The 72,089-nt window shown below is 48.0% G+C and overlaps 1 protein-coding gene across 4 annotated transcripts; it reads right to left on the reverse strand.

Annotated features, from left to right (window-relative positions):
- Positions 1-19,160: 19,160 nt before the first annotated feature.
- Positions 19,161-53,114, reverse strand: RAB40C (RAB40C, member RAS oncogene family). Of its 4 annotated transcripts, none has more exons than XM_063934696.1 (7): positions 52,681-53,114; positions 48,548-48,838; positions 32,367-32,427; positions 32,224-32,284; positions 23,855-23,932; positions 23,227-23,449; positions 19,161-23,045 (listed from the first exon to the last, which is right to left on the reverse strand). In XM_063934696.1, the coding sequence occupies exons 2-7, from the start codon at positions 48,687-48,689 to the stop codon at positions 22,750-22,752; spliced, it is 861 nt and encodes a 286-aa protein (XP_063790766.1). In that variant the 5' UTR covers positions 48,690-48,838; positions 52,681-53,114; the 3' UTR covers positions 19,161-22,749. The 4 variants fall into 4 exon arrangements, with proteins under 4 accessions (XP_063790766.1, XP_063790769.1, XP_063790768.1 ...); XM_063934699.1 differs by lacking the exon at positions 52,681-53,114 and adding an exon at positions 52,409-52,616; XM_063934698.1 differs by lacking the exon at positions 52,681-53,114 and adding an exon at positions 49,025-49,317.
- Between the last annotated feature and the right edge of the window lie 18,975 nt (positions 53,115-72,089).

Consider the following 72,089-nt stretch of genomic DNA (forward strand, 5'->3'; position numbering starts at 1 on the left):
CTCCCCCTTCCACATGCATGAGGTTTACACAAAATGGTGGACAGGCCATGTGGTTAGTCCAAAATGGAGGACAGACCATGCGGCTTCCTTTGTCACATCAAGAAATCACACATTATACAAGCACCAGAAGTTATTTTAGGCCTGAGTTAAAAAAAAACTATATCAAGGCTATGCAGCAACTTTTAAATGTACTTTTACCTACTTAACAGATAAACAATCCAATCTGAATCAAACACAATATGACTTATTTGAACTTTGTTTTGCAACAATAAAAATACATTTTAGCATCTTAAATATTATGAGAAACGCATTGTCCCTTGAAATTTAATATCATTGGCTTACTGATATTACAACAATACACGTGGATGTTATTTTAATCAGCGTCGCGATGCGTCCATCGGAGCCGGTCGATTACAGACGCGTTTGTAATGTACAGTGCATCATTAAGACCCTGATATCCCGTAAGAGCCCTCATCTGTGAATGCCAAATTGCTTTCTCACAAATATTTAAAATGCCCACTCTAATATATAATGCAGACGCCAGGCGTATCTTATTACCATATACGATAAAAGTGCGCTGTACATCGCAAAACACTGCATCCCATAAGAGAAAACAATACATCCACACATTATCTGAGTTCCAAAGCTCATTGATGTATATATTTGTTATTAAAAGGATATGGATTCAGTATATTACAAAGTACAGTATACCTATAGTTACATGGTTACACTCACACAGTAAGCAGTTAAAACATACAGTTACAGGACAGCGATACAATTACCATATCTTTCTCATATAACTTTGTCCCTCCATATGACTCTCTCTCTCTCTCTCTGTAAAATCATGCAAGAACTCCATCATCGTCTGGGACCGATCAGCAACTGACCTCCTGTGTGATCAGCAATGTGTTATCTAGTTTCTGGGGGAGGGGACTCACTCATTCATGATGAGTCACTAGTCTCTTTGTATATGCTGAACAGGTTCAGCCTTGGGGATGTCCAAAGGGGCTGGAAGGAGCTTCCTGTCCACTACCTGTTTGGAATATCTATTGTTCTAATAAAAGTGATTTTAGCTTTTATACATTTAATCATAATTATTTGTTGCAATGTCCTACAACTTAATAACAAGTATCAAATGAATCTACACATTAATCTGCTTGCTTTAATACCAAATATGACAGGTGTATCTGGTTTCGTTCAAATAATACACATGCATGACATTACTTCATTATATAATTTTAAATAATCATGCTGTCTGGCGCTTGATATTATTATAATTATGTACTGTATGAAATAAGTGTCAAATCCATCTCTGTGGCATGTCCGTGTAAATGCGTGTGTTACCATATATTGCTGTGCTCGCTGCACGTATTTGCAAGTATAGCGACTCATAATGTGTGTAGTTTGTATGTTCTTTTTATGTAATATTTTTGACTTCGACAATGCGCAGGCTCAATCTAGCAGGTCGCTCATTTCACCCGCTGGGTGAAATGAGCAGCCCCCCTGTCTCCCCCCGCACGCTCAGCACACATCGCGCTGTGCTAAGCAGGGGGAGAGATGTGTGCTGAGCGGCTCAGCACACATCTCTCCCCAAATCGGGCCGTGTATAAGGCCCTTAAGGTTCAATTATGTGGTGAGGAACAAGATCTGCTTGTTTGTCCACATATTTTATGATTGGCAGCCACAAGTTTTACCTATTACATTGACAATAAATGGTTTGAATTGGTCCTGGACCACCAACCTGAGGCACCCCTGCAAGTGTCCCGCGGCACACAGTTTGAGAACCACTAGGTTAGATCAAAGATTTAACATAATTTCTGCTGCGGGGTACACTGGGCTCCACAAGGATTAACATCGGGGTGAAGTAGGATCTTGATCCAAGGCACCAACAGGCTCAAAGCTTTCACTGTTCCCATGATGCACAGCGCCGCCTCCTCTATAACCCCGCCTCCGTGCACAGGAACTCAGTTTGTAAGTTGGTGCCATGCAGTAAGCAGGTAATCAACAGGGGGATGCCTTTTGCAGCTCATTTGACAGCTTTATTTGAAGAAAAGAAGAATACTTTTAAAGACTTCAAGGGCTGCAGCATGTAAAGTCACATAGACTTTATGTGCTGCAGCTTCATCACCCCCAGCGGCGCTGTATACTCCCGCGCCCTGGTTGCCGGGTCACTGCAGCGGAGGCTCCGGTGTCTTTCTAACGCCAGTCACACACACGCCGCTGTCCTCCAGGATCGCGTGGCCGCAGGTACGGGGGAGGTATGGGGTCTTTTTGGCCGCTCTGTACCGTGATCCGGCGCGCCCGTGGCCGCGCTAGCGTGGACACTGTTATTGGGCAGCCGCTCCGCTAGCCACCAGGGACATTGGGCACAGGTATGGGGGTTTTTACTCTCTAAAAGCCCCGTTTTCAGAGCCCAGATCGCCCGGTGGGGATGCCAGCAGGGGGAGAAGGCCTAACCTCTAGCCCCTCCCCCAGCCCCAGGGCGCCATTTCTGTGAATGCTCCCGCCCTGGAGCTGCATATCTCTCCCTCACTCCCTGTCAGCAGCCATCACAAACGTAGTTGCGCTGTTCCTGGGACTGTTGGGGCAAATCCTCCTCTATAAAGCCGCCTGATCACCAGCGCTGTGCATTTTACAGGACACTTAAGTATTCTACCTGTCACTGGGACAGTGAGGGTCATTCCGACCCATTCGCTCCCTGCGTTTTAACGCAGCAGAGCGAACGGGTCCATGCTGCGCATGCGCAGGTGCCATAGTGCGTCTGCGCAGGTGCCATAGGGAGTAGCAGGATAGCGATCGCCTCTGCCTGATTGACAGGCAGAGGCGATTGATGGGCGGGAGGGGGTGAAACGGCGGCGTTTGGCCGCCGTTTCGTAGGCGCGGTCCGGCCAAAGCAGGCGTGGCCAGACCGAACGGGGGGAGGGCTGCAGCGGTTGCGTGATGTCATACGCAGCCGCTGCGGGCCAGGGAGTGAGGAGTAGCTCCCGGCCAGCTCGCTAAAGCTGCGCTGGCCGGGAGTTACTCCTGCAGTGCGAAGGCATCGCCGTTGTGCGATGCCTTTGCACTTCTGCAAGGGGGGCCGGACTGACATGCGGGGCGGACTAGCCCCGTGGTAGACGTCCCCCCGCATGTCAGGAAAGATGATCGTAGCTGTGCAAAATTTTGCACAGCTACGATCAACTTGAAATGACCCCCAGTGTTAGTTAAGAAAGAGTGCATACATTCAGGGTTGTGTGGTACAAACGCCCTGTGATATACATCCAGTATCTACTGTGCTTTGTTATATCTATTGTTGACACATATAGCTTTACTGAGTATTACTTTGTATTGCTAGTCAAGTGCAGTTTTATGGTGCATCATTTCTGCATGGTACGCTTGTGACTATATATTAGAGATGAGCGCCTGAAATTTTTCGGGTTTTGTGTTTTGGTTTTGGGTTCGGTTCCGCGGCCGTGTTTTGGGTTCGAACGCGTTTTGGCAAAACCTCACCGAATTTTTTTTGTCGGATTCGGGTGTGTTTTGGATTCGGGTGTTTTTTTCAAAAAACACTAAAAAACAGCTTAAATCATAGAATTTGGGGGTCATTTTGATCCCAAAGTATTATTAACCTCAAAAACCATAATTTACACTCATTTTCAGTCTATTCTGAATACCTCACACCTCACAATATTATTTTTAGTCCTAAAATTTGCACCGAGGTCGCTGTGTGAGTAAGATAAGCGACCCTAGTGGCCGACACAAACACCGGGCCCATCTAGGAGTGGCACTGCAGTGTCAGACAGGATGTCCCTTCCAAAAAACCCTCCCCAAACAGCACATGACGCAAAGAAAAAAAGAGGCGCAATGAGGTAGCTGTGTGAGTAAGATTAGCGACCCTAGTGGCCGACACAAACACCGGGCCCATCTAGGAGTGGCACTGCAGTGTCACGCAGGATGGCCCTTCCAAAAAACCCTCCCCAAACACAGGGCCGTCTTTTCGTATGGGCTCAATGGGCTCTTGCCCAAGGGCCCCAGGAGTAAAAGGGCCCTAGGCTGATAGCTGAGGGTCCCCTCTTTCCAGGGGTACCAGATTTTTGAAAATCGGCCTTAGGGAACCAGAGATATCCGACTTCAAAGCAGTGGTCCCCATCCAAGCCTGTTAATTGTTCTTCCCAGCCAGATATCTCGGGTTCTGTCTGACTTAGAGTTTTTCTGAGGGTATACTCCAAAAGCTGGGACTCTCCCCTTTCAGTGGACACTGGCAGCTTGCCTCTACTATGCCCAGAACCAGAGATATCAGCCTTCAAGCAACTGGTCCCTGCTCTAGCTCCACACGCCTAATGTGCAGTTTTAAATTTTTGTTGGTGGATTGCTCTGGCTCCTGAACTATGATGAATATTAAGCCCACTCCACTATCCACCCCTCCCCTGTGTATTAAACACCCCCTAACACCCTGGAAGTCATGTACCAGATCCCCTTCATTCAGCACAATATCCCCTTCTACAGTTTAGTGTTCTCTCTCCCGCCCCATCTGTGCAGTAAAGGAGCAATTATCAGAAATTATTGCTCCAGGTCCTAAATGCTGAGCGAAAGATAGAACACCCCTACCCCTCACGGGACATCAAAGCTGCCACTGATAGCACCCCCCACCCCTACTGCTGATGGTTGGGTAGGGGCCCCAGTGCATTGCTGTGCCCAGGGGCCTACACTGCTGTTAAGACGGCTCTGCCCAAACAGCACATGACGCAAAGAAAAAAAGAGGCGCAATGAGGTAGCTGTGTGAGTAAGATTAGCGACCCTAGTGGCCGACACAAACACCGGGCCCATCTAGGAGTGGCACTGCAATGTCACGCAGGATGTCCCTTCCAAAAACCCCTCCCCAAACAGCACATGACGCAAAGAAAAAAAGAGGCGCAATGAGGTAGCTGTGTGAGTAAGATTAGCGACCCTAGTGGCCGACACAAACACCGGGCCCATCTAGGAGTGGCACTGCAGTGTCACGCAGGATGTCCCTTCCAAAAAACCCTCCCCAAACAGCACATGACGCAAAGAAAAAAAGAGGCGCAATGAGGTAGCTGACTGTGTGAGTAAGATTAGCGACCCTAGTGGCCGACACAAACACCGGGCCCATTTAGGAGTGGCACTGCAGTGTCACGCAGGATGTCCCTTCCAAAAAACCCTCCCCAATCAGCACATGATGCAAAGAAAAAGAAAAGAAAAAAGAGGTGCAAGATGGAATTGTCCTTGGGCCCTCCCACCCACCCTTATGTTGTATAAACAAAACAGGACATGCACACTTTAACCAACCCATCATTTCAGTGACAGGGTCTGCCACACGACTGTGACTGATATGACGGGTTGGTTTGGACCCCCCCAAAAAAAGAAGCAATTAATCTCTCCTTGCACAAACTGGCTCTACAGAGGCAAGATGTCCACCTCATCATCACCCTCCGATATATCACCGTGTACATCCCCCTCCTCACAGATTATCAATTCGTCCCCACTGGAATCCACCATCTCAGCTCCCTGTGTACTTTGTGGAGGCAATTGCTGCTGGTCAATGTCTCCGCGGAGGAATTGATTATAATTCATTTTAATGAACATCATCTTCTCCACATTTTCTGGATGTAACCTCGTACGCCGATTGCTGACAAGGTGAGCGGCGGCACTAAACACTCTTTCGGAGTACACACTTGTGGGAGGGCAACTTAGGTAGAATAAAGCCAGTTTGTGCAAGGGCCTCCAAATTGCCTCTTTTTCCTGCCAGTATAAGTACGGACTGTGTGACGTGCCTACTTGGATGCGGTCACTCATATAATCCTCCACCATTCTATCAATGTTGAGAGAATCATATGCAGTGACAGTAGACGACATGTCCGTAATCGTTGTCAGGTCCTTCAGTCCGGACCAGATGTCAGCATCAGCAGTCGCTCCAGACTGCCCTGCATCACCGCCAGCGGGTGGGCTCGGAATTCTGAGCCTTTTCCTCGCACCCCCAGTTGCGGGAGAATGTGAAGGAGGAGATGTTGACAGGTCGCGTTCCGCTTGACTTGACAATTTTGTCACCAGCAGGTCTTTCAACCCCAGCAGACTTGTGTCTGCCGGAAAGAGAGATCCAAGGTAGGCTTTAAATCTAGGATCGAGCACGGTGGCCAAAATGTAGTGCTCTGATTTCAACAGATTGACCACCCGTGAATCCTTGTTAAGCGAATTAAGGGCTCCATCCACAAGTCCCACATGCCTAGCGGAATCGCTCCGTGTTAGCTCCTCCTTCAATGTCTCCAGCTTCTTCTGCAAAAGCCTGATGAGGGGAATGACCTGACTCAGGCTGGCAGTGTCTGAACTGACTTCACGTGTGGCAAGTTCAAAGGGCATCAGAACCTTGCACAACGTTGAAATCATTCTCCACTGCGCCTGAGACAGATGCATTCCACCTACTATATCGTGCTCAATTGTATAGGCTTGAATGGCCTTTTGCTGCTCCTCCAACCTCTGAAGCATATAGAGGGTTGAATTCCACCTCGTTACCACTTCTTGCTTCAGATGATGGCAGGGCAGGTTCAGTAGTTTTTGGTGGTGCTCCAGTCTTCTGTACGTGGTGCCTGTACGCCGAAAGTGTCCCGCAATTCTTCTGGCCACCGACCGCATCTCTTGCACGCCCCTGTCGTTTTTTAAAAAATTCTGCACCACCAAATTCAAGGTATGTGCAAAACATGGGACGTGCTGGAATTTGCCCATATTTAATGCACACACAATATTGCTGGCGTTGTCCGATGCCACAAATCCACAGGAGAGTCCAATTGGGGTAAGCCATTCCGCGATGATCTTCCTCAGTTGCCGTAAGAGGTTTTCAGCTGTGTGCGTATTCTGGAAAGCGGTGATACAAAGCGTAGCCTGCCTAGGAAAGAGTTGGCGTTTGCGAGATGCTGCTACTGGTGCCGCCGCTGCTGTTCTTGCGGCGGGAGTCCATACATCTACCCAGTGGGCTGTCACAGTCATATAGTCCTGACCCTGCCCTGCTCCACTTGTCCACATGTCCGTGGTTAAGTGGACATTGGGTACAACTGCATTTTTTAGGACACTGGTGAGTCTTTTTCTGACGTCCGTGTACATTCTCGGTATCGCCTGCCTAGAGAAGTGGAACCTAGATGGTATTTGGTAACGGGGGCACACTGCCTCAATAAATTGTCTAGTTCCCTGTGAACTAACGGCGGATACCGGACGCACGTCTAACACCAACATAGTTGTCAAGGCCTCAGTTATCCGCTTTGCAGCAGGATGACTGCTGTGATATTTCATCTTCCTCGCAAAGGACTGTTGAACAGTCAATTGCTTACTGGAAGTAGTACAAGTGGGCTTACGACTTCCCCTCTGGGATGACCATCGACTCCCAGCAGCAACAACAGCAGCGCCAGCAGCAGTAGGCGTTACACGCAAGGATGCATCGGAGGAATCCCAGGCAGGAGAGGAATCGTCAGAATTGCCAGTGACATGGCCTGCAGGACTATTGGCATTCCTGGGGAAGGAGGAAATTGACACTGAGGGAGTTGGTGGGGTGGTTTGCGTGAGCTTGGTTACAAGAGGAAGGGATTTACTGGTCAGTGGACTGCTTCCGCTGTCACCCAAAGTTTTTGAACTTGTCACTGACTTATTATGAATGCGCTGCAGGTGACGTATAAGGGAGGATGTTCCGAGGTGGTTAACGTCCTTACCCCTACTTATTACAGCTTGACAAAGGGAACACACGGCTTGACACCTGTTGTCCGCATTTCTGGTGAAATACCTCCACACCGAAGAGCTGATTTTTTGGGTATTTTCACCTGGCATGTCAACGGCCATATTCCTCCCACGGACAACAGGTGTCTCCCCGGGTGCCTGACTTAAACAAACCACCTCACCATCAGAATCCTCCTGGTCAATTTCCTCCCCAGCGCCAGCAACACCCATATCCTCCTCATCCTGGTGTACTTCAACACTGACATCTTCAATCTGACTATCAGGAACTGGACTGCGGGTGCTCCTTCCAGCACTTGCAGGGGGCGTGCAAATGGTGGAAGGCGCATGCTCTTCACGTCCAGTGTTGGGAAGGTCAGGCATCGCAACCGACACAATTGGACTCTCCTTGTGGATTTGGGATTTCGAAGAATGCACAGTTCTTTGCTGTGCTGCTTTTGCCAGCTTGAGTCTTTTCATTTTTCTAGCGAGAGGCTGAGTGCTTCCATCCTCATGTGAAGCTGAACCACTAGCCATGAACATAGGCCAGGGCCTCAGCCGTTCCTTGCCACTCCGTGTCGTAAATGGCATATTGGCAAGTTTACGCTTCTCCTCCGACAATTTTATTTTAGGTTTTGGAGTCCTTTTTTTTCTGATATTTGGTGTTTTGGATTTGACATGCTCTGTACTATGACATTGGGCATCGGCCTTGGCAGACGACGTTGCTGGCATTTCATCGTCTCGGCCATGACTAGTGGCAGCAGCTTCAGCACGAGGTGGAAGTGGATCTTGATCTTTCCCTAATTTTGGAACCTCAACATTTTTGTTCTCCATATTTTAATAGGCACAACTAAAAGGCACCTCAGGTAAACAATGGAGATGGATACTAGTATACAATTATGGACTGCCTGCCGAGTGCAGACACAGAGGTAGCCACAGCCGTGAACTACCGTACTGTACTGTGTCTGCTGCTAATATAGACTGGTTGATAAAGAGATGTCTATGTAACTATGTATGTATAAAGAAGAAAGAAAAAAAAACCACGGTTAGGTGGTATACAATTATGGACGGACTGCCTGCCGAGTGCAGACACAGAGGTAGCCACAGCCGTGAACTACCGTACTGTACTGTGTCTGCTGCTAATATAGACTGGTTGATAAAGAGATGTCTATGTAACTATGTATGTATAAAGAAGAAAGAAAAAAAAACCACGGTTAGGTGGTATACAATTATGGACGGACTGCCTGCCGAGTGCAGACACAGAGGTAGCCACAGCCGTGAACTACCGTACTGTACTGTGTCTGCTGCTAATATAGACTGGTTGATAAAGAGATGTCGTAGTAGTATGTATGTATAAAGAAGAAAAAAAAACCACGGTTAGGTGGTATATACAATTATGGACGGGCTGCCGAGTGCCGACACAGAGGTAGCCACAGCCGTGAACTACCGCACTGTACTGTGTCTGCTGCTAATATATAGACTGGTTGATAAAGAGATAGTATACTCGTAACTAGTATGTATGTATAAAGAAAGAAAAAAAAACCACGGTTAGGTGGTATATACAATTATGGACGGGCTGCCGAGTGCCGACACAGAGGTAGCCACAGCCGTGAACTACCGCACTGTACTGTGTCTGCTGCTAATATAGACTGGTTGATAAAGAGATAGTATACTCGTAACTAGTATGTATGTATAAAGAAAGAAAAAAAAACCACGGTTAGGTGGTATATACAATTATGGACGGGCTGCCGAGTGCCGACACAGAGGTAGCCACAGCCGTGAACTACCGCACTGTACTGTGTCTGCTGCTAATATAGACTGGTTGATAAAGAGATAGTATACTCGTAACTAGTATGACTATAAAGAAAGAAAAAAAAACCACGGTTAGGTGGTATATACAATTATGGACGGGCTGCCGAGTGCCGACACAGAGGTAGCCACAGCCGTGAACTACCGCACTGTACTGTGTCTGCTGCTAATATATAGACTGGTTGATAAAGAGATAGTATACTCGTAACTAGTATGTATGTATAAAGAAAGAAAAAAAAACCACGGTTAGGTGGTATATACAATTATGGACGGGCTGCCGAGTGCCGACACAGAGGTAGCCACAGCCGTGAACTACCGCACTGTACTGTGTCTGCTGCTAATATATAGACTGGTTGATAAAGAGATAGTATACTCGTAACTAGTATGTATAAAGAAAGAAAAAAAAACCACGGTTAGGTGGTATATACAATTATGGACGGGCTGCCGAGTGCCGACACAGAGGTAGCCACAGCCGTGAACTACCGCACTGTACTGTGTCTGCTGCTAATATATAGACTGGTTGATAAAGAGATAGTATACTCGTAACTAGTATGTATGTATAAAGAAAGAAAAAAAAACCACGGTTAGGTGGTATATACAATTATGGACGGGCTGCCGAGTGCCGACACAGAGGTAGCCACAGCCGTGAACTACCGCACTGTACTGTGTCTGCTGCTAATATAGACTGGTTGATAAAGAGATAGTATACTCGTAACTAGTATGTATGTATAAAGAAAGAAAAAAAAACCACGGTTAGGTGGTATATACAATTATGGACGGGCTGCCGAGTGCCGACACAGAGGTAGCCACAGCCGTGAACTACCGCACTGTACTGTGTCTGCTGCTAATATAGACTGGTTGATAAAGAGATAGTATACTCGTAACTAGTATGACTATAAAGAAAGAAAAAAAAACCACGGTTAGGTGGTATATACAATTATGGACGGGCTGCCGAGTGCCGACACAGAGGTAGCCACAGCCGTGAACTACCGCACTGTACTGTGTCTGCTGCTAATATAGACTGGTTGATAAAGAGATAGTATACTACTAATATTATATATACTGGTGGTCAGGTCACTGGTCACTAGTCACACTGGCAGTGGCACTCCTGCAGCAAAAGTGTGCACTGTTTAATTTTAATATAATATTATGTACTCCTGGCTCCTGCTATAACCTATAACTGGCACTGCAGTGCTCCCCAGTCTCCCCCACAATTATAAGCTGTGTGAGCTGAGCACAGTCAGATATATATATACATTGATGCAGCACACTGGGCTGAGCAGTGCACACAGATATGGTATGTGACTGAGTCACTGTGTGTATCGTTTTTTTTCAGGCAGAGAACGGATATATTAAATAAAACAAACAACTGCACTGTCTGGTGGTCACTGTGGTCGTCAGTCACTAAACTCTGCACTCTCTTCTACAGTATCACAGCCTCAGGTCAATCTCTCTCTCTCTCTCTCAACCCTAATCTAAATGGAGAGGACGCCAGCCACGTCCTCTCCCTATCAATCTCAATGCACGTGTGAAAATGGCGGCGACGCGCGGCTCCTTATATAGAATCCGAGTCTCGCGATAGAATCCGAGCCTCGCGAGAATCCGACAGCGTCATGATGACGTTCGGGCGCGCTCGGGTTAACCGAGCAAGGCGGGAAGATCCGAGTCGCTCGGACCCGTGAAAAAAAACATGAAGTTCGGGCGGGTTCGGATTCAGAGAAACCGAACCCGCTCATCTCTACTATATATGTGTGTGTGCATGTAGCTGCTGCGTGGCTGCCTTATTGGGTATTTCACTCAGCGTGCTATTCCTATATTCCATAACCTGTGGGGGCTAAGTGTATCAGGTTTTCTGTATAATATAGGATTTTTTTCACAAGATATACTTCCTGCGTATTTTTACTTGTGATTTATAGTCACCCTATATATCTCTTGGATTCCCGGTAATTATGCTGCCACAGTCACACTTCATGGGGGGTTCTTGCTAGGTATATCGCTGCTACGAATTGTACCAGGTTGCCCAATATTGTTCTTTCTATTATGTCAGCTACAAGAGGTAACGGAGCTGGGGCTTCTTCCACACTGCGTGGTGATGATGCTGCAGACGTCTTGGAGAAAAATTTGGCAGCAGAGAGTTCAGGTTTTTGGGGTTCCTTACCCCCCAGTGGGTCCGTAGCACCGGTGGCAACAAATGACCCACCTTGGGCTACCTTTTCCACGCTATTAAACATGCTTGTAACTAAACTGGCGCCCCCTGTGGGACCACCTGTGCCATTGCAGCAGTTTATGGTCCCTGCTATTAATCCGCCATGGGCAGATCAAATCTCCACTCAATTGCAGCATTTGAACCGGTCACTGAATAAAATCTAAGTGTCAGTCTCGCCCGCCTAAGACTAAGTCGTCTTCTAAAGGGCCATTTCCTCCTCCGAATCCACTGTTACCCCAGACACGTCCTCTGAGGAGGATGGTGCGTATACTGATCCCACAGACACGGACTCAGATGTTTCTGATGGGGAAGGGAAGTCATTGGTGGATGTCCCTGATCTGATTGAGGCAATTAGGCTCATTCTTCAGGTGTCTGATGATCCTGAGCCTGTCTCTAAAAAGCTGAATAGGTTTAAACGTAAGAAGGTGGTTAAACAAGTTTCTCTTACGTCCTAGAGGATGCTGGGGTCCGCATTAGTACCATGGTGTACACCAGGAGCCACCAGGAGCCATTGGCACTTTAAGAGTTTGAGAGTGTGGGCTGGCTCCTCCCTCTATGCCCCTCCTACCAGACTCAGTTTAGAAAATGTGCCTGGAGGAGCCGGTCACAGCTAGGGGAGCTCTCCAGAGCTTCTCTAGTAAAACTTTGTTTTAGGGGTTTTTATTTTACAGGGAGGCTGCTGGCAACAGCCTCCCTGCAACGTGGGACTGAGGGGGGGAGTAGTGTCTGTCCTGCAGGGTCTGAGACACTTACTCCGCTGACAGGACACTGAGCTCCTGAGGGGATAGATCGCTCCCAGCCACAGGGGATCGCTCGCCCTGGCAGCATGCCGCCACCCCCTTACAGAGCTGAAGATTGTGGCGAGTAAGTCACCGACCCCCCTAGCAAGCGGGGGGCCGGTGTGAAGATAGCGGCAGCGGGTATGGGAGCGCAGTATTAACTGCACACCTGGGAAGGCTCAGCGGCACTGTGAGTGGCGCCCTGGGCCAGAGCTTACCCCCTACACTGGTTCAGAAGTCTGTCGGGGTCCGCGGAACTCAGCCAGTAGTTAATCCTCAGGCAGTATAATCCATGGTGAGCGGGAAGACAGCGTCATTTCAGTTGCGGAGCTTCTCCTCAGAGCGGACCCAGCAGCGTTCAGCGCCATTTTCCTGCCTGCACAGCGCTGATCAGGGGAAGCAGATCTCTCCACAGCAACTCCAGCTATCTCTCACGGTACCAGGGGGTTGTAGAAGGGGGGGGGGGGGGGGAGAGGCTGCAAAACGACTGTATCCTATTAAGGTGCACAGTCAGCGCTGATAAAGGGTCTCCCTTTAAATAAAAGCGCTGTGTGTGGGTGGCTCCAATCTCTGTGTTTCTCTTGCCATTCTTGGGGGTGAAACTCTGTCTGTAATCGTGTGTGTGTGTATAGTGTTTGTGGTCACCTTTAGCTATGTCCAGGGACACTGTGTCATATGCTGCGGAGGATTTATCCTCTCATCCTGATTACATGGAATGGGATCACCCTAGCACTGGTTTAGCACAGTTAACAGCAAGGGAACCTGAGTATTTTTCCTCTATCGAAACTGTGATTTCTAAGAAATATAATAGAGCTCCACAGGCTGGATTTGCACCTCAGGCTTTACAGGACTCTATGACAGTCTGGCCCAGTTCTGTCGCCTCAGGGCCCCCCACTACATGTTCCCAAACACGTATTCTTGCACCGATTCTGACACTGCATACAGTGATGGGGATATGTTTGGGTGGGCGGCTTCTCTTGCACAAGTGCTGTTAATGGTAGAGGCTATTAGAAATGTGTTGAATATTTCTGATACAACACCTAGAAGGTTGAGGAGGCTCCCTTCACTGATAAGGGAGCCTCGCTAACCTTCCCTGCGTCAAAGGAATGAAATGCTTGCAATGCAAGTACTAGGTCTCATGGTGTCGGTTTTCAATTCCATTCTCACCCTCTACAGAAGTTAGTTCTGACCAAGTGGGACGGCCTGCCTCACCGGATCAGTTCTCACATGATCTCCTTGTCTCCGGAGGTCCGCCTGTCACTGAGCTGGTGGCTTCAGGACCAACGATTGAGCCTGGGCCGTCCCTTCTGGATATCCAACTGGGTCCTTCTGACGACAGATGCCAGTCTGAGAGGTTGGGGAGCGGTGTTGGAACAACACTCTCTTCAGGGTCGGTGGACCAAGGAGCAGTCTCTACTCCCGATAAATATTCTGGAACTGCGGGCAGTGTTCAATGCATTGACAATGGCCCAGCATCTAATACAGAACAGGCCTGTTCAAGTACAATCGGACGTCACCACGGTGGCGTACATAAATCATCAAGGCGGCACTCGAAGCCGCATGGCAATGAGGGAAGTATCACAGATTCTTCAGTGGGCAGAACGCCATCTGCCGGCCATATTCGCAGTGTTCATTCCGGGGGTCCTTAACTGGGAAGCGGACTTTCTCAGTCGTCAGGACGTACATGCCAGAGAATGGAGCCTCCATCCAGTTTCAACTTCTCGTGGACAAGTGGGGCCTTCCAGATGTGGACCTGATGGTGTCTCGACACAATCACGAGGTTGCGGTCTTCAGAGCAAGGACAAGGGATCCCGAAGCAGCGTTCGTGGATGCTCTGTCAATTCCATGGAACTTTCGGCTGCCGTATGTGTGCCCTCCGGTGTCACATCCCTTCCCAGAGTAATACAGAAGTTCAAGCAAGAAGGAGGAAACCTACTTCTGATCACTCCAGCGTGTCCAGACGGCACTGGTTCTCCAGTCTTCAGGGCCTCTCGCTAGATCGTCCCCTTCTACTTCCACAACGACCAGACCTCCTTGTTCAGGGCCCTTGTGTTTACCGGGATTTAGCCCATCTGGCTTTGACGGCATGGCTCTTGAGGCTTCCGTCCTGAGGGCCAAGGGATTTTTTGAGGTGGTCATTCAAACTATGTTGAAGGCCCGTAAGCCGGCTTCTGCTCAGATTTACCATAGGGTCTGGAATGCTTACTTTAATCGGTGTGCGTCTCACAATCATGACGTTTTCAAGTTTAGCACGGCCAAACTGTTGGCCTTCCTACAAAAGGGCCTGGACTTAGGCCTGCGTCTGGCCTACCTCAAGGTTCACATTTCTGCCTTGTCAGTTTGGTTTCAGAGAAAGATTGCTACCCTTCCGGATGTTCATACATTCACTCAGGGCGTGTTGCGGATTCAGCCTCCTTATGTACCTCCTGTGGCCCCTTGGGATCTTTCGGTGGTAATGGAGGCCTTGCAAGAGTATCCATTTGAACCTCTTGCCTCTGCTGACCTTAAGTGGCTCTCACTTAAGGTGCTGTTTTTGCTGGCTATTGCTTCAGCTAGGAGGGTCTCGGACTTGGGTGCCTTATCCTGTAAGTCCCCCCATTTGATTTTTCACCGTGACCAGGCGGTACTTGGAACGCGCCCGGGTTATTTACTCAAGGTGGTGTCTTCCACCTTAACCAGGAGATTGTGGTTCCGGCCTTTAATTCTCCTGAATTGTCTCCCAAAGAACGGTCTTTGGATGTGGTACAGGCTCTCCATATCTCTGTGAAGAGAACTTCCTCCGTTAGGAAATATGATTCTCTGTTTGTACGGTTTGGTTTTCACAAACGTGGCTGGCCTGCTTCCAAGCAGACCCTGTCCAGATGGATTAGAATGGTGATTGCACATGCTTATGTACAGGCTGGTCGTCCAGCTCCTGCTACAATCAAAGCCCATTCTACTCGGTCTGTTGGACCTTCTTGGGCGGCCCACCGTGGTGCAATCCTTGAACAATTGTGCAAGGCAGCTACGTGGTCCTCAGGGAACACGTTTATAAGGTTCTATGCCTTTGATACTTCCACCTCACAGGATGCTTCCCCTTTGGATGTCGGGTTCTTGTCCCCGCTACAGTGCGTCCCCTCCCATAAGGAACTGCTTTAGGACATCCCCGATGTTAATCCTGGTGGAGCCCAGTGGACCCCGCAGCAGAAAACGAGATTTATGGTAAGAACTTACCGTTGTTAAATCTCTTTCTGTGAGGTACACTGGGCTCCACAAGGCGCCCAACCCGACGCACTTAGCTTCTTTGGGTTGGTATGGCATAGCCGCTGACACCCTCTCCCGTGGTGAGTGTGTGGTGTAATTGACTACGAGCAATTGTCGTCTCTGGTACCTGCTACTGCATTGGGCTGGTTAACAAAACTGAGCTCCTGTGCACGGAGGCGGGGTTATAGAGGAGGCGATGCTGTGCATCTTGGGAACAGTCAAAGCTTTGAGCCTGTTGGTGCCTGGGATTAAGATCCTACTCTACACCCCGATGTTAATCCTTGTGGAGCTCAGTGTACCTCGCAAAAAGATTTAACTACGGTAAGTTCTTACCATAAATCTCGTTATTTCTGTTCAGGCCAATAATGTATATATTGTATTAGTTCTCTTCCTAATTCCATATAAAAAAAAAAAAACTGCTCACCAGTGTAGATATCAGAGACAATAGGTTTAGTGATCAATGTATGGGCAACTATCAGAATTAAGTGAGTGCCAACATTTAGTGTATTTACTGAGCTAACAGAACACGGCCCGCACAGATTTGCTCTGGCTTGGCATTGGTTTTGCCGGAGCACTGAATAGAGATGTGCCCCTAACAATGGTTTGCATATTTATCAATAATAGTGTTTGCAATGCAATCTGGGTGAGATATTACCGCCCAGAATTGCATTGCAGAACACGATCACATCGGGTGAATGCATCAACTGGCACGGAAAGGGACAGGGGTTCCAAAAAGTGCCTATCCCTGCAGTGCACTGACACACCGACATTGCCTTCCTGTCCCTCACACCAAATACTCACTTCCACACTGGCACTGCCTTCCTGTCACTCACACACTGGCACTGCCTTTCCTGCCACTCACACCAAATACTCGCACTTCCACACCAGCACTGCTACCTGACACTCACACCAAATACTCACTTCCACACCGGCACTGCCTTCCTGTCACTCACACACCAACACTGCCTTCCTGTCACTCACACACTGGCCCTGCCTTCCTGACGCTCACACACACAGATACTGCCTTCCTGACGCTCACACACAGATACTCACTTCCACACCGGCACTGCCTTACGGTCACTCACACACCGGCAGTGCCTTCCTGCAACTCACACCAAATACTCAATTCCACCACGGCACTGCTTCCTGTCACTCACACCAAATACTTTCACTTCCACCCCGGCACTGTCTTCCTGTCACTCATACCGACACTGCCTTCCTGACGCTCACACCAAATACTCTCACTTCCACCACGGCACTGCTTCCTGTCACTCACACCAAATACTCACTTCCACACCGGCACTGCCTTCCTGTCACTCACACACCGGTAACTGCCTTCCTGATGCTCACACCAAATACTCTTGCTTCCACACAGGCACTGCCTTCCTGTCACACACACTGGCACTGCCTTCCTGGCGCTCACACCAAATACTCTCACTTCCACACCGGCACTGCCTTCCTGTCGCTCACACACAGACACTGCCTTCCTGACGCTCACACACCGACACTGCCTTCCTGACGCTCTCACACCAACACTGCCTTCCTGACGCTCTCACACCAACACTGCCTTCCTGTCACTCACACCAAATGCTCTCACTTCCACACTGGCACTGCCTTCCTGTCACTCACACACTGGCACTGCCTTTCCTGCCACTTACACCAAATACTCGCACTTCCACACCAGCACTGCTTCCTGTCACTCACACCAAATACTCACTTCCACACCAGCACTGCCTTCCTGTCACTCACACACCGGTAACTGCCTTCCTGATGCTCACACCAAATACTCTTGCTTCCACACAGGCACTGCCTTCCTGTCACTCACACACTGGCACTGCCTTCCTGGCACTCACACCAAATACTCTCACCTCCACACCGACACTGCCTTCCTGACGCTCAGACACAGACACAGCCTTCCTGACGCTCAGACACCGACACTGCCTTCCTGACGCTCTCACACCAACACTGCCTTCCTGACGCTCTCACACCAACACTGCCTTCCTGACGCTCTCACACCAACACTGCCTTCCTGTCACTCACAACAAATACTCTCACCTCCACACCGACACTGCCTTCCTGACGCTCAGACACAGACACTGCCTTCCTGACGCTCAGACACCGACACTGCCTTCCTGACGCTCTCACACCAACACTGCCTTCCTGACGCTCTCACACCAACACTGCCTTCCTGTCACTCACACCAAATGCTCTTACTTCCACACAGACCCTGCCTTCCTGACGCTCACACCAAATACTCTCACTTCCACACCGGCACTGCCTTCCTGTCGCTCACACACTGACACTGCCTTCCTGACGCTCACACCAAATACTCTCACTTCCACACCGGCACTGCCTTCCTGTCACTCACACACCGACACTGCCTTCCTGTCACTCACACACTGGCACTGCCTTCCTGACGCTCACACACAGATACTGCCTTCCTGTCAATCACAACAAATACTCTCACTTCCACACCGGCACTGCCTTACGGTCACTCACACCAAATACTCAATTCCACCACGGCACTGCTTCCTGTCACTCACACCAAATACTCTCACTTCCACCCTGGCACTGCCTTCCTGTCACTCATACCGACACTGCCTTTCCTGACGCTCACACCAAATACTCTCACTTCCACCACGGCACTGCTTCCTGTCACTCACACCAAATACTCACTTCCACACCGGCACTGCCTTCCTGTCACTCACACACCGGTAACTGCCTTCCTGATGCTCACACCAAATACTCTTGCTTCCACACAGGCACTGCCTTCCTGTCACTCACACACTGGCACTGCCTTCCTGGCGCTCACACCAAATACTCTCACTTCCACACCGGCACTGCCTTCCTGTCGCTCACACACAGACACTGCCTTCCTGTCGCGCACACCAAATACTCTCACTTCCCCACCAGCACTGCCTTCTTGTCGCTCCCACACAGACACTGCCTTCCTGTCGCTCACACCCCCGGCACTGCCTTCCTATCGCTCACACCCCCGGCACTGCCTTCCTATCACTCACACCCCCGGCACTGCCTTCCTATCACTCACACCCCCGGCACTGCCTTCCTGTCGCTCACACACCAAATACTCTTGCTGACACACCGACACTGCCTTCCTGCCGCTCACACCAAATATTCCCCCAATCTCCATTCTCAAAGTGGTGTACTCCTGTTCTTCTGTCATGGTAGGCAATTGAACATAACCAGAATTTTATACATAGCACTAAGGATGGCGGAAGGTAGCTCCCTAACACATTCAGGAATCAGCTCTATGTAATTCTAATTTCAGTATACTTTGCAATTCTCATGTACTCACAGTTGTCTATTATTTCAGTAGTTTCTCGACCTTGTACACTGACCACATACTAAAGCAACAGCATGTGTATGTGCGTGTGTCCAAATGAAATGTACAAAATACACAAAAACTTACATTTTACTAAAGGAATTTTAATTTATTTAGAAAAAAAATAATTATTTCAGGATTTCACAGTTGGCGAGTTCAGCCGAAAGCAAACCATTCAGACAGGAATGCTTGAAGCATGGATTTCTAAAAGAACAGAGAAAACCATCCTGACACAACCTCATTTCCTGCCTGTTTGCTCAATGAAACTTATATACACCAAATCTCCAATACATATAGATCAGATGTAGCCCTCAGGGAGTCTCCAGTCTCTGGTTGGCCAGGCATGTTAGGACTTGTACTTCCACAACCACTAGAGAGGCACAGGCTGCCTAAACCTGTTAACAGTGGACACACTCATTAAAATAAAAATTGTATACTTTCCAACATGGTGGTTAAAAAAAAAAAAAAAAGGTGTCAATTCAATTTGCTGACAGTTGAATAGCGCCGGGAATTAGCTCCCGGCGCTACTCAATACAGCGCCATATGACACTTAATGGTCGGGAATTCCACTCGCACCCCTGGGGGGGGTGAGAGCAGATATCCGACAACAGTGGTAGCGCGCGGCCGGCGCGAAGCTGATTCTGTCGGGAATCTGCATCGCACCGGGCAGTTAAGTCGGAGAATGCCCGTTCTCCCGACAAATCAACCTGTTAAGTCTGGGAGAATGGGCATTCGCCGACTTAACATGAGCAGAATTGAATAGAGACGTGAGCTAATTCCCGGCGCTATTCAACTGTCAGCAAATTGAATTGAACCCCAAAACACAAAAAAAAAACAAAAAAAAAAACAGGTATGTCATGAGGTCAGAATCAGGCAGTAACCGCATCCTTCAGGTACCAATAACCCACTTGATGTGTTCCCCCCTATCCCTTTGAGTGGGTATAGGACTCGGGGTCAACAGTGTCTAGGTCAACACACATTAGGTCGACACGGAAAAAGGTCAACATGAGTGTTTTTTTGGTGTTTTCTTCATAAAGTGATGGGGAACCCCAATTACTGCACCGTGTCCCCCCACATGGCTCGCCATGCTTCGGGCAAGGTGCCTTGCTTCGCTACCGCTGCGCTCGGCACGGGTTGCCGTTCCCAACTGTAGTCCACGTGGATCGTAAAATATGAAAAAGTTCAAAAAATGAAGAAAAAAAAAAAGTGAAAAACTCATGTCAACCTAGAGTCTGGATACCCCTTTAAGTATAGAGGTGGTGCAGGAAGTAAAGACAAAAAGAAAGGGACAAGAGGGGTAACCTGCTCATTTTACTGAAGGATCATGCATGTATCTTTTAGTGTTTTCAAATACTGTTGTAAGTATACATGACCAGACACTTAAAAATGTAAAGAAACAAAAATGACCAATAAATTCCTACCACCCCTCCCCCAACAGAACACCTTTAATAAACTCCTAAACAGTCCAAAAAAATTCCACAAAATTGGGAGGCAGTTAAAAAAATAAAATAAAGCAAAATGCAACAGTAAGAGGACAGTCACATAGGTAGTTTTATAATATTGAACGATAAAGTGTCAACAATGATTGGAGCACTTGAATAATTCTAAAACATAAACATCAGTCATTGAAAACGCTTAACATGTAGATTTGCGATTCTATATAGCAGCTTTTTCATAAGAGAGACACAAATATCCCGAGAATGTTAGAGATGAGGAAAAAGTCTATAAATATAGATGAAAGTTTATGTCACATGGGTAAACCAGTGGAGACGGCCATTTTGTAAGATTGATGCAATATCTGCTAGATTCCCAATGATCACTTATCTAGACATTCAGAACCCAGGCTGTACTATCACTTGGCTAGTAATCTGCAACATCCCTGCATACAAGTGGATGGATCCCTCTTACAAAATGGCAGCTTCCGCCATGTGTAACAGGCACACTTTAATGGTGTATGCTTCATCTATTCACAAATGAACAGTCTGCACTTTCATTCAGGTCCTGAGTCACAGAACAGGGCATGGATACCCATTCATTAGAGACTATAACATTAATCACTGGATTTTGGCATATACAAATTATACATATGTTTTGGCGGTTACTCCAAGCAACATAGCAATTTTTATCAAGAAACAACTAATAACCAAATTCATAGTTTCAGTTTGATAATTATGGCTGACAGGTGGGTAAGGTGACGGTGGAAGGGTAACACCAAGTAAAAGCCTGATTTCTCAACTGTTGCTATACTGGTCCTTTTGTCAGCAACATGCGTCATAGACAGGCCGCAGTATTGATGTACTAATTACTAAATAAATGTGAGGCGTAGCTAGGTAGAGAAACAGATAAGCACCTCCATGTTATCACCCTGTAACCTGATTTATAACTCCATTTTTCGACGTGCACACCAATATTCCTATCAAAGGAAGAACTATCCGTGTTCCCATGTTCAGTGCTAGAGGATCAGATTACAAACGGTATCAAAGTTATTGCTGAGTTGCCAAGATTCACACCGTCTGGTGTCTAACAATGTGCTTTACAGTGGGGAGAGGTAGTCACAAAATCAACAGGGTGTGTGAAATATTAAATGAAAATGGCAGTCGCACTTCAGAAATTTATATTTTTATTTTTTGTAAAAGACAAAATAAAAATAAAAAAATGATCCAAAAATACTGAGGTAGATTTTTTTTTTTTTTTTTTGACATGGTCCCAAAATCATGCTTTCTCCAGCAATGTGGTCAGGATGCCATTTTGAGCTCTGCTGGGAGGCCATTTTGTGCCCAAAGAGGAAGAGTAGGTTCAACATAGAGCCTCGGATCACTGGTGTGAGTTATTACTATATAACACAAAAGTGATGCTATAAACACCTGTAAATACAGTGTATAAACAGTGAGTTCTAATATCACTTCATTGTTCCTCATAATACACAAGATTTCCTATTGAACACTGCACTCCCTACTGTAAAGTATATGGGTAATAGAAGCCATCTTGGATTTCATTTACCTATGCAACACTCTGCCCACAACACAAGGTTTACATGAACTCCTCAGTGATTTCGAACATCCATATCCTTTACTATAGGGAGTGCGTTATTAATATACATATATATTTTACACACACCTGTTAACATTGAGTCTACGATTAAACCTAAATATGACTGAGGCAATGCAGTATATTCCAGAACATTAGTAAAATGCTGTTTGGACCCTGCTATAAGGGTATGCAAGAACAATAATTATTTACAGCCAAATACATAAGTGTTGCATTGTCGGATATTTTATCGACTTAAAAAACAAAACAAAAAAAACAAAAAGTGAAGCGTCCATTAATATATACTTCTTTATAAATAAAGGAGGAGGTAAGGGAGTTCCTTTAGCACACGTCTGCCCTTGGGGGAAGTAGTAGTGAGTAAAGTCCGTTATGCAATGTTGAATCCTTGGAAAAATTAGGATTGGTTAGGCGTAGACAAAGTCAGACATTGAGTGAGGCGCTGATGGATGCCCTCATCCATGGTCATCTACTCCAGTCAAGAAGTAAAAAAAAAAAAAAAAGGCAACTAGGTCCATGCAGATGCCATTTTGTATGACTCTCACAGCAGCTTATCCAACAGGACACCTCACTTGGCTGTCAATTGACTGTTGTTAATGCCACTAGCAGCTCCACGGCTTCCTCACCCCGTGCTAGGAGATCTTACAGTTGCTTTTTGAGCAGTTCTGAGGGGGACTCTGAGGTGGGCGAATGGATTTTGAACGTTTTAGGCTGTTTCCTTTGCTTCCCCCACCCCCTCCCGTTGCTCCGCCACTCCCACCAGCCACAGAGTAGGAACGTCCATGCATCATCACAGCGTTCATCCCATTGGCCATGGAGAAGGATTTGAGGTGGCTTTTGATGGCCACTGGCAGGGGTAGCTTGTCGATGAGATGCACAGGCGTGCAGGACACAATAGCTCGGCAGCATAGATCTTGCAAGCTGAATACTGAGGGGGAAAAAGAAAGGATTACAAACATTCCAGTAAGACTTAGGCGGCCATCACGCCTCACAGAAACCCTTCCCAATCTTTCCAGTTAACCACAATAGGTTATAAAAAAAACCCAACAAAAACACTGCCTAAATCCGTTCCCACCATATCGCCACCACTTGTCACTGCAGACACTCACCCCTATTTGGCCTCCAGATCTTTTCCATCCCGTGCCTCATGAGGACGATGCGAGACAGTTCTGTGAAGGACTCCGTAACATTAAAGTTACAGAGTGGGCTGACCTCGAAAAAAGTCATTCCGTTCTTCTCTGCGTACGCTCGGGCCTGCTCTGTGGGCACTTGCCTCTTGAAAGCCAGATGTAGTCTATTCCCCACCAGTATACGCGGTACCCCTGGGGCATGCTGAGAAGATGAGAAATGGCTGTAACTTCCACTAATGCGGAACTGAAGACACTACAACTAAAATGACAGTTCACTGGGCTGCGAATAGATGAGACAAGTGGTTCTTATCTGCCGTCAAATTCTGTTTCTATGTAACTTGTAGGAATTTAAGATTTTATTTGACCATATAAATTCCGAAAAATATTTTATTTGACCATATAAATTTCATTAATATTTAACTACACAGAATCATAATATCTGTATTACAGTTGAGGAAAACCACCTCTATAATCTTTTACTATTGTTATACTTGTATGCTATACAAAGACTACCAGAGAAAGATCTCTAAAGACTTGAACAAGTTATTCTCCTCTCTGTTGATCTGTAGCGTCACATCATAACCCAGACCCAGCTGTAAGAGTATACCTCATCTATCTCTTTGATCCAGCGGTCAATTCCATCAAAGGACCAACGGTTGGTGATGTCGTAAACTAAGAGGATTCCCTGCAATAGAAGACAGCATTTATCACATTAGTCCAGGGGAATACATATAATGTACAGTGTAGTCTCAGCGGCCATTCATGGATATAGCTTGCTACGCTTGCCACAGGAGAATAGTGCCATCTGTGCCGCAGTGTAGGAGGAAACTGAGAACACACTGCGGTTGTATAACTTCAGGACAGCCGGCATCTTGCTGGTATAGCCACCTTGCCAGACCTCCTGCTACCATTGCGCCAGCCTGCCACACACAGACGTATTTATTCAAAATTTTGTGAGAGACAAAACTGGCGAATGGAGACTGATATAGACGCCTTGCTGGCTACGTTGGACAAAGAACTAACAAACTAAACAGCTTATACTACCTGCCCATGCAATTACTAAGGGAACCAAAAGAGCACCTGGACAGCAAATAGTGAGCTCTGTTCAAGCTGGATGGCCTAATTACTGCTAACTTGTACTACAGTGTAATTCTGTAACATAAATAATAAGAATTTACTTACCGATAATTCTATTTCTCGTAGTCCGTAGTGGATGCTGGGGACTCCGTAAGGACCATGGGGAATAGCGGCTCCGCAGGAGACTGGGCACAAAAGTAAAAGTTTTAGGACTACCTGGTGTGCACTGGCTCCTCCCCCTATGACCCTCCTCCAAGCCTCAGTTAGGATACTGTGCCCGGACGAGCGTACACAATAAGGAAGGATTTTGAATCCCGGGTAAAACTCATACCAGCCACACCAATCACACCGTACAACCAGTGATCTGAACCCAGTTAACAGCATGATAACAGAAGGAGCCTCTGAAAAGATGGCTCACAACAATAATAACCCGATTTTTTGGTAACAATAACTATGTACCAGTATTGCAGACAATCCGCACTTGGGATGGGCGCCCAGCATCCACTACGGACTACGAGAAATAGAATTATCGGTAAGTAAATTCTTATTTTCTCTAACGTCCTAAGTGGATGCTGGGGACTCCGTAAGGACCATGGGGATTATACCAAAGCTCTCAAACGGGCGGGAGAGTGCGGATGACTCTGCAGCACCAAATGAGAGAACTCCAGGTCCTCCTCAGCCAGGGTATCAAATTTGTAGAATTTTACAAACGTATTTGCTCCTGACCAAGTAGCTGCTCGGCAAAGTTGTAAAGCCGAGACCCCTCGGGCAGCCGCCCAAGATGAGCCCACCTTCCTTGTGGAATGGGCTTTTACAGATTTTGGCTGTGGCAGGCCTGCCACAGAATGTGCAAGCTGAATTGTACTACAAATCCAACGAGCAATAGTCTGCTTAGAAGCAGGAGCACCCAGCTTGTTGGGTGCATACAGAATAAACAACGAGTCAGATTTTCTGACTCCAGCCGTCCTGGAAACCTATATTTCCAGGGCTCTGACAACGTCCAGCAACTTGGAGTCCTCCAAGTCCCTAGTAGCCGCAGGCACCACAATAGGTTGATTCAGGTGAAACGCTGAAAACCACCTTAGGGAGAAACTGAGGACAAGTCCTCAATTCCGCCCTGTCCGAATGGAAAATCAGATGAGGGCTTTTTCAGGATAAAGCGGCCAATTCTGACACGCACCTGGCCCAGGCCAGGGCCAACAGCATGACCACTTTCCATGTGAGATATTTTAACTCCACATACTTAAGTGGTTCAAACCAATGTGACTTTTGGAACCCAAAAACTACATTTAGATCCCAAGGTGCCACTGGAGGCACAAAAGGAGGCTGTATATACAGTACCCCTTTCACAAACGTCTGAATTTCAGGGACTGAAGCTAGTTCTTTTTGGAAGAAAATTGACAGGGCCGAAATTTGAACCTTAATGGACCTCCATTTCAGGCCCATAGACACTCCTGTTTGCAGGAAATGTAGGAATCGAACTAGTTGAAAATTCCTCCGTCGGGGCCTTACTGGCCTCGCACCACGCAACATATTTTCGCCAAATGCGGTGATAATGTTTTGCGGTTATATCTTTCCTGGCTTTGATCAGGATAGGGATGACTTCATCCGGAATGCCTTTTTCCTTCAGGATCCGGCGTTCAACCGCCCTGCCGTTAAACGCAGCCGCGGTAAGTCTTGGAACAGACAGGGTCCTTGCTGGAGCAGGTCCCTTCTTAGAGGTAGAGGCCACGGATCCTCCGTGAGCTTCTCTTGAAGTTCCGGTTACCAAGTCCTTCTTGGCCAATCCGGAGCCACAAATATAGTGCTTACTCCTTCCATCTTATAATTCTCAGTACCTTGGTTATGAGAGGCAGAGGATGGAACACATACACTGACTGGTACACCCACTGTGTTACCAGAGCGTCTACAGCTATTGCCTGAGGGTCCCTTGACCTGGCACAATACTTGTCGAGTTTTATAAACATGTGGAAGACTTCTGGGTGAAGTCCCCACTCTCCCGGGTGGAGGTCGTCCACTCCCGGAATGAATACTGCTGACAGTGCTATTACATGATTTTCCGCCCAGCGAAGAATCCTTGCAGCTTCTGCCATTGCCCTTCTGCTTCTTGTGTCACCCTGTCTGTTTACGTGGGTGACTGCCGTGATGTTGTCCGAATGGATCAACTCCGGGTGACCTTGAAGCAGAGGTCTTGCTGAGCTTAGAGCATTGTAAATGGCCCTTAGCTTCAGGATATTTATGTGAAGTGATGTCTCCAGGCTTGACCATAAGCTCTGGAAATTCCTTCCCTGTGTGACTGCTCCCCAGCCTCGCAGGCTGACATCCGTGGTCACCAGGACCCAGTCCTGAATGTGCGGCCCTCTAGAAGATGAGCACTCTGCAACCACCACAGGAGAGACACCCTTGTGCTTGGTGACAGGGTTATCCGCTGATGCATCTGAAGATGCGACCCGGACCATTTGTCCAGCAGGTCCCACTGGAAAGTTCTTGCGTGGAATCTGCCGCACGGGATTGCTTCATAGGAAGCCACCATTTTTCCCAGAACCATCTCATTGATGTACTGAGACTTGGCTCGGTTATAGGAGGTTCCCGACTAGCTCGGATAACTCCCCGACTTTCTCCTCCGGGAGAAACACCTTTTTCTGAACTGTGTCCAGGATCATCCCTAAGAACAGAAGACGAGTCGTCGGAATCAGCTGCGATTTTGGAATATTGAGAATTCAATCGTGCTGCCGCAACACTACCTGAGATAGTGCTACACCGACCTCCAACTGTTCCCTGGATCTTACCCTTATCAGGGAATCATCCAAGTAAGGGATAACTAAAATTCCCTTCCTTCGAAGGAGTATCATCATTTCGGCCATTACCTTGGTAAAGACCCGGGGTGCCGTGGACCATCCATACGGCAGCGTCTGAAACTGATAGTGACAGTTCTGTACCATAAACCTGAGGTACCCTTGGTGAGAAGGGTAAATTTGGACATGAAGGTAAGCATCCTTGATGTCCCGAGACATCATGTAGTCCTCTTCTTCCAGGTTCGCAATCACTGCTCTGAGTGACTCCATCTTGAATTTGAACCTCTGTATGTAAGTGTTCAAAGATTTTAGATTTAGAATCGGTCTCACCGAGCCGTCCGGCTTCGGTACCACAACAGTGTGGAATAATACCCCGTTCCCTGTTGCAGGAGGGGTACCTATGATTATCACCTGCTGGGAATACAGCTTGTGAATGGCTTCCAAAACTGTCTCCCTGTCAGAAGGAGACATCGGTAAAGCCGACTTTAGGAAACGGCGAGGGGGAGACGTCTCGAATTCCAATTTGTACCCCTGAGATAACACCTGAAGGATCCAGGGGTCTACTTGCGAGTGAGCCCACTGCGCGCTGAAATTCATTGAGACGGGCCCCCACCGTGCCTGATTCTGCTTGTAAAGCCCCAGCGTCATACTGAGGGCTTGGCAGAGGCGGGAGAGAGTTTCTGTTCCTAGGAACTGGCTGATTTCTGCAGCCTTTTTCCTCTCCCTCTGTCACGGGGCAGAAATGAGGAACTTTTTGCCCGCTTCCCCACGAAAAGACTGCGCCTGATAATACGGCGTCTTCTCATGTTGAGAGGCGACCTGGGGTACAAACGTGGATTTCCCAGCTGTTGCCATGGCCACCAGGTCTGAAAGACCGACCCCAAATAACTCCTCCCCTTAATAAGGCAATACTTCCAAATGCCGTTTGGAATCCGCATCACCTGACCACTGTCGTGTCCATAACCCTCTACTGTTAGAAATGGACAACGCACTTAGACTTGATGCCAGTCGGCAAATATTCCGCTGTGCATCACGCATATATAGAAATGCATCTTTTAAATGCTCTATAGGCAATAATATACTGTCCCTATCTAGGGTATCAATATTTTCAGTCAGGGAATCCGACCACGCCAACCCAGCACTGCACATCCAGGCTGAGGCGATTGCTGGTCGCAGTATAACACCAGTATGTGTGTAAATACCTTTTAGGTTGCCCTCCTGCTTTCTATCAGCAGGATCCTTAAGGGCGGCCATCTCAGGAGAGGGTAGAGTCCTTGTTCTTACAAGCGTGTGAGCGCTTTATCCACCCTAGGGGGTGTTTCCCAACGCACCCTAACCTATGGCGGGAAAGGATATAATGCCAATAACATTTTAGAAATTATCAGTTATCGGGGGAAAACCACGCATCATCACACACCTCATTTAATTTCTCAGATTCAGGAAAACTACAGGTAGTTTTTCCTCACCGAACATAATACCCCTTTTTGGTGGTACTCGTATTATCAGAAATGTGTAAAACATTTTTCATTGCCTCAATCATGTAACGTGTGGCCCTACTGGAAGTCACATTTGTCTCTTCACCGTCGACACTGGAGTCAGTATCCGTGTCGGCGTCTATAACTGCCATCTGAGGTAACGGGCGCTTTAGAGCCCCTGACGGCCTATGAGATGTCTGGACAGGCACAAGCTGAGTAGCCGGCTGTCTCATGTCAACCACTGTCTTTTATACAGAGCCGACACTGTTACGTAATTCCTTCCAACAGCTCATCCACTCAGGTGTCGACCCCCTAGGGGGTGACATCACTATTACAGGCAATCTGCTCCGTCTCCACATCATTTTTCTCCTCATACATGTCGACACAAACGTACCGACATACAGCACACACACAGGGAATGCTCTGATAGAGGACAGGACCCCACTAGCCCTTTGGGGAGACAGAGGGAGAGTTTGCCAGCACACACCAGAGCGCTATATATATACAGGGATAACCTTATATAAGTGTTTTTCCCTTTATAGCTGCTGTATCTTTAATACTGCGCATAATTAGTGCCCCCCCTCTCTTTTTTAACCCTTTCTGTAGTGTAGTGACTGCAGGGGAGAGCCAGGGAGCTTCCCTCCAACGGAGCTGTGAGGGAAAATGGCGCCAGTGTGCTGAGGAGATAAGGCCGCCGATAAGGGGGCGGAGCCTATCTCCCGTTTTTCTATGTATTTTGGCAGGGGTTAAATTCATCCATATAGCCCAGGAGCTATATGTGATGCATTTTTTGCCATCCAAGGTGTTTTATTGCGTGTCAGGGCGCCCCCCCCCAGCGCCCTGCACCCTCAGTGACCGGAGTGTGAAGTGTGCTGAGAGCAATGGCGCACAGCTGCAGTGCTGTGCGCTACCTTGTTGAAGACAGGACGTCTTCTGCCGCCGATTTTCCGGACCTCTTCTGTCTTCTGGCTCTGTAAGGGGGCCGGCGGCGCGGCTCTGGGACCCATCCATGGCTGGGCCTGTGATCGTCCCTCTGGAGCTAATGTCCAGTAGCCTAAGAAGCCCAATCCACTCTGCACGCAGGTGAGTTCGCTTCTTCTCCCCTTAGTCCCTCGATGCAGTGAGCCTGTTGCCAGCAGGCCTCACTGAACATAAAAAAACCTAAAACTAAACTTTTCACTAAGCAGCTCAGGAGAGCCACCTAGTGTGCACCCTTCTCGTTCGGGCACAAAAATCTAACTGAGGCTTGGAGGAGGGTCATGGGGGGAGGAGCCAGTGCACACCAGGTAGTCCTAAAGCTTTTACTTTTGTGCCCAGTCTCCTGCGGAGCCGCTATTCCCCATGGTCCTTACGGAGTCCCCAGCATCCACTTAGGACGTTAGAGAAAAGCATTAATTGCAATGTGTAGAACAGGGCTGGCCAAACCGGTCCTCGAGATCTACCAACAGTTCATGTTTTCCAAGCCTCCTGGAGATCTGTAGAAATTGTCAGTTAGGAATGAATGCAGCACATCTTAATTAGTAATGACTACACCTGTGCACCAGCTAGGTGGTCTGGAAAATGTGTCCTGTTGGTAGATCTCGAGGACTGGTTTGGCCAGCCCTGGTGTAGAAGATGGGCGTACCACAAACAACTATAATGCAGGTCCTTACAGTACTTCTGGGGGGGAAGTTCGGTCCCTTAATGCAACCCTGCTTCTGCCTATTTGTAGCATAACGTATACTGCAGTGTGATATACAGTAGAAGAATAGTATAATGTAATGCCTGCCTAGGTGTCAGTCTTGACTCTAAATTGTCCTTTGCTCCCCACATTCAATCTGTCTCCAAATTATGTTACATACATCTAATGGGCCCTACACACTTGCCGATACCACCGAAAGATATGAACGATCTTTCATTAATGTACGAGATATCGTTCATATCTTACAGTGTGTAGGCACCAACGATGAACGAGGCGCGGCCCCCACACTCGTTCATCGTTGGTGTCGGCTCGTTCATACCTGCAGGCCAATATGGACAATCACGTCCATATTAGCACTTCACTCCCCCCGTCATATCCTCTGCCGTCGGGTCGTGCCATGGCCGTATCGGCCGTAGGGCAGCTCGGCGGCCAGTCGCCATGTGTGTAGGGCCTATTAGAAACATATCCAAAATACGACCATATCTTACACAGGACACTGAGAAAACTAATCCATGCTCCCATTATATCCCGCATTGATTATTGCAATAGTCTTCTTACTTGTCTTCCCAAAAATAGGCCGTCAACACTACAATCCATTTTGAATGCAGCTATGAGGCTGATTTTTCTAGTCAGACGTTAATACGGACCCACTCTGTCAGTCCCTCCATTGGTTACCGGTATTCTACCATACTCAATATAAAATACTTTTACTAACAAACAAGGCCATTAACCAAACTGCACAAACATACATCTCTTCACTCATCTTAAGGTGGGTACACACTGGCCGATATATTGGGCGTTCTATTGAACGGCCAATATATCGCGGGTCCGTCGACCAGTGTGTACGAGCGATATGTCTGTGAACTCAGTTGTTCACAGACATATCGCGTAGGCCCCGCAGCACAGCCAATATATCTACTGATATACTGGCGCATCGCTGTGTGTGTACGGGCAACCAGCCGGCCGCCCTTACACATGCTGCGGCGGCCGGCGGCGTTTGACAGCTGAACTGGGCAGGCGTGTGTACACGCCCACCCAGTTCATGACGTCAGTCCCCGACGGATCGGGCAGTGTGTATGCACAGCACACTGCCCAATCCGTCCATAGATATATCTGCAGATCAATTGATCTACAGATATATCTATCAGTGTGTACCCACCTTTACACTATCTCCCTACTCGACCTCTCCACTCTGCACAAGATCTGCGTCATGCATCCACATGCATTACTTGCTCACACTCAAAATTACAGGACTTTTTTCGGGCTGCACACTCTGTAAAATGCCCTACCACGCATAATAAGACTCACCTCTAGTCTCCAAACCTTCAAGCGTTCCCAGAAAACTCACCTCTTCAGACAAGCTTATCAGATTCCGGACCAACCCACATAACCTTCAATGTCTCCCTATCTAAGTACATACCCTCTGTACAGTCCACACATAACCTAATATGTTTTGTCTTTCTTCACTTTCACACCCTCCTGACCCTTGGCCAACATTGCTGGGTGACCCTATCATACAGCCCATTAAGAACCTTTGCAATCTGGTGAATCATTATGCAATAAGTAGCACCTATCTTATTGTGTATCAAGGCCCGTTTCCCTATATATTGTAAGCTTGTGAGCAGGGCCTTCCTACCTCTATGTCTGTCTGTTTTTACCCAGTTTTGTTCTTTTACTGTTGTTCCAATTGTAAAGCGTAATGGTATATGCTGCGCTATATAAGATTGTCTTTTTAACTGTGCAGGCAACCAGCAAGAGGAAGAAGTGTGCGCAACAAGACCCTGATTTTACAGTTAATATTGTGCTTTGCAGCAAACGTAACTGCAGCGTGTGTGAGCTTTCCTAAGGCTTCACCACCAAATATCACGCATTTCTACAGAAATTATTTCAAGGTTACCAGTCACCGGCTGCACCATAGAAACCAGTAGCAAGAGGGTTAGACCCTTACCTGTGCTCCTCTGGAGTAAGAGCGGAAGATGGTGCAGAACCTGCCTTGGCCGGATGTGTCCCTGCCAACAAAACCGTAACAGATTAGGGTCAAGTACTTTGGCCATTCACTGGTGTGTTGGCACTTAAGGTTTCCAGACTTACCACAGCTCGAGCTTGACGCGCCGGCCGTCCAGCAGGATGGTAGTGGTTTTATAGTCAATACCTGGATGTGAAAGAAAACGCATTACATTTGGGGCACCAGGCAGCATAATACCATAGACAAATTCAGATTTATAAAAATATGATGCCGGTCACACTTATACCGCAGTGGTTTAGTGTTGATTAGACAAGTAATAAACATAAATCCAAAGACGTCATTGGACTTCTATTCTTTGACAATTACATCTGTGTTAAATCAGACGTTTTAATAAACAGTAAAATGAATAACCCAAATACTACTCCTACTCCTCTGCATTCAAGCAGGGTGTATGGCTACACAACATATTCTAGCACAAGCCTTGGCTTTGAAGCAAGTGTCACATTTAGAGAAAATTATGTCTTTTATATCAGCGTGTTTTCAAACAGCTCCTACAGTCTGAGGCAGTGTGGATCCCATCCAATAAACCCAGTACATAATGTTCATCTCCCACACACGCATATTCTGCAGCTGTCCTGTCCATATTACCCACGGGATATTCATTAGATTTACATTATTGATAAATGGAATCTTGATGAAGGCAGTTTTCAGCTATTACTAAATGCCAGGCTTCCCTGCCGTGCGATTGCGGCCGGCTTCCTCACACTATTGCTGCCATCAATTATTCAGAGTACAAACAGTTCAGAGTGCTCTTTGGCGAGGGTACAAGAATAACCTAAAAACACACGCTGATTGATGAGGCTTCTCTCACAATCCATGTACCACAGCATCATTACTTGACGCATGAACTCAATATATTCACGGACATCGATAATGTACGGGAACTGAAGGGTGTAAACCAGGGGTGGGGAACCTTTTTTCTACCGAGGGCCATTTGGATATTTATAAAATCCTCCGGGGGCCGTACAAAAATTCTCAACTTAAAAAATTACCCTGCCCCCCAGTAGGTCTGCCCCTTAGAGGTACTGTGTGCGCGCGCCGGAGGCGCGCACGCGCCCAAGAAATGGGTGTGGCCAGTTAAAATGGGACGTGATACACATATGCCCCCAATAGTGCGGTGCCAGATCCACAATTGCCCCTCACAGTGCCAGGTATACAAATGCCCCTCACAGTGCCAGGTATACAAATGCCCCCCACAGTGCCAGGTATACAAATGCCCCCCACAGTGCCAGGTATACAGATGCCCCCCACAGTGCCAGGTATACAGATGCCCCCCACAGTGCCAGGTATACAGATGCCCCCCACAGTGCCAGGTATACAGATGCCCCCCACAGTGCCAGGTATACAGATGCCCCCCACAGTGCCAGGTATACAGATGCCCTCCACAGTGCCAGGTATACAGATGCCCCCCACAGTGCCAGGTATACAGATGCCCCCCACAGTGCCAGGTATACAGATGCCCCCCACAGTGCCAGGTATACAGATGCCCCCACAGTGCCAGGTATACAGATGCCCTCCCCCCTCCCCTCCGTGCTGCTTACCGTGGGACACGGAGGAGAGCGCGGCTGTCGGGTGGGAGCGGCGGCGTGTAGTACTTCAAACCAGCCGCCGGTTCGAGAGCCAATCAGAGCTCGCGGACCGGCAGCCGCGGCTCCCGATTGGCTCACGGACCGGCGGCTGGTTTGCCGTACTACACGCCTCCGCTCCCACTCGACAGCCGCGCTCTCCTCCCTGTCTCCCTGTTCCGACAGCTGAGCCACGCTGCCGCCGGACTGAGCGGCAGCGTGTCTCACTGACACAAGCTGGTGGGCCGGACCAAACTGCTTCGGCCGGAGGTTCCCCACACCTGGTGTAAACCCACAGTAAGGGCTGATGTAAGCCATTTCACCGATACACAAAACTCACGGCAACTTGAGATTTTTCAGGGGCCTTCATGAATACTGGTCCTCAGTACATCAGTGTGATATCACACCCACGGGGCAGATTCCATTTCTAGTGATGTGCCGCCGGACATCACCACGTGCCTGGCTGTGCGAGTTATGGTTTGATACGGCAGCCAAACTTCGCTCCTTTTCCTGCACACTTCTAAGGGGTTCAGCTGTCTGAGGCACGACCATTATTAGTACGTAATTAATTTGACCCCAGGTATATAGAAGCAGATGATTGTGTTAAATGACTCGTGTGAGATGAAATGTCATTTTAAAACTACTGTCATTATGTGTCAGTAATGCTATATAGCAAATCACAGAAGTCACAGGTATTTTATATCTCTGTTCTTTAATGGGTACACATTTCTCCATTATTCTGTCCACCCATGATACAACTAACATTCACATTCAATGTGACATGAAATGAAAAGCAGTATCTTTCAAAGTGCAATGTATTATGGGTGGAAGCAGGTTAGTCTTTCTCCAACCTCCGGGTTAATTCTGCTGTACGACATGAAGGGTTCCAGTGGAGGTTTCCCATAGCAACCACTCTTTTTATAGAATTAATGTAAAAAATGCCACGTTGAAGGTGATTGGTGAAGTTTCCCATAGCAGCCAATCCAATGTTTCCACTGCTGGCTGTAGGTAGGTATATGGTGTGTGTGTGTGTGTGTGTGTGTGTGTGTGTGTGTGTGTGTGTGTGTGTGTGTGTGTGTGTGTGTGTGTGTGTGTGTGTGTGTGTGTGTGTGTATATATATATATATATATATATATATATATATATATATATATATATATATATATATATATATATATATATATACACACACACACACACACAAATTTTAAATGAACACCTTATATTTTAATAATGTTCTAACTGTACTATACTGAATTTGTAGACATTAATTGAAAGATCATTTATTTATCCCATAGGGAACCTATGTGTTGCAAAGCTGAGACACGCAATTTCTGTCTCTTGGGTGTAAAAACTCAATGAGTTGAGATATAGGGGCTAATTCAGATCTGATTGCAGCTGTGCACTACGATCAGCCACCCTGACATCCGGGGGGCGGAATGCCCAGCACAGGGCTAGTCCACCCCGCATGTCTGGCCCTCCACCCCTCCCATCGCACAAGTACAAAAGCATTGCACAGCGGCGATGCTTTTGTACCTGAAAAGAAGCTTCCTACCAGCGCAGCTCCTGCTCACTGGCAGGGAGCTACCCGTCGCTCTCCGGGTGGCAGCTGCTGAACGTGACACCCCCCGCCTACAATCAGGTCTGAATTAGCCCCATAGATATATATAGATTTTAGTGTTTTGCAATTGAAAAATGCTGCCTTTAGCAAGAACGCGAGGAGCTGGGCTACACTACAGCCCTATGATTTGGAGAGTAAATCCAGGACACTATTGCTAGCTTTCCTCTTAAAATAACTAGGAAAATAAATGCTGCACTGTCTTCCATTGACGCAGCATTTTATACAGAACTCCACCTTCATTTCAGCAGAAAACATAAGAATCCACCAGCGACTGTGGCAGCTTGCCAAGCTCTTCCAAGTTGGTGTTCCCCAATGGTCTGTTCTGGGCCTCCTCTTCTCCCTCTATACCTCCTTGCCAGGAGTTCTCATCAGATCATTCTACCACACCTCCCCTGACTGCTCTGCCTCCGTCCTCTCTCATGTCTTCTGCCATCTCTCCTGGATGTCCCAGTATGCCCAAAGAAACTCATTTTCTCCTCTCCCCACATCTGCTGTCTGGGCATAATACTCCACTCTCACTACTTCACTCCTCACACCTAGTCTATCACAATCATGGACTGTAACAATATCATGAGAAGTAGACTCATAACGTAGATGCCTCTAAAACTAATTCATGCATTAGTAATTTCCCATCTTGACTACTGAATCTCTCTCCTTTCTGGCTTTCCTCTAACCCACTTCAATCTATTCTTAAGGCTACCACCAGTCTCATTTACTCTCCCGCTGCCAGTAACTTCACAGGATTCCTGTCAACCTCAGATCCACTTAGAAGTTAAAATTTTGCATCCTCACTGCAGCAGGGTGCTGTGACACACCAGCAGGGTACTGACACACTCAAGGGGGTGGGAAAGGGGGGGAGCATTCAATTGCTTGCACTGGCTGCTGTCACTGCCGACTGCCCAATGGAGCAATTCAATTGTTTTGCCTTTCGGGCGGGAACAGCCCCTGGAGGTGGCGAGCTAAAATGTGCTAAAACTGACCGATTGGGCACCCAAACTGCACTTTTTTGCGTCATGCCAGCACTTTGGTCGGGTTTTGCCATTTTGCACAGCTACATAGAGTCTATCTGGGCGAAACAAGCACATTACAAAAAAAAAACCAAAATACTCAATTGAACTGCACCCCCGAGTTCTCCCGTCACTTTAGACGGGAGATTGAGCACACATAAAACAATTGAATCGCCCCCAATCTCTTAGATCACTCCACTCAATCCTACATAATTTCTGTTCACACTCCCTCCCTCCCCATTCACACACTAACCACCTTACGTCAGTTCACCTTCTCTCACTGCAGCATCCAAGATTTCTCCCGTCGTGACTAACTCCCTCGCCCAATCAGACTCTGTACCAGAATTCACACCTACAAATGGGCCATTAGGACTCACATCTTCATAAAAGCCCATCAACCCTCCCCACTAACATCCTATCCCCGTGACCTCCCACCTATTACATTCCCAATTGAACCTCCTTAATTTCTCAGAAAAAAATAGTGAGAGCCCAAAATGACTCACTTAACAGAGAAAAATTATATATGTAGTTCCCTTCCAACAAGTGGTGTTAGCTGGTGGACCACACAATTGGTGTGCAAAAGGACAAAGTCAACAACGCATTCTTGGGCCATGATTCAACAAATTAAGAACTCTTGCTATAGTATTACCCACATTCTGCAGTGCATCCTGGGTAAAGAGCTACCTGCCAAGGGAGAGGATTCTATATAAATCCTGCCTTCCAGACCATGGCGGCTCTGGATTATCAGTAGTATTTATTGGTCATAAACCCCTCTCTGTAATAGAAACTACAAGCTATTTTCTGTTCTGACATGAGAAAATAGGATTTTATATTAGCTACCGGTAAATCCTTTTCTCGCAGTCGGTAGAGGATGCTGGGGTCCACATTAGTACCATGGGGTATAGACGGGTCCACTAGGAGCCATTGGCACTTTAAGAGTTTGAGTGTATGGGCTGGCTCCTCCCTCTATGCCCCTCCTACCAGACTCAGTCTAGAAACTGTACTCGAGGAGACGGACAACTTCGAGAGAAGGATTTTACACAGATAGTGGCGAGATACACACCAGCTCACACATACAAGGCAAACCAAGCTAACCAGCTTGAAAAATCAGCAACAGCTGAACAATATTACTTAACTAAGTAACAAAACAGTAGTTAACCAAGAATTAAGCAGCACTGAACCAAGTAACCACTGCAGGATCACGAAGCGCTGGGCGAGCGCCCAGCATCCTCTACGGACTACGAGAAAAGGATTTACCGGTAGGTAATTAAAATTTTATTTTTTTCTTACGTCCTAGAGGATGCTGGGGTCCACATTAGTACCATGGGGATGTACCAAAGCTCCCAGAACGGGAGGGAGAGCACGGAGGCTCCTGCAGAACTGACTGGCCTCTGAGGACCGGAAGTTTGTTCAAAGTATCGAACTTGTAGAAATTTGCAAACGTGTTCGACTCAGACCAAGTATCCGCTTGGCAAAGCCGAGACACCCCGGGCAGCGGCCCAGGAAGAACCCACCTTACGAGTAGAGTGGGCCTTAACAGACGTAGGACACGGCAAGCCTGCCGTAGAATACGCATGCTGGATAGTGAACCTGATCCAGCGAGAGATCGTCTGCTTAGAAGCAGGACACCCAATTTTCTTGGGATCATACAGGACAAACCGAGAGTCTGATTTTCTGTGTCAAGCAGGTCCTCTTCACATAGATTTTCAGAGCCCTTACAACATCCAGGGACTTTGATTAAATTGAGGAGTCAGTAGCAACCCGCACCACAATACGTTGGTTGATATGAAATGCCGACACAACCTTCGGAAGGAACTGACGTGTCCGGAGCTCAGCTCTATCTTCATGGAAGATCAAGTAGGGGCTCTTACAAGACAACACACGTCTAGCAGAAGCTAAGGCCAACAAAGTGAAAGCCTTCCACGTGAGAAACTTGACCTCAACCACCGGTAGAGGTTCGAACCAATCCGATTGGAGGAACTCTAATAACACGTTAAGGTCCCAGGGAGCCGTAGGTGGCACAAAGGGAGGCTGGATGTGCAGAACCCCTTTCAAGAAAGTCTGAACCTCAGGGAGGGAAACCAATTGTTTCTGGAAGAAAATGGATAGGGCCGAAATCTGGACCTTTACGGATCCCAACCTCAGGCCCATATCCACACCTGCTTGCAGGAAGAGGAGAAACCGTCCCAGTTAAACTCCACCACAGGAAACTTCTTGGACTCACACCAAGATACATGTTTTTTCCAAAACCGATGGTAAGGTTTAGACGTTACTCCTTTCCTAGCTTGTATCAGGGTAGGAATAACCTTGTTCGGAATGCCCTTCTGAGCTAATATCTGGCGTTAAACCTCAATGCCATCAAACGTAGCCAACGGTAAGTCTTGATAAGCGAACGGCCCCTGCTGCAGCAGGTCCTCCCGAAGAGGACGAGGCCTCAGCTCTTCTAGCAGTAGATCCAGAAGATCCGCGTACCAAGCCCTCCTTGGCCAGCCTGGAGCAATGAGGATTGCCTGAACTCTTGTTCTCCTTATGAGCTTCACAATCCTTGGAATGAGTGGAAGTGGAGGAAACACGAACACCAACTGGAACACCCACGGAGTTACCAGGGCGTCCACCATTACTGCTTGTGCGTCTCGACCTTGAGCAATACCTCCGATGTTTTTTGTTGAGGCGGGAGGCCATCATGTCTATTTGAGGAACTCCCCAAAGGTTTGTCACCTCCGTGAACACCTCTAGATGGAGGCCCCACACTCCTGGATGGAGATCGTGTCTGCTGAGGAAGTCCGCTTCCCAGCTGTCCACTCCCGGAATGAAAAAAATTGCGGACAGTGCTAACGTGTGCTTTTCCGCCCAGAGGATGATTCTTGTCACCTCTGACATTGCAGCTCTGCTCTTTGTTCCGCCTTGTCGGTTTATGTAGGCCACCGTTGTTACATTGCCCGACTGCACTTGAATAGGTCAAACTCTCAGAAGGTGAGTCGCTTGGAGAAGACCGTTGTATATGGCTCTTAGTTCCAGAATGTTTATTGGAAGACAGGATTCCAGACTTGACCACCTTCCGTGGAAGGTTTCCCCTTGAGTGACAGCGCCCCAGCCTCGGAGACTTGCATCCGTGGTTAGAAGGATCCAGTCCTGAATCCCGAACCTGCGGCCCTCCAGAAGGTGAGGCATTTGTAGCCACCAGAGGAGTGAAATCCTTGCTTTCGGCGACATACATATCCTCATGTGCATATGTAGATGAGAACCCGAGCACTTGTCTAGGAGATCCAATTGGAAGGATCGAGCATGAAATCTTCCGTATTGTAGAGCCTCGTAGGAGGCAACCATCTTCCCCAGAAGGCGAATGCACTGATGAATGGAAACCCGGGCTGGCTTCAGGACATCCCATACTATTGTTTGTATCACCAACTCTTTCTCCTCCGGTAGAAACATCCTCTGCACTTCCGTGACGAGGATCATCCCCAGGAAAGACAGACAATCTCCTTGTCGGCTCCAAATACGACTTTGGAAGGTTCAGGATCCAACCATGGACCCTGAGCAGATGAGTCATGAGAGCAATGGACTGTAACAGCTTCTCCCTGGACGACGCCTTTATCAGCAGATCGTCCAGGTATGGACTTATGTTCACTCCCTACCTGCGGAGGGGAACCATAATTTCTGCCATCAACTTGGTGAACACCCTTGATGCCAATGAGAGACTGAATGGCAGTGCCTGAAACTGACAGTGACAATCCAACAGTGCAAATCCGAGATAAGCCTGGTGCAGAGGCCAAATCAGAATGTGGAGATACGCATCCTTGACATCTAGGGATACCAGAAACTCCCCCTCCTCCAGACCTGAGATCACCACTCTCAGAGACTCCATTTTGAATTTGAACTCAGTTAGATAAGGGTTTAGCGATTTTAAGTTCAAAATTGGTCTGACCAAACCATCCGGTTTCGGTACCACAAAGAGGTTTGAATAGTAACCCACGCTGTGCATATGAGGTGGAACTGGAACAATGACCTCTGCCTTTTCCAATTTTTGGATAGCTTCCTGTAGGACAGTTCTGTCTGACAGTAAAGTTGGCAAGCCTGATTTGAAGAATCGGTGAGGTGGGGTTTCTTGAAACTCCAGTCAGTACCCTTGGGACACAATATCCTGTACCCAAGGATCCAGGCCGGACGACACCCAGACGTGGCTGAAACGCCTGAGTCTCGCCCCCACCAGCCTGTCCTCCAGGCTGGGTGGTCCACCATCATGTTGAGGATTTTGAGGAAGCAGAGGCAGGTTTCTGGTCCTGAGAGCCTGCAGGTACAGGCTTTTTGGATTTTTCCCGCCCACCTCTAAAGAAGGTGGTAGGAGGCTTGGACTTTTGTCTTAGCGGTCCGAAAGGACTGTGATGCAGATAAAGAAAAGGGTTTCTTCGTAGAGGGTGTAGCTAAGGGAAGAAAAGGTGACTTACCCGTGGTTGCCGTGGAAATCCACGCATCCATTGTTTCCCCAAATAGAGCCTGACCTGTGTAGGGTTGGTTCTCCATACTTCTCCTGGATTCCGCGTCTGCAGACCATTGGCATAGCCAGAGTCCCCTGCGAGCCGAGACAGACATGGAAGATATCCTTGCAGTCAGCATACCTAGGTCCTTCATGGATTCTACCACGAACCCCGCAGAATCCTGTATGTTACGTAAAAATAATTCAATGTCACTTCTATCCATTGAATCCAAATCATCAAGTAACGTGCCTGACCACTTTACTATAGCTTTAGAGATCCATGTGCAGGCAATAGTAGGCCTCAGCGCTACCCCTAAAGCAGTGTATATAGAATGGAGCGTAGTGTCAATCTTACGATCAGCCGGTTCTTCTAACGTGGTAGACCCAGGGACAGGTGAAACCACCTTTTTCGACAGTCTGGAAACAGATGCGTCAACTATGGGTGGGTTTTCCCATTTTTTTCCAATTTTCCTCAGGGTAGGGGAAAGCAACCAGAATCCTTTTAGGAATCTGGAATTTTTTCTCCGGGTTCTCCCAGGATTTTTCAAATCAAGCGTTTAATTCTTTAGACGCAGGGATGGTTAGCGAGGCTTTCTTATTATCTGTGAAGTAAGCCTCCTCAACCTGCTCAGGTGTTGTGTCAGTAATATTTAACACATCTCTAATGGCCTCAATCATGAGCTGCACCCCCTTTGCAAGGGGTGCCGCCCCCGTCAGCACATCCCCATCACCGTCTGCCGTGTCAGAGTCGGTATCAGTGTCATCTTGCATAATCTGGGCAAGTGTACGTTTCTGTGGGTATATATTAGGTGATTTTGAAGGAATAGGAACAGAACCTGACCATATCGCCATAGACTTCTTTAAAACCTGAGTTTCAGTCTCAGTATGAGCTACCCTAGTAGAGATTTGAGAGATCATTCCCTTAATAGAGGTTAACCACTCAGGCTCAGCAATAGGGATCTGAGACAATGCATTACATTCCTGTGTACATGGAATGGATTCCTCCTGAGAGGAAATGTCCTCTGCAGCATAAGACAGAGTCCCTAGACATGGCAATGTGAGACAACACCCACAGGGAAATATCAGACACAGTTTTCCCCCCAAGAATGCCACAGAGAGACACACAGAGATTGGAGCCAACCCACACAGTGCTTCCCAAGGTAGATATAATACAACTACCTGGCGCTGCCTGTGTACCTTAATAGACTACACAGTATTTACACAGCCCCATCCCCCCCTTCTACAACCCCCTGGTACCCCGCACAGGATAGCTGGAGTTGCTTGGCGTCACTGTAGAGGATCTGCAGGCAGATAAATGGCGCTAAACGCTGCTGGGTCTGCTCTGAGGAGAAGCTCTGCCCCCTGAACATGGCGCTGCTTCCTGCTCTCCACTTCTCTATACTGGCCTGAGGAATTGTGCTGGCAGCGTTACCGAGGTCCCTGACAGCCTTGGTGCCAGTGTAGGGTATAGGCGCTGGCTCAGGGCGCCCCTCACAGCGACGCACTATATACCGCTGAGCCTCCGGAGCGCAGTTAATACTGTGCTCCCACCCTGTTCCCGCCATCTTCACACCGGCTCCCCGCTTGCCAGGGGGCGCGGTGACTCACTCACCACCGGAATCTTCTGGCTCTGTTAGCGGGTGGCGGCAGTGTTGGGGGAGTGAGCGGTCGCCTGGGGGCGGCTAAGGATCATCACCCTCAGGAGCTCAGTGTCGTGTCAGCGGACATAGTGTCCACCCTGCGGGGTTTGAGCCACTACTTCCACCCCTAGGTCCCACGAAGCAGGGAGGCTGTTGCCAGCAGCCTCCCTGTTCCTATACTAACTCTTAGAAAAAAAATAAAACTAAAGAAGCTCTAGGAGCTCTCCTAGCTGTGACCGGCTCCTCCGGGTACATTTTCTAAACCGAGTCTGGTAGGAGGGGCATAGAGGGAGAAGCCAGCCCACACGCTCAAACTCTTAAAGTACCAATGGCTCCTGGTGGACCCGTCTATACCCCATGGTACTAATGTGGACCCCAGCATCCTCTAGGACATAAGAGAAATCAGGAAATTACTACAAAATATGGTAAACCTTAATCCACAATAAAAATCACAAATCACACAAAGTCAGCATAAAGTGCAACAAAATGAAAACCACTTCCCAAAAACAAAATAACTGAGGTACCGCACTCTCTCTTTATATCGCCAGCTACACCTGGCATCATATAAATGGTGGCATGCGACTGAATGCACTGTAATGTGCGCTTGTGCAGAGAATACACCTGTCTGTGAGTGTTGCATTACAAACGCACAATGGGTGGTAATCAATTCTTTTCACCCCCTTCGACACCCGTTCTGTTTCTGCCGATGGGTGTGGTATAATCATTTCAGCTCAATACCCCCGTGATAGCGAGGGCGCCCAATCCTTTATGCAGCTAAACCTAATTACTATGGGCGAGAGGTGTGCTAACGGGGATCACTTGAGAAAGCAGATTGGCAGTGATATATCATTTGAATACCGCCCAATGAATGAAACACATATTATAGGTAGTAGCACCATTTAGAACTAACCCCCATGTTATTTTCTTCTACCGAGCGCTGAAATATAAATACCAGAAAGAATTTTAATCACATAAGACTGAGAAACTCCATTTCTCTGCACGGTGGCTATGTAGCTTCATGCGTGCTAGAACTGTCCAGGGCTTGGACGGCCCAATAATGTAGAATAACAGCTGCAAATGTGTGTTCCCTACGTGCACATCCCTATGATATAACTGAATAATGCATCTACACCACTCAGGCTTCTGAGGAGTTCCCAGAAGCCATTAGGAGGGAAAAAGAGCTGGCATTTCCAATCAAGCAAACGGCTTTCGCTGCAGGACAGTGCGCTGTATTACAATCTTACTGCTGTACAGGAACATCACACAGATAAAAGTATATTAACCATAGACTAGCAAAACAAATTATATATCAAATACCAGCATGGACAGTTCACAGTCATACAGAGAAGTTTATGTCATGCCCAGATCTTATAGGATAGTCAGATATAGTTCCGAAGTGCAGAAACCATAAGTAGTAAGAATGTGCTGGTTTAATCCAACCTTTTTGTCTTTTCATAATCAGCAATTAATGTATGTGTGTGTGTGTGTGTGTGTGTGTGTGTGTGTGTGTGTGTGTGTGTTTGTGTGTCATTGCCATTGGGTGTGATCCGGGCTAACAAATAAATGCGGCAAGACTTCATGACTGCATTGGAAAAACCTGGTCTGACTCAGGTCTCCTGGGAACCTAATGTGATTTTAGGAAAAAACAGAGGGTGGAGAGGAATTTCAGTTTTAGGGAGGACAATGGACCTCAAAAAAGTTTGTACACAGAAAGTTATCAGAGATATTAAAACAGATTTATATTCTAAAGGAGAACAGCTGCCACCATGACATGCGGGTCTAGTAGGCTGTAAAAGGCGCGTGTGTGTAATTATGGGTGTGGTATGGTATGCCGGCGGTCGGGCTCCCGGCAACCAGCATACCGGCGCCGGGAGCCTGACCGCCGGCTAACCGACAGTGTGGCGAGCGCAAATGAGCCCCTTGCGGGCTCGCTGCACTTGCCACGCTGCGGGCACGGTGGCGCGCTACGCTATTTTATTCTCCCTCCAGGGGGGTCGTGGACCCCCACGAGGGAGAATAAGTGTCAGTATGCTGGCTGTCGGGATTCCGGCGCCGGTATACTGTGCGCCGGGATCCCGACAGCCGGCATACTGAAGACCACCCTGTGAAAAAAAATAAAATATATATATATATATATATATATATATATATATATATATATATATATATATATATATATATATATATATATATATATATATATATATATATATATATATATATATATATATTTTTTTTTTTTTTTGAGCAGTCATTGCTTGGGCTGAGCCAGACAATAGAATAGTACAGCCTGTTCACTAGATACTAGCCACATCAGAGGCACGAAACAATAAGCACCTCATTGCAGTCAATAGTACCTAGTGAATTGTGAGTGAATCCAAAATGGCTTCCCCACGGTGTGTAGCTTCCGGGTACCCTTTACCAAATGAGTACCAGTGTGTTTATAACATACACTGAGGTTGTGCTACTCTTCTCTTTTTCCTATTTATTTGCTTTCAAAGTTTATTTGCAAAGTATTTTTGCTCCCGTCCCGTCCTGTAATATACTGCCGAATGGTTGTAAATCAAACCTGTGGTGAAACACTGTTGGTTTACTGCACGACAAAATAATAAAAAAAATTCCATCACAGAATACATATTGGTGCGTCAACTGATCGGTAGATTTTTACAACACAGGAAAACAAACTATGACCACATCAAATGGGGACAATGGACCGACTTATTGCAACAAATAATGGAACAAGTAACTAGGCTGCTATCCAAAATAATCACATGTGGGATTCCAGGAAACCACAGTCTGGCTACTAATGGGGAGGGCCTCTGACATATATTCTTATTACTCATGCTTCATACAATGGGTTATGTAAAAACATACTAGTTCAATACTAAAAAGACAAATTAGAGACCTTGTGAAACCATAGAGTTACAGGGAAGCTACGGAGGACTGGTACAGGTGGCAACAGGATATTTTATAGGGTCCCCAGATAAACCAGTCTGTACTTTCAGGCCTCAGTAAATCACATTACGCTTGAATGTGTTACATTTCCCCTTGAAAAGTACTGATAAACGTGACAGGTACACAACAAGAGATGTTACAATGTTACATACAGTACTACAAGGTGTTGAAGCATATCATGTTCGCTGGATGGGAGCAGAGATCTGCCACCTGCCCAAACCTATAAAACCCTAAATAGTATAACTGGAACGGACAATCTCATAGTATAACTGGAACGGACAATCTCAAAACAAAGACTCACAAAAGGAAGAGTGATGACTAATTAAGACACAAACCATAGCAGCATAGGGAGAAGCGGTTCTGCGCAGTACAAATCAGAACTAGAATTCCAGCATCAGTACAGCAGCAATTACTCGCGGGCAGTAAACATCTGGGAGCAGCCGAGGATGAGGCCGGGTGGATGAACTGGTTTGATTAGAGTCAATTGAACAAGGAAAGAGCTATTCAGAGCCCTACATAGAAACCTTAATGATTGGGCATTGTAACAATAGATGTCACACTGCCATTAATACCTGGGATCTAATAGTTCTGGGCCAGTGGTTCCCAAACCCTGTTCTCAAGGCATCCTAACAGTCCAGGTTTAGGAATATACATGGCTCAGAACAGATTGTTTAACCAAACTGATTGACGTACTAATTAAGTCACCTGTGTCTAAGCATGGATATACTTAAAACCTGGCCCGTTATGGGGGGTTAATTCAGACTGCATCGCTGCAGCGATCGCAGCCTGAAATACTTTGTGGAGTGCGCACGCGCAGCGGCCGCACTGCATGTGCGCACTCCGGGAGCCCAGTGAGATGCTATCAGCGTCTCACCGACTGCGACCACCTCTGCCTGATTGACAGGCAGAGGCAGTCGCGGGGCGGAAGGGGGAGTGCCAAAGGCCGTTGGTGGGGCGCAGTCCGGACAATGGAGCCTTGTCCGGACCGTTGGGTGAGGGGGGAGGGGGGGGGGGGGCAGGCTGTGGTGGCTGCATGACATCACAAGCAGCCACTGCGACCCGGAACGCGGCGGGTAGATCCCTGCCAGTGCGTAGGAGCTGCGCAGGTAGGGGGCTACTCGTCAAGTACAAAAGCATTGCCGCCAGGGGGGGCCTGACATGCGGAGTGGACTAGCCCTATGCTGGGCTTCCCCCTGCATCTCAGAGTAAATGATCGTAGATGTGCTACATTTTTTAGCACATCTATGATCAACTCTGAATTACCCCCCATGGTACCTTGAGGACAGAGTTTGGGAACCTGTGGGAAAGCCAGTTACCATGGTACATTAACTTCTGCTCATCTGGTTATCAATGAAAGCAGAATCCGCAACCAGCATATGGGCAAGGCTGCGACACTGAATCACCTTGTGCCTCAGATACAAACCCTAGAGCAGAGGTTCTCAAACTCGGTCCTCAGGACCCCACACAGTGCATGTTTTGCAGGTAACCCAGCAGGTGCACAGGTGTATTAATTACTCACTGACATTTTAAAAGGTCCACAGGTGGAACTAATTATTTCACTTGCGATTCTGTGAGACCTGCAAAACATGCACTGTGTGTGCCCCCGAGGACCGAGTTTGAGAACCTCTGCCCTAGAGGCACAGGGACCTCCAAAATTTGCTAGAATGGAAACTTATTGCAATAATGAGTCTCCGTGAAACATTCTGCCACATGTAATAAAATGGGTCCCTTACATTGCTGTACAAATAGCTAGAAAACAAAAATTATATGACAAGTTTCTTGAGAACTATTACCCCATAGTTACATAGTACCCCATAGTAGCACGTCAAGCTCTGTCCCTGTATTGCAAATGTGACTATTATCTGCCGCTCTTATATATGGAATAGCGTAATGATATCATAGAAATTGTGGTCTTAATAAATCATCAATAGACAAAGCACAATAGGCAGGCAGACAGCTCCTAAAGTAGAATGACAGCTCGTGTCTAACCAGAGGACAACCTGGGGAGCCTTAAGTGCCCATACCATACCTTAGATGTGGGCAGCCATAGACCTTAATACAGATAACAGACAACATATGAAGTCATCAGTATAAAAGGAGTGGTGAATAAATCTCAACAGGATTAATACATGCTCCAGTGCTCAGACAGCATACAACGGTCTACTGCAGTACCTAATATACTATATAGAATTTGATGGCAGATTAGAACCATGACCCATCCAGTTTTCCCTTTAGGGTTAATGTATCAGAGTTAGGGGGTTAAACTATCACAGGGATCAGCTATTTCTGCATGCAAGTAAACAGTTAAGGTATAAAGCAGGCATTCCCAACCACGGTCCTCAAGGCACACCAACAGTGCAGGTTTTAGTGATATCCAGGCTTCAGCACAGGTGACTTAATTAGTAACTCTATTTTGATTTAACCATCTGTGCTGCAGCCTGGATATCACTTAGGGGCCCTACTCACTGGCCGACCCGCCGCCGAGCTGCCCGACGGCGGATACGGCCGACGAGCGACCCGGCGGCGGGGGGGGGGGGGGGGGGGGCAGTGACGGGGGGAGTGAAGTTTCTTCACTCCCCCCGTCACGCGGCTGCATTGAAGTGCAGGCAAATATGGACGAGATCGTCCATATTGGCCTGCATGCACAGCCGACGGGAGACCAGCGATGAACGAGCGCGGGGACGCGCATCGTTCATCGCTGGAGTCTCCACACTGAAAGATATGAACGAGTTCTCGTTCATTTATGAACGAGATCGTTCATATCTTTCTGAAAATCGGCCAGTGTGTAGGGCCTATAAAACCTGCACTGTTTGTGTGCCTTGAGGACCGTGGTTGGGAATGCCTGGTATAAAGGGATGTACAGACAGTTTCCCTTAGTAGATTCATGGATTTTGGTTTCTCAGCACCTGCTACATGTTACTGTTTGTATGACGCTATAACATTACAAGCACCGATCCAACATGCCTATACAATGTCTGCTCACCGTTACTGTAGGAATAAGGAGACTCTGATGCACCGTCCTGCAAACTCTCCAGGATTTCCCCCTTTCCAACATCACTGTCTCCCACCAGCAGGAATTTCAGGAGGTAGTCGTAGCTCTTCACAGGGCTGCCTTGAGTGCCCATCCTCCCTCAGGAGGCCACCAGCATGTCAGGTCTCTCCGAGTACCCCCTAGCCAAGTGATACCAATTCTAGTAGTCCAACGAATCTTCCTACAGTGCGCAGATGGGTTGCGAGGACTCCTCTACGGCTTCATTTACACATCCTTGTAAATCTGCAAAATAAAATATGATTTAACCAAACAGAACAAGTGCAAGTCTAAAATACAGGATACCCTATAACCGCAACAACATACTGCAATGCACTGCATATTTACAATCCATCCGTACAATCAGAGCATCACGCAGTTAAAATATAAACGGCACCTTGACACATAACCTGTTCTTGCTACTCCTGTCACCTGCTGTTCTGTTAATGCGACATCTGTGTGTATATTTACGGAAAGAGATGATGCGAGCTATTGGAACACGGTATAATTATTCCCTTGTCCTTCCATGCTATCCTCCATCCTCTCTTCTAGAGCATAAAAGGCTATTCTTCCCACTGGTTAGCATAATGATGAAGGGAGAGCTACAGTGTGGTCCCTCCAATGGTGGGATAGGACGACAGCAGCCTGCGTAGCCAACCACTCCTTGGCAGGGGAGCGGATTACAGAGCTATTTGCATGAAGAGCAAAACACAGGCAGATGGCTCCGCTTCTTAACTCTTGCAGGGCTGGAAACACTGTCCTGCGCTGCACAAAGCAGTTTACAGCAAGCCTCTCCATAACGATGGTGTTAACCACTTTTGAGTGAAAGGGGGAGAAGAGGAAAAAATAAGCACATTATGCTTTCACCATATAATAACCTAGAGCACATTCAAAACCCACAAGATTAAGACAATCGATGAAGGCTCCTTGCACTTCACGCCTATGTTTTCAAATGAGCTCACCTCATGCCTCCTGCTGGCAAAATGGGAGGGGTACGTTACCCACCTGCCTAACAGGGCCAAGACAAAGCAGGGATATAAATAAGGGGGAGCCGCACTCACAAAGCAGCAGATGAAATCAAGCAACACTTCATTTTATTCATGATTATGGATCTACAGACATTTTTCTAACACACATTTCATCAGAGCTGCTGCCAAACCAAAGTTCTAGCTGCCATATAAAAAGATTTTATTTTTATTTATTTTTTGACAGACAACAAAATTGAGCAGAGATCACAAACCTGGTACACACCTTTAACACACACCCATATGATTGTTTTCCGTGCAACAAACGAAGCGTGCTTGGAAGCAGGGAGGTAACAGTATACTTTCCCGCATAAAGCACTCAGAACCGGTCGCCGAGACATTTCAACACTCACTTTTCTTGTGTACAAGACGGCGAGAGTCTAATCACTTTGGCATTATCTCAGACTACAAACACCCTGGCAACTACATCAGAACACCCCAGCGCACGTGTCTTCAACTAAACACATGCAGACAAGCAGTTACCTTACTGGTTTATTGAAACCACATGATTTATGCTACTTAAAAACATGTCCTGTAAGGCTGTGGGGTCTTCTCCCCAGAAATTGAAATGCCCATAAATTATTCAGCAAAGCATATGGGTAGACCTATAACAGATTTTCATTCCTTTCTCCACCAGTGAACTGCAGTGTTATTTAGCATATGCCCGAGACGGGAAAAGCCCACGGACATGAAAACAATAGCTTTTGGTTCCAGTGCGAGCGTAGGTTTGTCCTATTTAACAGTGGCAGCTCTACACATCAGATTCTGATCAACTACGTCATTTCCGTATCATGGACTTTTCGTTTCTGTACAAGGGAGTTCAAAAAGTCCCTCCGCAGTGACTGTGCGCTAAGTAATAGGACATCATTGTTTTTAAACTTTATTTACACGAAATACAAGAATTATGTACTTCTCTACATCAGTCCTATTCTCCATGATGTATTCGCAGGTGCGAGTAAGTGCGGCTGTATGCTGCACTTACAGTACTGCTGAATCACAGATTTTTGTTTGCATCCCCACAGGGCTGCGAGCAAGAATGTGTGGATCCGGCACTAGAAGGAGCCACAAAGGGGGCAAGTTTGGGTCTGTTACCAGCATTTACACGCCACGGCGACTCACACCCTTAGTGGTGGATAGGATCCCCAATCTGAAGGTGCCCATACACTAGTGCGATTTTGCCCGATTTCATTCGATACCGACATTGTGGGCTGATAAATCAGATGAAAACTGGCAAATCACATGTGATTTACCTCTGATCCGTGGTCCCGTGAGCATCGGAATGGAGTCCCTAGATCGGAAGTGCTGCACTATAGATATCGGATCCCGCAGGCATGCCTGGGCTCACATATAATACATCGTATGCAAAAGGACCGCAAACGATGTATTGTGTATTGTATGCGATCCTGCGGCCCGGGAAGCTGCCTGGTGGTTCAAGGGAAATCTTATGATACTACTCCCTCGGAGAAGTCGCACTAGTGTATGGGCACTTTTATTGTTGTCCCTATCTGTCCTCCCGTGACTGCAGAGGAGATCTGCAGCCAGACAATGCTCACTGCGGAGGGACTTCCTGAACTCCCTGCACAAGCAGCACGTAGATCCAGAATACAGTTTATGTACCTAATAAAAGCAAAAGTAGTAGAGGAATTATAGAATAATACACACATTTATCGAAATCAATGACTGGAAGAGTGGTATCCATAAACATATTGTTAAAAGTGCAAAAAAACAGATAGGTCCAAGCTTCAGGTAATGTGTGTGCATCATGATCAGTGCACTGCACAACTGGCACACAGGGGCAGCGCAAAAAAACTCAACAATTTAGGAGTGTGGATGGAGCAGGAAAGTGAATATGTTTTATCTGTCCCATAATGGCTATATGTATGTCAAACAGAACAAACTAGCCACTTACTCATCCAAACGACCTTATTGCAGTGTGTAGCTATCACTTGGCACCAGTCGTTACTATATCTACAAAAACCTGTCAACATACCCCCTACTTTTTAGCAAGACAGATTCTTTCATTTAATCTATTAATTCAGGGGTCATCAAAGGTACAAGGTGATTTTGGACTATCTATATCAGTGAGTGGATCTATTTTATGACAAGGTTCACTGACAACCGCAGAATTATACTGTGGAATGGGTTAAGCAGTTGTCGAGCAGCTTGGTAATCAAAATAACCAGCAGATAAAGCTATAGAAGATCTTGTTTTAACTGGGGAAACAGCGCAAACCTGAAATACACAGCGCAGCAGGTAAATGTACACCCATGCAATAGGTTTTATTGGCACCATCTTTTATTTAAGGGGACTTCGCCTCTGACATTTATCATGTTTTCTGTAGAGGGTCCAACAAGTAATCGCTGGTTACATTCCCGTGTGGTTTGAGCCATAAACAGGAGCCTATTCCAGGCACTGTATCATGGCACTCAAGATCTGCTCCCACACCTGTAAAATTGCACACATAGCAGATAGGGGAGGGCCCACATATAGGAATCGCCATCACAGCTGCACTCACCTAAACTTACCCAACACTGGGACAGTGATAGTCAACTGCAGAGATCAATTTTATATTTCGTAGAAAACACTACAATTACACGGGGATGATAGTGCAACAGAAGAGACGCAGGTCTGGGGCAACAAATACACATCAAGCTGTCCAGCGGCCGGGCGTTATCTGCCAGAACATATAATAATGCAGCGAGAGGCAATAACAAACAGCAGCCTGACTCCATAGAAGTAATCCAACCACTGAGGTGCATGAGGGGCTGATATATATATCATACATACACACCTCCCACTTCTGTCCGGCTGTGTGTGGCATGTACCTGACATACACAGGGGACTGGCAGCTTGCATGCCGACAGGAATCACAGTGGGACCTGAATCCGGATAGAACATCCACAGAAAACATCGGGATCACCCCAGTAACACCTGAGAGGCCCTCCTGCTGCGGAACTACTAGCCTCAGTGTGGCCAGACACCAGGACAGGCTGAGACTTGTAGTGCCACAGCAGCACCCGCCAGGGTGCAGGGATGCCGGGTAAGGAACAGAAGGGAACTCACCTACTCAGAGCCCCGGGGAGAGGCCGGACACTGGGGACTACGCGATCCCAGGGCTGCGGCCTATGGCTTATTTTCAGACGTGACCCGACACCGAGGCCCGGCTGCTGCCACACGGACAGTCTCAGCCACCACCGACGCACCGGGAACACAATGGCCCCGTACAGTGCTCACTGCTCAAACTAGCTTCAGCGCGTCCAGTCTCCCCTATCCTCCTACACACTGCGCATGCTCCGACTGATAACAACCAACCCTCTGCTTCGCACTGCGCATGCTCAGCTGACACAAACAACGTCAGCAGAAGGAGTACCGCCTCTTCCTGGAGCGAAGGCCTATTAGCGACTGTTTCAAACGCCAGCAACTACGGAGCTAAGCAGCGAGAGGGAAACGCCCCCTATGGTATCCCGCGCCACGCCCACGTAATCACAGCTGTAGGTTGGCTGTCGGCCACGGCCGCGTTCCCGCCTACAGTGACCGGAATGGAATCCTCGCTGCTGGTGCGGGTGAGACGCATGCGCAGTGTGCATCCCCCTTGCTGCTGCTCTGATACTTTCCTGGCTCCATTGTATCACTGTACATACACAGATGTGACGGTATCACAGCCTCACCTGAGGCTTGAGGTGGCACAGTGGGCGCTACCCAGTGCTGCTGGGGATGACTCACATAATAAAATGAGGCCTAGTGATAAGGAGCCTGCCCATGTTTTTGGTGGTAGAGCAAGCATCTGTGTGGTTTGTCTGGGACCGGTGGTCCCCAAGTGTACGAGTTTCATTGTTTTGGGGCCATAAGAGATCAGTTACCAATAGACTGCATTCTGTACTTCACAGTGGACTCCAAAAACAGTACCCCTTGTATGAGGCTTACCCAGTGGCGGTCCTGTGGGCCCAGCCGCTTTGCAGATCCAAGCAACTGGCTACATACTCGCAGGTGTGGTCACAGGTCTTCCATAATCAGTTCCTGAATAAAGCCTGTGGTCATACAGAATGACGGGAGCAGAAATGCCATCACCGTGTTTTATGTGTATGGGATCGCAGTTGGAAGCAGAGACACGCCAAAAACAGTCATGACACACCTGCGTTCTTATCGCCACTACACGTTACCTCCCCCAAACGCTCCCTGACTGTATCACTTTACAAGTAAATATTCACTATGGGGGGAATTCAATTGCAGGGCAAAGGGTGCCCATCTCACCTGGCCAGCCAAATGCCCAATTCGCCCATGTCACTGCATCTAACAGGATGCCGCCACAACAACTTGAGATTCCTGAACCCGTGCTTCCCAATTCTGTGGGTCAATCTTTTTTATAGCATCCAATCCAGTATCGGTGTTGGTGATACGGAGAAATAAACCATTCGCATAATAACAAGAGTTCCCTTTATAAAGGGCCGTCTACCAAGGGTCCCAGTAGAAATCCCCAACAACATACTACTAGTAATGGAAAGCAGCATGTAACAACATATATAGATCAGATATGGTTGATATACAGTGGATCTGGAAAGTATTCACAGCGCTTCACCTTTTCCACATTTTGTTATGTTACAGCCTTATTCCAAAATGGAATAACTTAATTTTTTCCCCCTCAAAATTTGACACACAATACCCAATAATGACAACGTGAAAAAAGTTTTTTTTGAAATTTTTGCAAATTTATTAAAAATAATCTTAGAAATCACATGTACATAAGTATTCACAGCCAAGCTCAGGTGCATCCTGCTTCCACTGATCATCCTGAAGATGTTCCTACAGCATAATTGGAGTCCACCTGTGCTAAATTCAGTTGATCGGACATGGAAAGGCACACACCTGTCTATATAACACATATACAAGAGTGCATGTCTGAGCACAAACCAAGCATGAAGTCAAAGGAATTGCCTGTATACCTCCGAGACAGAATTGTCTCGAGGCCCAAATCTGCGGAAGGGTACAGAAAAATATCTGCTGCTTTGAAGGTCCCAATGAGCACATTGGCTTCCATCATCCGTAAATCGAAGAAGTTCAGAACCACCAGGACTCTTCCTAGAGCTGGCCGGCCTTCTAAACTGAGCAATCGGGGAAGAAGGGCCCTAGTCAGGGAGGTGACCAAGAACCCGATGGTCACTCTGTCAGAGCTGCAGCATTCCTCTGTGGAGAGAGGAGAACGTTCCAGAAGGACAACCATCGCTGCAGCAATCCACCAATCAGGCCTGTATGGTAGATGGCCAGACGGAAGCCACTCCTTAGTAAAAAGCACATGGCAGCCCGCCTGGAGTTTGCCAAAATGCACCCGAAGGACTCTCAGACCATGAGACACACAAAATTCTCTGGCCTGATGAGACAAAGATTGAACTCTTTGGTGTGAATGCCAGGTGTCATGTTTGGCGAAAACCAGGCACCACTCATCACCAGGCCAATACCATCCCTACAGTGAAGCATGGTGGTGGCAGCTGTGGGGATGTTTTTCAGCGGCAGGAACTGGGAGACTAGTCAGGGTAGAGGGAAAGATGAATGCAGCAATGTACAGAGACAGCCTGGATGAAAACCTGCTCCAGAGCGCTCTTGACCTCAGACTGGGATGACGGTTCATCTTTCAGCAGGACAACGACCCTTAGCACACAGCCAAGATATCAAAGAAGTGGCTTCAGGACAACGCTGTGAATGTCCTTGAGTGGCCCAGCCAGAGCCCAGTCTTTAATCCGATTGAAAATCTCTGGAGAGATCTGAAAATGGCTGATCACCGACGCTTCCCATCCAACCTGATGAAGCTTGAGAGGTGCTGCAAAGAGGAATGGGCGAAACTGCACAAAGATAGGTGTGCCAAGCTTGTGGCATCATATTCAAAAAGACTTGAGGCTGTAATTGCTGCCAAAGGTGCATCAAAAAAGTATTGAGCAAAGGCTGTGAATACTTATGTACATGTAATTTCTTAGTTTTTTATTTTTAATAAATTTGCAAAAATATCCCAAAAAATCTTTTTTCACGTTGTCATTATGGGGTATTGTGTGTAGAATTCTGAGGGAAAAAAATAATTGATTCAATGTTGGAATAAAGGCTGTAACATAACAAAATGTGGAAAAAGTGAAGCGCTGTGAAACTTTCCGGATGCACTGTATGCAGGAGGACAGATTTGCACACAATTGCGGATATGTCCAGGTCACTGCAGCTTTTTTCTACGCACCTACAGGGAAAGTCAAAATTTTCTTAAAATTATTAAAAATTTTATGAAAAAGCATTGGGACTTGCTCTGGTACCATTGCAGCCCCCCCCCAGTTAAGGAGCATACACATGGGCCCTCATTCCGAGTTGATCGCTAGCTGCCGTTGTTCACAGCGCAGCGATCAGGCAAAAAAAATCGGCACTTCTGCGCATGCGTATGGTGCGCAGTGCGCACGCGCGACGTACTTTCACAAAAGCCGATGCCGTTTCACACAAGGTTGAGCGACGATTTTCAGTCGCACTGCTGATCGTTGAGTAATTGACAGGAATGGGGCATTTCTGGGAGGTAATTGACCGTTTTCCGGGAGTGTGCTGAAAAGCGCAGGCGTGTCAGATACAAACGCAGGCGTGCCTGGGGAAATGGGTGAGTGGCTGGCCGAACGCAGGGCGTGTTTGTGACGTCAAAACAGGAACTAAATAGTCTGAAGTGATCGCAAGGTAGGAGTAGGTCTGCAGCTACTCAGAAACTGCTTGAAAAAATGTTGGTGCTGTTCTGCGAACCTTTCATTCGCACTTCTGCTAAGCTAAGATACACTCCCAGAGGGCGGCGGCTTAGTGTTTGCACTGCTGCTAAAAGCAGCTAGCGAGCGATCAACTCGGAATGAGGACCCTGGTGCGATATGTGCTTACGACTGTGACTATATAGTCAAAATCTTAAGATAAATTAGCACATGCCGTGTGTATACAGCTTGCGATGCCGATGCATGCTCCTGCAGGGACGGTATTGCAAGAAAAAATAGACTGTGCGGGCATGGCAATTTTGACTATGGTGGTCATTCCGAGTTGTTCGCTAGCTGTTTTCGGTCGCTGTGCAGCGATCAGGCAAAAAAAGGCACTTCTGCGCATGCAGCGCAATGCGCACGCGCAGCGTACTTTCACAACAGCCGAAGTAGTTTCACACAAGGTCTAGCGACGCTTTTCAGTCGCAATGCTCGCCGCAGGGTGATTGACATGAAGTGGGCGTTTCCGGGAGGTAACTGACCGTTTTCGGGGAGTGTGTGGAAAAACACAGGTGTGTCAGATACAAACGCAGGCATGCCTGGGGAAACGCAGGTGTGGCTGGTCGAACGCAGGGCGTGTTCGTGACGTCAAAAACAGGAACTAAATAGTTTGAAGTGATCGCAAGGTAGGAGTAGGTCTGGAGCTGCTCAGAAACTGCACAATCTTTTTTTTGTAGCCGCGCTGCGATCCTTTCGTTCGCACTTCTGCTAAGCTAAGATACACTCCCAGAGGGCGGCGGCTTAGCGTTTGCACGGCTAATTTCTAATATAGTTAAAATTGTATATAGTCAAAATTGTACATAGCCAAAATGGCACCGTGTGTATAGTCAATATCGGTGGTACAGGGTTCCGGGGAGTTCAGGGGAAATCGCAAAATCAAAATCAGCATTTAGCCAGAATCGCACAGTGTGTATGCACCTTAATTTCTCTTACGTCCTAGAGGATGCTGGGGACTCCAAAAGGACCGTGGGGTATAGACGGGATCCGCAGGAGGGGTGGTCTTCAGTATGCCGGCGGTCGGGCTCCCGGCGACCAGCATACCGGCGCCGGGAGCCCGACAGCCGGCATACCGACACTTATTCTCCCTCGTGGGGGTCCACGACCCCCCTGGAGGGAGAATAAAATAGTGTGGCGCGCGTAGCGCGCCACCGTGCCCGTAGCGTGGCGAGCGCAGCGAGCTCGCAAGGGGCTCATTTGCGCTTGCCACACTGTCGGTAAGCCGGCGGCCGGCCTCCCGGCGCCGGTATGCTGGTCGCCGGGAGGCCAGCCGCCGGCAGATCGTAGTGAACCCCCGCAGGAGACATGGGCACACTATAAGACTTTTACTGGGTGTGAACTGGCTCCTCCCTCTATGCCCCTTCTCCAGACCTCAGTTAGATTCTGTGCCCAGAAGAGACTGGACACACACTAGGGGTGCTCTACTGAGTTTCTCTGGAAAGACTTTATGTTAGTTTTTTTTTATTTTCAGGGAGACCTGCTGGCTACAGGCTCCCTGCAGCGTGGGACTGAGGGGAGAGAAGTCAGACCCACTTCTTCTGAGTTAAGGGCTCTGCTTCTTAGGCTACTGGACACCATTAGCTCCAGAGGGTTCAATCACTTGGTGCGCCTAGCTGCTTGTTCCCGGAGCCGCACCGTCACCCCCCTCACAGAAGCCAGAAGAAAGAAGCCGGGTGAGTATTAGAAGAACAGAAGACTTCAGTGACGGCCGAAGACTTCAGTAACGGAGGTTACTCCATGCTCCCACACACACACCAAAGGCACTCACAGGGTGCAGGGCGCTGGGGGGGAGCGCCCAGGGCAGCAGGTTACTGGAGCCTTTTTTTCCACTGGCAAAAATGCATATTAGGGGTGCCTGGGCACTGTCTATGTAACCCCCGCCAGTATAATATTTTAAATTTGAGCGGGACTATAGCGCGTCGGGAGGGGGCGTGGCTTAGCCGCACAGCTTACCAGCACCATTTTCTCTACTTCACAGTGCATGCAGAGACGCTGACCCGGACCTCCACTCTCCTTACAAGTGCAGGGAGCAAAAGGGGGGGGGGGGGGGGGGGCACAGGCAATTGGTGCTATATATTTACAGCACAGACATCACATATTATTTGTTTAGTAGTATACGGGCGCTGGGGTGTGAGCTGGCATACTCCCTATGTTCTGTGTTCTCTCTACAGGCTTCTCTGTGGGTCTGTCCCCTTTGGCCAGTGTGAGTGTGTGTGTGTCGGTACCGTGTGTCGACATGTCTGAGGCTGAGTGTTCCTCCCCGGAGGAAGTTACCGGGGGCGCAGAAAAGGATTTGGGAGTGACTCGGACGGTACAGCCGACTGCTGATTTGGTGAATATGTTGAGTACATTGAATGCAAATGTGGCGTTATTGTCTAAGAGGCTGGATAAATCTGATTCTCAGACACAAACGTGGAGAAAATCCATGGAGGACGCCTTATCCCACGTACAGGCCCCCTCAGGGTCACAGAAACGTTCCTTTACCCAGATGGCAGATACAGATACCGACACGGACTCTGATTCCAGTGTCGACTTTAGTGAGGCCAGTTTACATCCAAGATTGGTAAATAGTATTCAGTACATGATTGTGGCTATTAAAGATGTTTTACATATTTCTGAAGTACCTGCTGTTCCTGATACAAGGGTTTGTTTATTTAAAGGGAAAGAAGCCCGAGGTGACGTTTCCCCCCTCTCATGAACTGAACGCTCTTTGTGAAAAAGCTTGGGAGTCGCCTGACAAAAGGTGGCAGATTCCCAAGAGAATTTTTATGGCATATCCTTTTCCCTCTGACGACAGGGAAAAGTGGGAGTCATCTCCCAATGTGGACAAGGCTCTGTCCAGACTGTCCAAAAAGGTGGCGCTTCCGTCTTCTGACACGGCTGCCCTCAAGGATCCTGCGGATCGCAAGCAGGAAATGACACTGAAGGCCATTTATGTCACTACGAGTGCACTCCTCAGACGTGCTGTGGCGTCGGCGTGGGTGAGTAGTGCTATTGCTAAGTGGGCTGATAATTTGGCATCTGACATGGATACCCTTGATAAGGATAATATTCTTTTGACTCTTGGTTATATCAGGGACGCTGCAGCTTACCTAAAGGATGCGGCGAGGGATATTGGCCTCTTGGGATCAAGGGCCAATGCCATGGCGGTCTCGGCCCCAGGAGGGCGCTGTGGATTCATCAATGGAATGCTGATGCCGACTCCAAGAAAGCTATGGAGGCTCTCCCTTATAAAGGTAGTGTCTTGTTTGGTGACGGCCTCGCTGACCTGGTGTCTACCGCTACTGCGGATAAGTCATCTTTTCTTCCTTATGTTCCCGCACAACAGAAAAAGGCGCCCCATTATCAGATGCAGTCCTTTCGGCCTAATAAATACAAAAAAGGAAGGGGCTCGTCCTTCCTCGCTTCAAAAGGTAGAGGAAGGGGAAAAAGGTCACCTGGCGCCCAGGGGAAGGGGAAAAAAGTGTCTGGCGCCCAGGACCAAAAGTCCTCCCCTGCCTCTGCCAAGTCCACCGCATGACGCTGGGGCTCCCCTACGGGAGTCCGTGCCGGTGGGGGCCTGTCTCCGAATCTTCAGTCAGGTCTGGTTTCAATCGGGCCTAGATCCTTGGGTCTTAGACATAGTGTCCCAGGGGTACAAGCTGGAGTTTCAGGACATGCCCCCCCCCCCCCCGCCGATTTTTCAAATCAGCCTTTCCAGTTTCTATTCCAGAAAGGGAAGTAGTACATGCTGCGATACAAAAGCTGTGTCAACAGAGGGTCATTGTCCCGGTTCCCCCGTCCCAACGGGGGGAAGGGTTCTATTCGAGCCTCTTTGTCGTGCCAAAGCCGGACGGCTCGGTCAGACCGATCCTGAACCTAAAATCCCTCAATCCGTACTTGAAAACTTTCAAGTTCAAGATGAAATCTCTTTGAGCTGTAATCTCCAGCCTAGAAGGGGGGGGGGGATTTTAGGGCGTCAGTCGACATAAAAGATGCTTACTTACACGTCCCGATTTATCCTCCTCATCAGGCCTTCCTGAGATTTGCGGTCCAGGATTGTCATTACCAATTTCAGACGTTTCTGTTTGGGCTTTTCACGGCCCCGAGGTTCTTCACCAAAGTAATGGCGGAAATGATGGTACTCCTACGCAAGCAGAGTGTCACAATTATCCCGTACTTGGACGATCTCCTGATAAAGGCGAGATCAAAAGAACAGTTGCTAAGAAATGTGGAACTTTCCCTGACGGTTCTGCAACATCATGGTTGGATTCTAAATTTGCCAAAGTCTCAGTTGATCCCGACAACTCGGCTGCCCTTCTTGGGCATGATCCTAGACACGGAACTACAGAGAGTGTTTCTTCCGGCGAAAAAAACTCTGGAAATCCAGACCATGGTCAAGGAGATTCTGAAACCGGCAAGAGTGTCGATTCATCAATGCACTCGAGTGCTAGGATGGTTGCGGCTTACAAAGCCATTCCGTTTGGCAGGTTTCATGCCCGCGTGTTTCAGTGGGATCTGCTGAACAAATGGTCCGGGTCTCACCTGCACATGCACCGGAAAATAAGTCTATCTTCCAGGACCAGAATTTCTCTCCTGTGGTTGCTGCAACGTTCTCACCTTCTAGAGGGACGCAGGTTCGGAATCCAGGATTGGGTCCTGCTGACCACAGATGCAAGTCTCCGAGGCTGGGGTGCAGTCACACAAGGAAGAAGTTTCCAGGGAAAATGGTCAAGCCAGGAATTTTGTCTCCACATAAATGTTCTGGAGTTAAGAGCCATTTACAACAGCCTTCTGCAAGCGAAAAACCTTCTTCAAGGTCTACCTGTCCTGATTCAGTCGGACAACATAACAGCGGTGGCATACGTAAACCGCCAGGGCGGAACAAGGAGCAGAGCGGCAATGGCGGAGGCCACAAGAGTTCTCCGCTGGGCGGAAAAGCACATGACCGCTCTGTCAGCAGTCTTCCTCCCGGGCGTGGACAACTGGGAAGCAGACTTCCTCAGCAGACACAATCTCCATCCAGGAGAGTGGGCCCTCCATCAAGAGGTATTTGCAGAAGTGACAAGGCATTGGGGAATTCCTCAAATAGACATGATGGCGTCTCGCCTCAACAAGACGCTTCCGAGGTATTGTTCCAGGTCAAGGGACCCCCAAGCCAGTGCAGTGGACGCCCTGGTAACTCCGTGGGTGTTTCAGTCGGTGTATGTGTTCCCTCCACTTCCTCTCATTCCAAAGGTGTTGAGGATCATAAGACGAACAAGGATTCCGGCAGTACTCGTCGTTCCAGATTGGACACGGAGGGCCTGGTATCCGGATCTTCAGGAATTGCTCATAGAAGATCCTAGGCCGCTTCCTCTCAGAGAGGACCTGTTACTGCAGGGGCCATGCGTATTTCAGGACTTACCGCGGCTGCGTTTGACGGCATAGAGGTTGAACGCCAAATCCTAGCTCGTAAAGGTATTCCCGGGGAAGTGATCCCCACTCTCCTTAAGGCTAGAAAGGAGGTCACGGCGAAGCATTATCACCGTATTTGGAGAAAATATGTGTCGTGGTGTGAAGCTAAAGAAGCTCCTGCGGAGGAGTTTCACCTGGGTCGTTCCTCCATTTTTTGCAGGCAGGCGTGGATGCAGGCCTGAATTTGGGTTCCATCAAAGTGCAGATTTCGTCTTTATCTATTTTCTTTCAAAAAGAATTGGCCGCCCCACCCGAAGTTCAGACTTCCGTGAAGGGAGTGCTGCATATCCATCCTCCGTTTGTGCCACCCGTGGGATCTTGAAGTGGTGTTACAATTTCTTATGTCTCACTGGTTTGAACCTTTGCGAAAGTTGAGTTAAAATTTCTCACTTGGGAAGTGGTCATGCTTTTGGCCTTAGCGTCCGCCAGACGGGTGTCAGAATTGGCGGCTTTGTCTCACAAGAGCCCATATTTGATTTTCTATGTGGATAGAGCGGAATTGAGGACTCGTCAACAATTTCTGCCGAAGGTGGTTTCTTCGTTTCACATAAATCAACCTATTGTGGTGCCTGTGGCTACGCATGCTGTGGCGGTGCCAAAATCTCTTGATGTCGTGAGAGCTTTAAAAATTTATGTCGCCAGGACGGCTCTTGTTAGGAAAACAGATGCTGTTTGTCCTGTATGCTTCCAACAAGATTGGAAATCCTGCTTCCAAGCAGACTATTGCACGCTGGATTTGTAATACGATTCAGCACGCTCATTCTTCGGCTGGGTTGCCGTTGCCGAAGTCAGTAAAGGCCCATTCTACCAGGAAGGTGGGCTCATCTTGGGCGGCTGCCCGAGGGGTCTCGACACTTCAACTTTGCCGAGCAGCTACGTGGTCGGGTTCAAACACTTTTGCTAAGTTCTACTAGTTTGATACCCTAGCTGATGAGGACCTCATGTTTGCTCAATCGGTGCTGCAGAGTCGTCCGCACTCTCCCGCCCGGTCTGGAGCTTTGGTTTAGACCCCATGGTCCTTTTGGAGTCCCCAGCATCCTCTAGGACGTAAGAGAAAATAGGATTTTAATACCTACCGGTAAATCCTTTTCTCCTAGTCCGTAGAGGATGCTGGGCGCCCATCCCAGTGCGTACTGTTACTTGCGGTTGTTTGCGGTTACACGACGGTTGTATATTGGTTATGTTCAGCCTGTTGCTGTTTTTTCGTTCATACTGTTATCTGGTATTCCTGCTAATCCAGTTGTACGGTGTGTTTGTGGTGTGAGCTGGTATGTATATCTCACCCTTAGTTTAACAAAAATCCTTTTCCTCAAAATGTCCATCTCCCCTGGGCACAGTTCCTATAACTGAGGTCTGGAGGAGGGGCAAAGAGGGAGGAGCCAGTTCACACCCAGTAAAAGTCTTATAGTGTGCCCATGTCTCCTGCGAATCCCGTCTATACCCCATGGTCCTTTTGGAGTCCCCAGCATCCTCTACGGACTAGGAGAAAAGGATTTACCGGTAGGTATTAAAATCCTACTATTAGTCTGTAATTACTCACCCTCATCCAGCTTTGGGACCTGTTCTCCTGCAGCAGCAGTGAACTTAAGTACAGTATGTGTGAGCGTGCGCATGATTGTTTGGTGTGTGTGACCCCCCCCACCTCTGGAGACAGCAGCTGGGAGAACTACATCTCTCAGTAGCCCCCTCACCTCCCTGCAGCCTCCTCCCCAGTGCAAAGATGGAGAGGAGATCACTGGACAAGTATTTTTTATTTCTTTTTACTTGTGTTGAGGGGTTTTCAAATCTAAAAACCCTAGGTGCATTTTCTTAAAAAAAAATTGGGCACCATGGGTATCGGTAGCATGCACAGCCACGGTAATCCAAAATTGGGCACGAGGTCCGCAAGTTTTTTTTGCGGTTAAAACCTCACGCCCAATTGAATTCCCCTTATAATGTTTGAGCTGTAAATTGTAACTAATAGGCCATGGGATTGAATTTGACCACGGGGTAAATTACTCATTAACTCATCCTAACCTACTGCTCCATGGGGGTAATTCAGACCTGATCGCTCGCTAGCATTTTTTGCAGCGCTGCGTTCAGATCAGAACTGCGCATGCGTATGCACCGCAATGCGCAGGTGCGTCGTTTGGGTACAAAGCGGATCGTTGCTGTGCGATGGGTTTTACAAAGAATCCATTCGCACAGCCGATCGCAAGAAGACTGACAGAAGGAAGGCGTTTGTGGGTGTGAACTGACCATTTTCTGGGAGTGGTTGGAAAAACGCAGGCGTGTCCAAGCGTTTGCAGGGCGGGTGTCTGACGTCAATTCCGGTTCCGGACAGGCTGAAGTGATTGCAGCGGTAAGTCCTGGGCTACTCAGAATCTGCAAAAGATCTTTGTGTACCGCTCGGCTGCACATGCGTTCGCACACTTGCACAGCTAAAATACACTCCCCTGTAGGCGGCGAATATCTGATCTCAGCGCTGCAAAAAACTGATTGACAGGCAGAGGCGGGAGGGGGCGGCATGGCGACGTTTGGCCGCCATTTTGTTGGCGCGGTCTGGCCAACGCAGGTGTGGCCGGACCATGTGGGGGACGGGCCGCAGCGGCTGCGTGACGTCACACACAGCCGATGCGAACCTGAAGTACAAAAGCATTGCTGTATTTTAGCGACGGGGCAGGGACTGACATGCGGGGCGGGCTAGCCCTGTGTTGGGCGTCAAGTTGGAATCACCCCCTATGTTCCTCCCCATTACAATGTAGTTTTTACGAGCAGGGCCCTCTTATCTCACTTGCTTTCCAGCCCTTATCCCATCATCTACTGCCTACAATTGCACCTTGGATTCTTCCGCTCTGCTTATCGGAGTACTATGACTACTGATGCAGCAATCAGGGGTGTATCTACCCATTGGCCAGGATGGCACTCGCAAGGGGCGCCAGCAAAGGAGGGGTGCTGCCTGGTGGTGCCACCCGTGGCCAGGGGGTACATTTTTAGAGGCAGTACCTGTGTGTGCCTCCCCCCCACAGTGACGCCCGGCAACATGCAGAGCTGGCAGCAGCAGCCACAGTTCCTGGCGGTGGTGTTCGGTGTCCGCACTGAAATCAAGAAACGCTACATAAACTACAGCTCCCAGCTGCCCTTGAGAGCTCGGCAGCTCTCGGCTGCTGGGAGCTGTAGTTTATGTAGATTTTCTTGATTTTAGTGCAGTGCTGTGCCGGTCACCTGTGGCTGCTACCAGCTCTACATATTGCCGGGCGACCCTGCGAGTGAGGCACTGCCTGGGAGGGTCATCTAATTTGCCCCCCACTGTCCGCACTGCACCACACACCTCAAGCCTCCCTGTCCCCGCGTGGTACTGTCCACCTCCCACACGGCGGTGTCCCGCTAGTGACTTTGTCCTTGTGAGTAACAGACAGACACACTCTCTCTCTTTCCTAAGAGGCTCTAGCTGGTGCAGTGTGTATAAGGGGCTACCTGGCGCAATGTGTATAAGGGGCTACGTGGCGCAGTGTCTATAAGGGGCTACCTAGCACTGTGTGTATAAGGGGCTACCTGGTGCAGTGTGTAAAATGGGCTACCTGGCGCAGTGTGTATAAGGATCTACCTGGCACCGTGTTTATAAGTGGCTACCTGGCACCGTGCGTATAATGTGCTACCTGGTGCAGTGTGTATAAGGGGCTCTACCTGGCGCAATGTGTATAAGGGGCTCTATCTGGCGCAGTGTGTATAAGGGGCTCTACCTGGCGCAGTGTGTATAACGGTCTCTACCTCGCACAGTGTGTATAAGGGGCTCTACCCAGCGCAAAGTGTATAAGGGGTCTGCTGTACTGTGGTGTAGTGGGCTCTAACATGGCATAATGTTTATAAGGGTTACTACTGTGTAGTTTAATGTCAATAAGGAGCTCTAGCATGTGGCATAATGTATATAAGTACTACTGTGTAGCATAACATGAATAATGGACATTACTGTGTGGTGTAATGTAAGGGACACTACTGTGTGGTGTAATTTGAATCGGGGGTACTATTGTGTGACAATGCCCCTTTTTTTTTTTTTTAAATTCAAAAGTTTTTATTGAAATTTTCCATAACATTCAAATACAATTACAACAAACTATAGACCCTCCCCAGCAACTGTTGAAAAGCTTAGCAGTAGTATTGCATTTGATACTTACAAAGAAATTGTACATATAGGTAAGGCAAATAAACAACTATATGTGGAAGAATTTAGCAGTTCGTGTGGTTCTTGTGCAAAAGTGCATGCCAGAGTGCGCCGGCACGGCAGAGTCACTGATTTAGAGAGGCATCAATCGGTATTTAGTTAATAACCCCATTCAGCCACTATCATCCAAACATGGTCCCACAACTATCGGTGTATATATGGTGAGTTTAACCACCTTTCCCAAATACAATAATATTTTGTTTCAGCACGTCTACTCATGTACACATACCTTTCGTGTTTAACAACCTCGTTAGTGAGGGATATCCAGGCTGCGGTGCAAGGAGCGCTAGTGGCCATCCATAGTCTGGCTATGCAGACCTTGGCCAGCATGCATAGGTTGGCAATGTATCGTTGCATATTTTCTCTAACGTCCTAGTGGATGCTGGGGACTCCGTCAGGACCATGGGGGGATAGCGGCTCCGCAGGAGACAGGGCACAAAAGCAAGCTTTTAGGATCACATGGTGTGTACTGGCTCCTCCCCCTATGACCCTCCTCCAAGCCTCAGTTAGGTTTTTGTGCCCGTCCGAGCAGGGTGCAATCTAGGTGGCTCTCCTAAAGAGCTGCTTTGAAAAAGTTTTTAGGTTTATTATTTTCAGTGAGTCCTGCTGGCAACAGGCTCACTGCATCGAGGGACTTAGGGGAGAGATTTTCAACTCACCTGCGTGCAGGATGGATTGGAGTCTTAGGCTACTGGACATAGCTTCAGAGGGAGTCGGAACACAGGTCACCCTGGGGTTCGTCCCGGAGCCGCGCCGCCGATCCCCCTTACAGATGCTGAAGATCGAGGGTCCGGAAACAGGCGGCAGAAGGCTCTTCAGCCTTCATGAAGGTAGCGCACAGCACTGCAGCTGTGCGCCATTGTTGCTACACACTTCACACTGAACGGTCACGGAGGGTGCAGGGCGCTGCTGGGGGCGCCCTGGGCAGCAATATTTAATACCTTTGATGGCAAAGAATACATCACATATAGCCATTGAGGCTATATGTATGTATTTAACCCAGGCCAGATATCTCAAAACCCGGGAGAAAAGCCCGCCGAAAAGGGGGCGGGGCTTATTCTCCTCAGCACACAGTGCCATTTTCCTGCTCAGCTCCGCTGTGAGGAAGGCTCCCAGGACTCTCCCCTGCACTGCACTACAGAAACAGGGTAACAAAGAGAAGGGGGGCATATTTTGGCGATATTTATATATTTAAAGCGCATATAACAAAAACAACACCTTTTAGGGTTGTTTATATACATTTTATAGCGCTTTTGGTGTGTGCTGGCAAACTCTCCCTCTGTCTCCCCAAAGGGCTAGTGGGGTCCTGTCTTCGATAAGAGCATTCCCTGTGTGTCTGCTGTGTGTCGATACGTGTGTGTCGACATGTATGAGGACGATGTTGGTGTGGAGGCGGAGCAATTGCCGGTAATGGTGATGTCACCCCCTAGGGAGTCGACACCGGAATGGATGGCTTTAATTATGGAATTACGTGATAATGTTAGTACATTACAAAAGTCAGTTGACGAAATGAGACGGCCGGAAAACCAGTTAGTACCTGCTCAGGCGTCTCAGACACCGTCAGGGGCTGTAAAACGTCCCTTACCTCAGTCAGTCGACACAGGTACCGACACAGATGAATCTAGTGTCGACGGTGAAGAAACAAACGTATTTTCCAATAGGGCCACACGTTATATGATCACGGCAATGAAGGAGGCTTTGCAGATCTCTGATACTGCAGGTACCTCAAAAAGGGGTATTATGTGGGGGGTGAAAAAACTACCTGTAGCTTTTCCAGAATCAGAGGAATTGAATGACGTGTGTGATGAAGCGTGGGTTAACCCAGATAGAAAACTGCTAATTTCTAAGAAGTTATTGGCATTATACCCTTTCCCACCAGAGGTTAGGGCGCGCTGGGAAACACCCCCTAGGGTGGATAAAGCGCTCACACGTTTATCAAAACAAGTGGCGTTGCCGTCTCCAGATACGGCCGCCCTCAAGGATCCAGCAGATAGGAGGCTGGAAACTACCCTGAAGAGTATATACACGCATACTGGTGTTATACTCCGACCAGCAATAGCCTCAGCCTGGATGTGCAGTGCTGGGGTAGTGTGGTTGGATTCCCTGACTGAAAATATTGATACCCTGGATAGGGACAGTATTTTATTGACTCTAGAGCAATTAAAGGATGCGTTTCTTTATATGCGAGATGCTCAGAGGGATGTTTGCACTCTGGCATCGAGAGTAAGTGCGATGTCCATATCTGCCAGAAGAAGTTTATGGACGCGACAGTGGTCAGGTGATGCGGATTCCAAAAGGCATATGGAAGTATTGCCATATAAAGGAGAGGAATTATTTGGGGTTGGTCTATCGGATCTGGTGGCCACGGCAACTGCCGGCAAATCCACTTTTTTACCTCAGACCCCCTCCCAACAGAAAAAGACACCGTCTTTTCAGCCGCAGTCCTTTCGCTCCTATAAAAACAAGCGGGCAAAAGGACAGTCTTATCTGCCACGAGGCAGAGGAAAGGGTAAGAGAGGGCAGCAAGCAGCCCCTGCCCAGGACCAGAAGCCCGCCCCGGGTTCTACAAAGCCATCAGCATGACGCTGGGGCTTTACAAGCGGACTCAGGAGCGGTGGGGGGTCGACTAAAGATTTTCAGCAATCAGTGGGCTCGCTCACAGGTGGACCCGTGGATCCTGCAGATAGTATCTCAGGGTTACATGTTGGAATTCGAAAGATCTCCCCCTCGCCGTTTCCTAAAGTCTGCTTTACCAACGTCTCCCTCAGAAAGGGCGACGGTATTGGAAGCCATTCACAAGCTGTATTCTCAGCAGGTGATAGTCAAGGTACCCCTCCTACAACAGGGAAAGGGGTATTATTCCACACTATTTGTGGTACCGAAGCCGGACGGTTCGGTAAGACCTATTCTAAATCTGAAATCCTTGAACCTGTACATACAGAAATTCAAGTTCAAGATGGAGTCACTAAGAGCAGTGATAGCGAATCTGGAAGAAGGGGACTTCATGGTGTCCCTGGACATAAAAGATGCTTATCTGCATGTCCCAATTTACCCCTCACACCAAGGGTATCTCAGGTTCGTGATACAAGACTGTCATTATCAGTTTCAAACGCTGCCGTTTGGGTTGTCCACGGCACCTCGGGTCTTTACCAAGGTAATGACCGAAATGATGGTTCTTCTACGAAGAAAAGGCGTATTAATTATCCCTTACTTGGACGATCTCCTGATAAGGGCAAAGTCCAGAGAACAGCTGGAAGTCGGTGTAGCACTAACCCAAGTAGTGCTTCAACAACACGGGTGGATTCTGAATCTTCCAAAATCTCAATTGTCCCCGACAACACGTCTGCTGTTCCTGGGAATGATTCTGGACACGGTTCAGAAAAAGGTGTTTCTCCCGGAGGAGAAAGCAAGGGAGTTATCCGAACTTGTCAGGAACCTCCTAAAACCAGGAAATGTGTCAGTACATCAATGCACAAGAGTCCTGGGAAAGATGGTGGCTTCTTACGAAGCAATTCCATTCGACAGATTCCATGCACGAATATTTCAGTGGGATCTGCTGGACAAATGGTCCGGATCGCATCTGCACATGCATCAGCGGATAACACTGTCACCAAGGACAAGGTTGTCTCTCCTGTGGTGGTTGCAGAGTGCCCATCTGTTAGAGGGCCGCAGGTTCGGCATACAGGACTGGGTCCTGGTGACTACGGATGCCAGCCTACGGGGCTGGGGAGCAGTCACACAGGGAAGAAACTTCCAGGGTGTATGGTCAAACCTGGAGACGTCTCTTCACATAAATATACTAGAGCTAAGAGCAATCTACAATGCTCTAAGCTTGGCGAAACCGCTGCTTCAGGGTCAGCCGGTGTTGATCCAGTCGGACAACATCACGGCAGTCGCCCACGTAAACAGACAAGGCGGCACGAGAAGCAGAAGAGCAATGACAGAAGCTGCAAGGATTCTTCGCTGGGCGGAAAATCATGTCATAGCACTGTCAGCAGTGTTCATCCCGGGAGTGGACAACTGGGAAGCAGACTTCCTCAGCAGACACGACCTTCACCCGGGAGAGTGGGGACTTCATCCGGAAGTTTTCCACATGATTGTGAACCATTGGGAAAAACCAAAGGTGGACATGATGGCGTCTCGCCTCAACAAAAAACTGGACAGATATTGCGCCAGGTCAAGAGACCCTCAGGCAATAGCTGTGGACGCTCTGGTAACACCGTGGGTGTACCAGTCAGTGTATGTGTTTCCTCCTCTGCCTCTCATACCAAAGGTACTGAGAATTATACGGAAAAGGGGAGTAAGAACAATACTAGTGGCTCCGGATTGGCCAAGAAGAACTTGGTATCCGGAACTTCAAGAGATGCTCACGGAAGATCCGTGGCCTCTACCTCTAAGAAGGGATCTGCTTCAGCAGGGACCTTGTATGTTCCAAGACTTACCGCGACTGCGTTTGACGGCATGGCGGTTGAACGCCGGATTCTAAAAGAAAAGGGCATTCCAGAGGAAGTTATTCCTACCTTGATTAAAGCTAGGAAGGAAGTGACCGCACAACATTATCACCGCATTTGGAGAAAATATGTTGCGTGGTGTGAGGCCAAGAAGGCCCCAACGGAAGAATTTCAATTGGGTCGATTCCTACATTTCCTGCAGGCAGGATTGTCTATGGGCCTCAAATTGGGGTCTATTAAAGTTCAAATTTCGGCCTTATCAATCTTCTTCCAGAAAAAATTGGCTTCAGTGCCTGAAGTACAAACTTTTGTCAAGGGTGTACTACATATACAACCCCCAATTGTGCCTCCAGTGGCACCGTGGGATCTAAACGTAGTTTTGGAATTTCTCAAATCTCATTGGTTTGAGCCTCTCAAATCGGTAGATTTGAAGTATCTTACATGGAAAGTAACCATGCTATTGGCCCTGGCTTCAGCCAGGAGAGTTTCAGAGTTGGCGGCTTTATCGTACAAAAGCCCATATCTGATTTTCCATTCGGACAGGGCAGAACTGCGGACACGTCCTCATTTTCTCCCTAAGGTGGTTTCGGCTTTTCACTTGAACCAGCCTATTGTGGTGCCTGCGGCTACTAGCGACTTGGAGGACTCCAAGTTACTGGACGTTGTCAGAGCATTGAAAATATATATTTCAAGGACAGCTGGAGTCAGAAAATCTGACTCGTTGTTTATCTTGTATGCACCCAACAAGATGGGTGCTCCTGCGTCTAAGCAGACGATTGCTCGTTGGATCTGTAGCACAATTCAACTTGCACATTCTGTGGCAGGCCTGCCACAGCCTAAAACTGTAAAAGCCCACTCCACAAGGAAGGTGGGCTCATCTTGGGCGGCTGCCCGAGGGGTCTCGGCATTACAACTTTGCCGAGCAGCTACGTGGTCAGGGGAGAACACGTTTGTAAAATTTTACAAATTTGATACTCTGGCTAAAGAGGACTTGGAGTTCTCTCATTCGGTGCTGCAGAGTCATCCGCACTCTCCCGCCCGTTTGGGAGCTTTGGTATAATCCCCATGGTCCTGACGGAGTCCCCAGCATCCACTAGGACGTTAGAGAAAATAAGAATTTACTTACCGATAATTCTATTTCTCGTAGTCCGTAGTGGATGCTGGGCGCCCATCCCAAGTGCGGATTGTCTGCATTACTTGTACATAGTTATTGTTACAAAAATCGGGTTATTATTGTTGTGAGCCATCTTTTTTAAGAGGCTACTTCTTTGTTATCATACTGTTAACTGGGTTCAGATCACAAGTTGTACGGTGTGATTGGTGTGGCTGGTATGAGTCTTACCCGGGATTCAAGATCCTTCCTTATTGTGTACGCTCGTCCGGGCACAGTACCTAACTGAGGCTTGGAGGAGGGTCATAGGGGGAGGAGCCAGTACACACCATGTGATCCTAAAAGCTTGCTTTTGTGCCCTGTCTCCTGCGGAGCCGCTATCCCCCCATGGTCCTGACGGAGTCCCCAGCATCCACTACGGACTACGAGAAATAGAATTATCGGTAAGTAAATTCTTATTTTTATCAAGGGCATCGTCATCAAAAGCCGCTAGTAAACATACAGCAGGCGTGCATGTATCTAAG

The sequence above is a fragment of the Pseudophryne corroboree genome, chromosome 7 (genome assembly GCF_028390025.1).
Source record: "Pseudophryne corroboree isolate aPseCor3 chromosome 7, aPseCor3.hap2, whole genome shotgun sequence".
In the NCBI taxonomy this organism is placed as follows: Eukaryota; Metazoa; Chordata; class Amphibia; order Anura; family Myobatrachidae; genus Pseudophryne; species Pseudophryne corroboree.

Bases quoted from the DNA above. Each gene is read 5' to 3' on its own strand.
- RAB40C (XM_063934696.1), bottom strand. From the start codon at position 48,689: ATGGGCACTCAAGGCAGCCCTGTGAAGAGCTACGACTACCTCCTGAAA. The intron at 32,428-48,547 runs GTGAGCAGACAT...TTTCACATCCAG, and splicing joins TCCTTATTCCTACAGTAACG to GTATTGACTATAAAACCACT. The intron at 32,285-32,366 runs GTAAGTCTGGAA...TTTTGTTGGCAG, and splicing joins CGCGTCAAGCTCGAGCTGTG to GGACACATCCGGCCAAGGCA.